General features: G+C 39.2%; 2 protein-coding genes across 3 annotated transcripts; both read right to left on the reverse strand.

Moving 5' to 3' along the window:
* Window positions 1-994: 994 nt before the first annotated feature.
* On the reverse strand, window positions 995-21403 carry LOC133995800 (bromodomain-containing protein 4-like). The gene is made up of 22 exons (XM_062435292.1): window positions 21244-21403; window positions 18017-18208; window positions 15122-15362; window positions 14945-15037; window positions 14017-14154; window positions 13737-13869; window positions 12947-13362; window positions 12483-12854; window positions 12080-12208; window positions 11141-11362; window positions 10706-10941; window positions 10521-10621; window positions 10174-10431; window positions 9245-9343; window positions 8737-9135; window positions 7315-7932; window positions 6512-6612; window positions 6159-6279; window positions 5854-5987; window positions 5507-5697; window positions 3318-3564; window positions 995-3206 (listed from the first exon to the last, which is right to left on the reverse strand). The coding sequence occupies exons 3-22, from the start codon at window positions 15248-15250 to the stop codon at window positions 3138-3140; spliced, it is 4206 nt and encodes a 1401-aa protein (XP_062291276.1). The 5' UTR covers window positions 15251-15362; window positions 18017-18208; window positions 21244-21403; the 3' UTR covers window positions 995-3137.
* Window positions 21404-23095: 1692 nt separating this feature from the next.
* Window positions 23096-34877, reverse strand: akap8l (A kinase (PRKA) anchor protein 8-like). 2 transcript variants are annotated; one of them, XM_062435864.1, is made up of 13 exons: window positions 34781-34877; window positions 33195-33233; window positions 32464-32692; window positions 30137-30740; window positions 29010-29121; window positions 28858-28907; window positions 28520-28550; window positions 28303-28405; window positions 27432-27573; window positions 26769-26874; window positions 26542-26672; window positions 26045-26140; window positions 23096-24955 (listed from the first exon to the last, which is right to left on the reverse strand). In XM_062435864.1, exons 1-13 carry the CDS (start codon window positions 34803-34805, stop codon window positions 24479-24481), a joined length of 2145 nt encoding a protein of 714 aa, XP_062291848.1. In that variant the 5' UTR covers window positions 34806-34877; the 3' UTR covers window positions 23096-24478. The 2 variants fall into 2 exon arrangements, with proteins under 2 accessions (XP_062291848.1, XP_062291842.1); XM_062435858.1 differs by having other exon boundaries at window positions 29010-29124.
* Between the last annotated feature and the right edge of the window lie 23430 nt (window positions 34878-58307).

Genomic DNA, 58307 nt, shown 5'->3' on the forward strand with positions numbered 1-58307 from the left:
TCTGAGAACATATTTAAGAGAAATTACATTTGATCCAGTAAAAAAAAAAAAAAAGGATTTACGTACATTTCTATTCAAGACCCTTAGATTGTGTGAATATACTGTTTGGTGAAAACCACCGACCAAGCCTCTGCTGTTCTAGTTTCATGGTCTACATACGTGAGAAATATTAAACCTGGCTGTATCGATACAGCCACAAGAACAACAGTGAGGTTGAGCCACTGGTAGGTGGTGAAGCTGAAGTTTTTGAATGTGGTTGAATTAAGGGTACAGTGCAGGCCAGTCGACTTTGTCCACAAACAATTCAGAAATCCACAAAAACCTCACTGACCTTAATTTGTGCATGGTGAACATGTACATGTTTCCCAAAAGTACTGCCCTAAGTATCGTTGTATTGTGCAGCATGATGATGTCCCTTACTTGGAACCACACGGCCTAATCAAAACCATGAAAAACATCCAAATGATGTCCGCATATTTTTGACATTAAAGCATACATGAAGTACCTGAGACTGAGAAACCAAACTGTATCTACTGTCCTCCTCTTACTCTACAGCTCCCCCCTTTGGCTGAAACTGAATAATAATAAGCTGCAATGATCAGACAATTAATTGACTAGCAAATCAACAGAAAATGAACCTGCTAATTATTCTGATAGTCAAATAATTGTTTTAGTTCATTTTAAGCTGATTGCCATTGCCACTTCTTAAACATGAGGATCTGAAGCTTTTAAGTGATACTAAAGTGAATTTCTATGGAATTTGGACTGATGATCAGAAAATAAGGCATTTGAAGACGTGAACATGAGACAACTCTGAGATATTATAACCAGCATTTTTAACTAGTTTCTAACATGTTGTAGACAAAAAATTAATCAGTTAGTTGAGATAATAATTTGCAGATATATCGATAATGAAAAAATTGGTCAATTGCAGCCCTGAAATGCAGAACTATATTCAATTCAGTAGACAAAAAACAAGTACACCAACATTAAGTTTTGTTGTTTTTTAAATATTATTTTAATACTTTTCTTAAAAAAAGATGTTGTACTCCATAATTCTGAACAAGATGAATCTATTGACCTCAATGCGTCACTCACCAACATACCAACAGGTTGTTCTGGATAAAATAAATCAGAGAAAAATAGCAAAGAGCAAATAAAACAAAATAAACTCAAAACGATCAAGGATCAAGAAATTAATGAGACATTAAAAAAGAAAAAAGAAAAAGCGATTATAGAATTGATAAACACTCATGGATCTCTGGGCCAACCTACAGAAAGCAGGAAAAACGTCCCGCTTCCAGAAAAAAAAAACACAATGGCACATGACATCCCAAAAAACTGTCACCATCCACAGCGGAAACATTTTAAAAATAAAAACTAAAAAGACAGAATGACAAAACGAGAACCTATTATACAAACTGAAGGAGATGTGAGGAAGATAGTGGTGGACGAGACGGCTACGAAAGACTAAAAACATGTACATGATGAAAGGAAGTTAAAAAAAAACTAAGAGGGGAGTAAGAAGATGTAAGTAATGAAACGGTTAAGTGCAGATAGATCAAACAGCTACAGAATGATGGGGTCTAGTAAAAGTAGTGCCATACAATGATTTGGAACCGCTTCTTCAAAACTATTACAGAGCAAAACTGCTGCATAACCTCGGATTTAAAACGGGATAAAAGGAAAAATTAAATAGCAATAAAAACATAGCCTTTAATATAAAGTGAAAAGAAGATGCATTTTACATGTAAAAAATTGTGAATGAACTTTCAGCACTCAATAGATTGGTTTTGGCATAGAGTCGAGAGAAAAAAACAAAACAACAAAACAAAACAAGAAAACAAAAAACAGAGTAAGTATGAGAGAGAGAATAAGACAGACGAAAACAATCCTCTCAATAGAATCATAAAAAAGGTTTTTTTTCTTCTTTACAGTAAATTCTACAAAATCAAAACCAGAGCTCATAGATGAACACAGAGACGAGCTTTGCTCCCCGCAATCCAAATTCCTCTCATGTTCTTTTTCGTTGACGTTTCGTCGTATATAATATATATTCATGTATCTATTTATATATAATATGTATAATTTGTAGGGTGTGATCATTTAAGTTTACAGGCCAGAGCGCTAAGGCAAAAGGACACACTCTGAAACTTCCAAAAACGCCACCGATCCTTCCTCATCGCCCTCTCTTGTTGTAGGTCACATCATCTAAAAGCCTCCAACCTCCACAATTAGTGACTGAAGAGAGAGAGATAAGTAGAAGGAAGTGAAAGGAGGAAGGATGTCTTTGAGAAGTGTGTGAATGTGGCCCGGGGGTGTTTTTTCGTTCCTGCTGTGTCCTGAGAAAACGACCGACTCTCAAGACGACTGCGCTGGACCTGACAAACTAGACCGCACCAGCCCCCACCCCTCCCCATCCTCCCCCAGTTAAAATCCAACTTAAAAAACAAAAGAGACAAGATTAGGAGAGAGGAAACAACAAGAAAAACAAGAGTGATCTATTATCCGGTTGTAATTTGTTCCTTTTTAAAAACCCCTTCTCTCCTCTCAGACATCAGAGAATAAGGTTTTCATAATTTTTCACGCAACTTCTTAAATTAAATCCTCCTTTTCAATACTATTATTATTATTTTTTTATATAAATGTAAAAGTTCTGTCCCCCTCCTTTTTTTTCCTTTTCTTTTTTTAAAACTCTGCCTCTCTCATTTTTCCTTGACACGGGACCAGGGAGCCGACAATCGCAATATTTCAGTGTCCGTTTTTTTTTTTTTTTTTTTTGTTCCAAACCTGTCGTCCCTGGAACCCCGGAATCAACAACCATAAACACCAAGCCAGACACCAAAACGTATCTGAGGTTGGAGGAAAGAGGGTTGCTTATTTTTCAATGTCACTTCCCCCCCTCTCATTCACATGACACAAGCCAGCTGTTTCAACTACTGAGAGAAAGGGACAGTTACTATTAAGTCTGTTTGTATCTGTGTGTGTGTGTGTGTGTTTGTGTGTGTGTGTGTACGTTAATATGAGCAGCGACCATGTGTATCAGAGCATTGTGGTCTATATGCATTTTGTAAATTTGCTTGTGTGTGTGTACAGGTCCTTCTCTCGTCCCCCTCATCATCCTCCCTTCTTCTCTCTCAGAAGAGGTTCTCCTCAAAAATAGCCATCAAATCACTCTGGAAGTTTATGTCAATGGTGTCGGCCATCTGCGGAGGGAAAAGAACAAGAGGGAGCGTTAACAATCATAGTTTGGTGGTGGTGAGCAGTTTTTTTTTTTTGGGGGGGGGGGGGGGGGGGGGGGGGATTTTAGCCCTTACCGCCTCTCTCCTGCGCCTCTCCTGCTCGCGGCGGCGCGCCATCTCCCTCTGCTGGTCGAGAGCGTTCTGTGCGGCCGACGAGGACGGGGGCGGGGCTTGTGGCTGGCTGGGTGGCGCCTGCGGTGACTGAGTGGGCGGGGTAGAAGCAAGAGGCGTTGGAGCGAGCGGCGACTGTTGCTCCTGGCGACGGCGGGCCTCTTCTTGCGCCCGACGAGCTTGCTCCACGGAGTCCTCGTCGTCACGGTTACTGAACGAAAAACAAGGAGGGTTGAGAAGTCTGATGAGTATCGTGCAACATTTATCACTACTTTAATGATAAGGACACAATTAGTTTAATTGATATAAGCTGATATTTGATCCCTTTAATTTGCAAAAACTGTGACCAAGACTATTGGAAAATAAACATATGAACAGTCAAACTATATTATGTTTCTTCATTGTTGCTACATTACCTCAGATATCTCTTATATAAATATCTGAGGCCTTTCTGTACTGCAGTTATTTTACTTATCAGCAGACATATACACAGATACTGATATATCTGTGATAAGCTAAGATGTATAAATGCATGAACTGTGCTCATAATAACACTATGACATGTATTTATTACAATGTTTAAAAAAGTACTTCACAAAAAGTTTAACTGATTATTTTTTAAGTCCTTTTTCTGAGTATTTACAGAATCACCAGAGAGTACATAAAACTCTGATTCCTCATGACGTATCTCCAGTTGTCAGGGAGTAACTCGTGTTTTGTGATAATTCCAGCACACAAAAGCTTTTAGAAGTGTTTCTGCTTAATGGTTTATGACAGATAGTCCCAGTAGTACAGTTATTTGCTTGGCTGCAGTGAGAAAGTGCACCGCAGTCCACTTTCTAGACCTAACATGCTTTAAAGATTTGCTTAAGATTGGCATATCTGAACTTACGGTTAAAATATGTACACAAAACGTTGATTACGACATCATGTGCAGGTTAACCACGGCTCTGTAGTATCACTAAAGTTAAGGGGGGGTTAAAAAAACTCACTCTTTCCTCAAGGTGCTGACATCAACAGTTCACTGCTCTGCACTGGATTCACACTCTGACCACAGTGGAGTCTTTTAGCATAAATGGAGAACTGAAATTGTCATGTTTCCTCTAATTGGTCACACTGATGTTGGATTTGTTGTACTTTTATCTTAGTATCTTTAAGAGATTTGCATGTTCTTTTTTTTGTTTGTGACATGGTGTTAGAGGTGTGGTGCCTGGACTCTGACTATGACAGCCCCCGCCCTTTGTTTCACTATCCAATAGATTTGACGCCCTGTTCAACCAATTACGCAATGACAGTTGTACATCTGGTCTAGGTTGACAACATGTTTGCTTTTTATCAGAAAAATAGCAGCAGTGTTAAAATGTTAGTCTGTTTGCACAATTGGAGGCTTTGAATTGACCTGTGTGCTCTATTTATGTTGTTTCTTCTAAAGATTGCTGTCGTCGAGCTCCTGATTTAGAGAGATTCCTGTTTCATGTAGTAATAACCAGTTTGTTAGTTTCAAACTTGTCTGTTTGCTTTAGTGTGAATCAGTGGATGAGTTTGTCTTTGGTTTGGTGTCACAAGGCAAAATTTCAAGCCATGTGGGAGCTGTCACTCATCGACTCGTTTTTTATTGGTCAGAAACTTCGTGGGGTTGGCGGGCAGAGAAAAGACAGTTTATAGCTATCCAAAATTGACCGTCAGCAGAATTTCTCTGTAATTGCAATCATCGTTTGGGCTGCGGACCAAGCCAAAATATGCGAGCAGGAGTTGAAGTTGTAAAGACTTGCCAACATGTCCTCACAACTGGTTTTCGACTGGTATTGGTTCTCTCAAAAGATATAAATACATGCACGAGAGCTGGTTTAATCCTAAACATGTCCAATGCTTCCTGCAGTTGTGTTGGATCAAAGTCGGATCACATTCATACCATAAAATAAAAACCAAAGTTCATTTGTAAGTGGACTGAGACCTCCTCTTCAACAAAGTCTCAGTCTTGTTGTTTTGGTTCACACCTGAGTGCCACCGCTATGTTCGCACCTGCCCGAACACACTAAGGGGGGTGAACGCTGCAGGCTGTGATTCGACCAAACTAATCATGGCAGGTGTGAAAATGCCTTCACGGATGCAGTCAGTTCAGTGTGTGACTTTTCCATTTTCCTCCTGCCTACCGTAGCTTTCCTTGTTCTCTCCTGGCCTGTTCAGCCTGAGCTTTCAGCTGTCTCTCCCTCTCCTCCTTCTCTCTGGCGGCCCGTCGGAACTGTTCGAAGCTGTCGCTGGAGGAGCGAACGGCGGACGCCGGTGTGGACTGAGACCTCTGAGCCAGGCTGGCCCAAGAACCCATGTTCTTTAATTTCACATCCTTGGGGAGGAGAGGAAGAAGATAAATGCAAAAAAATTGGATCATGACTAATTTAATTGAGGAAGAGAAAACAGACAAACCAGACGGGGAAGTGTAGATATAATGTAATATAGCTTAATCTTCTCCATTATCTTCTTATTTTACTATCGGACACACCTGTGTCTTCTTAGGAGCGATGGGAGTTTTGGGCTCTTGCTTGATTTTGTTGTCTTGCTGGGAGCAGGGTGGCGCCGGGGAGTCTGGGAGGCGGGGACCAGGGCGAGAACCATCCAATGGCTTCAGATCTAATCCTGTCGGAGTCAATTGAGTGGTGAACATACACACCTTAAATCACTAAATATAAGTAATAACATTTGGAAGGATGCACTTTGTTCCTCCAAGTATTATCACAACTATAAGTAAATGTTACCTTCTTTAGCTTTAGATCAACTATGAGGACTATGAGGTACTGTTGTACTCACTGTGTTTGTTGTCAGGTTTGTGTGTGTCCAGACGCATGGAAGGGCTGAATGGGGAGGGGGGCAGCACTGGCGACTGGGAAGGTTTCTCTTCTTTGACCCCCACCAAGTTTGACCGTGGGTCCTACAGACAGACAGACATACAGAGCATGAACATACAGACTTTCTATATCTACAATCGAACATAATGTTTTCATCACACGATATTTCAAATTAAAACTGATGATTTTTCCTGTTACGTTTGTGTAAAATTAGACACTTGACATTTAAATGGGGCACAGTAGAATATATTATGTGGCTGGCACGGACAGTCACTGCAAACACAACGAACAAAGAACAAAAGGTGGATCACTAACGTGTTTCTTGATCTGTGGGGGAGACTGCGGTCCCATTGTATGGAACTGAGGCATCTGAGGAGAATGCATCATCAGGGGAGAGGGGCTCTCACGCAGGCAGCCTGGAAAAAACAAGAAGTGTTGAAACCGTTTATTTCAATGCTAAATTAAATAGATCCAAAAGTAGAGTGACATCAGTGGTTCCTAAGCTTGTGGGTAAACTTTGTAAATAAATAAAGTGAAATTAAATAAGCAGCTTCAATCTAAAAAAAAAAAAAAGCAATGCAAATTCCGGTTCAGTGCTTTGATTTTGAAGTACTGTGTTTAGCAGCGCTGCATTATGTAACAGCAGCAGCCTAATTTGCAACGCTTTTAAAGAGTAGCCTCTTGAGCTGCATCCGCTGGTAACAAGAGCTTTGTCTCGTATGTTGTCTTGGAAGAGGAATCTTGCTCCACAGCATGGCCAAACGCAGATATGACACAAAAAGATGACAAACGAGGACAAAAATATTACTGTGATGTAAATGGGCTGTTCCAAAGTGGTGTACAAGTTTGTTTCACCCATTCAAACACACTCAAAATAAAGAAATGTCTGCTTGTGACCTCTTGTAAACAGGTTATGGCTTTAATGTGGACATGAATTGTGCACATTTTAACCAAAGACAGATTTTTTACCCTAGTCAGATTATTTCATTCGAAGAAAACAAATGAAAAATAGAGAAAAGGTGAAGAAATATAAACCTGTTCATCATTTTGTGACCCATCATCTTTATTGACCTCTTGAGTTTGGGAACCACAGTCTCCAGTATAAATGTGTATCTTACCTGTTGGGAAATGCTCTGCTTTGCTGCGTGGTGACGGCTGCTGCTGATGTTGCATCTGCTGTACCTTCTGCTGCAGGGCCACCCCCTTCTGTTGCTGCAACGCTGAGGTGTGTGTGTTCGGGAACGGCTGCTGCATGTGCGTGTGGCCTGTGCTGTGCCTTTGTGTCAGAGCGGGGGCGAGTGTCGTCACAGCCTGCGTGTTGTGCATCGACGCCACCAGCTGAGAGGCGCCCTGCACGGGAGAGTGCGTGTGCAGCGGCTGGGTCTGCACGGGGGGTCGGACTTGGAGCGACTGCAGGAAGGATTGGACCTGACTGAGGGGCGGGGTATCGGAGCTGGTGGGCGTCGGCTCTTCGTCGTCCTCCAGCAGGGCTTGGGGCGGTTGCGCCGAGAGGGTACCCAGGATGCCGTGCGACGGGGGTGAAGGTACACGTGGGCGGGGGACGGGCTGGGGGAGGCTGAGCGGGAGCGAGGGCGGGAGCGAGGGCTGAAGCTGGGGCGAGGTGGATGGAGGCAGCGTGGGGAGCGAGGACGGGGGAGGCTGTGGGATTTTCGGAGGCAGTGCTGCTGCACGGTTGCTAGGTCTTGGCGGTTGCTGGGGAAGAGCATTGTGGATCGCTGCAAACGAAGAAAAGAAGAAAAGGAAAAGAAAAGATAAAAACATTAACAATTAAGTAACAAACATAAACCTGATCCTGCAACTTTGGGTTCAATTTTAAAGAATCTGGATCAACAGCAGGAGATACGCTTCTAAAAACAAATAGTGGACCGAGAATGACATCTTCAGACCAACAAGAGTATTAATGCTCAGATAACAAGTTTATTTATTCAAAAACCTGCATTCATTTTGGTAATCAATCTTTTAAAATGTTAATCCTTAAGATTTCATTTCTGGATAATTTGGCGACAGCTGGGGTTACTAGGGGCAACGTCTTCTGTAAACAATTCCCAGACTTCCATTTGAAATGATTTAATTAATTACTGGGGGCAGGAAACTGGTTTTCAGCTGCTACTCACTACTTCTTTTTCCCCAATCTGTAGGTATAGTGTACACAAATGTGTTTTCCAGCTGTTCAACTCATCTGGATTACATCATTATTCTGACATATTGTATGTTTGCATGCAATAACTCTGCAAACTATTATATAAATAGGCAGGTAATGAGTGTACATACATTCAACAGTTATACCAGAGTTGATACCAGCCATAAAAAGTAATTTAAAAATTGGGTTGAATGTAATGAAATCAGCAACAGTGCTCAATAATTTGTTTCTAAAATAAGATTTCCTGCTTTTTCCTGCTGAAAATAACTGAAATGGACAAAAGAAGCATCACATTACACTGTGGAAGCTTTTTTTTAACAACTATTTTTAGACTGATGAGGAAAATCATTTTAGTTAAGTGTTACTGAAGTGCGCTCACCTGGTGAAGGTATGATGGGATGTTGGTTTAGGAAGGGGTGCGTCTCAGTGGGTGTCTGGACAGTGGGTGTGTTTGCATTGAGGAGGCCAGAGGCGACGGGGGCACCAGCAGTAGTAATGGTTGGATTGGGCTCTGTGTTTGGCTGCGTCAGGTGAGGGTTCATGAAGTGGGCCAGAGGATCAAATCCAGAGCCTAACAGCTGGGAGGAGTCCAGAGAAGGGGCGGCGACTGGGACAGAAGGAGGAGGAGGAGGGACAAACGGTGGTTTGGACTGGACCACTTGAGGCTGCAGTGGAGGTTGAAGCTGAGGAGCTACTGGGCCAGCTATGCTACTGAGGGACTGGTGGTGCGGTCTCTTGGTGTCCTTGTTAGTCAAGATCTTCTTCTTGGGAACCAGCCCTGTATGACAGGCACAGAGGAATATAACATGTTGAAGAATTACAGTTACTATTTATGTGTGTGTACAGTTCAGAGTTGATTTTTTTTGTGTTTTTGTTTGTTTTTTTACCATTCTCAGAGTCATCACTATCAGAGGAGTCACTGCTGCCTGAAGACGAAGATCCTGTCTTCATCTTTGTCACATTTGTCATTTCCAGAGGCTTCTCTACTGCAACACACACACACACACACACGCCCACAACATTCAATAAGTGATGGACTGACAGCTCCCGTCTCACTTGTGTAACCACAAGACATTCAGCTGGTGTCATGAAAAATAAATGAACAGCGATCATTCGGACTGAATAAAAACAACTAAATGCAAGTAACTGTACTCCTTTACAAAAGCATCTGATGGCTTGTTAACATTCAGGATGCATGCCTGAAGTCAAAATCACCGTAACCATACTTTTCAAATATTAACATATACAGTGTTAGCAGGTTAGCAGTATAGCAAATGTATGTTTAATTAAATGCAAAGCAATCAAAAAGATGTCCAATACAATAAACAGTGTTCCATTGCTATGCAAACTATACAAAATGTATTGATTTGGCTTTTTATTTAATTGCAGTGTGCTTATAATCACTTATTTGGATAGAAATTGATATATTACTCCACTAATAATCAATAAATTAATACACAGATTATATATAACGATGGCCACCAGATTCAGCCTTAAAAAAGAAATAGTGCAAGTTTTAACATGTAGCCTGTATCAGGTAAAACAACCAGTCTAACAAACTGTTTTGATGTAGCGATCTATGAAGAAGTCTGTCATTCCTGTGTTGTCTAGAAGCTGTAAAACCAGAGGGACAAGTCCTCGTATGTAGTCTTAAAGATGATTTGACAGTTCAATAGAAGAGTTAGATAAATGTAATTAGGGGTGGTAAAGCCAGACAATCTCATGCAAAGAGCTTTGACTCACAGGAGAATTGTTGGAATCACAAAAAGTCACGTGACAGTCCCTTGCGGTTCATGTCGAGACCTGAGCAGCCTACCTGACGGCTTTTTCTTTTTCCTGAGGCAGCTGGAGACGTATTTCTCCAGCTCCCTCAGCGTGGAAGGCTTCAGCGTCTCAAAGTCGATCTCAATCTCGTCCGGGTTGGAGTTCTTCAGCGAAGGCTCGCGCGTCTGGATTATGTGCACGACGCGGCCCAGTTTGTCGCCGGGCAACTTGTTGATGTCCAGGCTCAGTTGCCGCTTCTCCTCGTACGACATCGGCTTGCACCTGTCAGTGGACACGGCCCCGAATACATCTGGGGAGGAAACATGTAAAAGCAGGTTAATATTGGGTCATTTAAGGAAAGCATAAATTGATCTGGAGCACAAACACACGTAAACGTACCTATGTCATCTCCTGCTTCAAGAGAAGCCGAGGGGACGAGAGGGGTTGGCCCGGTCTGCGGGGGCACAGCTGGACGACTGCTTTTAACTCCTTCTTTCTTACTGTTATAAACAAATGACTAGATTAGTTCCAGTTAACGCAGCTGCATTAACATCACATACCTTATTATTTCTGCAAAAACCTACCCGGGCTTCTTCCTGTCCTTCTTTATGATGATTGGCTCTTTGCTGCTCTTGCTTTTCTTGGAAGTCTGAAGCATCACAGACGGAGGGGCCTCCACAGGTTCCTCTGCGCCCATCTTCTTCTTGTGCTTTTCTTTCTTCTTCTCCTTCTCCTTCTCCTTCTTTTCCCTCTCTTTCTTCTTGGGCTTGAGGACCTGCGGCTGCGAGAGTGCGGCCAGCTGCTCGTGGACAGCTTTTAGCTAGACGACACAAACACAAAAACAACAAAAGAGACGATTGTGACGTTCAGAGACACGAAGAGCGGCGGCCTTTTGCATTTTTTTTTTTGCTTCTCTGTGCTTTCAGCGTTTACCCGCATTCGGCAAAGCTGTTCTGCATGGCCCACCCACCTGTTGTGTCTCATAAGCCTCCCTCCCCCTTCATTTTCCATCCTCTAACCTGTTCCTGTAACTCAGCCAATCGGTGTTGCCTTTCGTGTTCTGAGTCTCCCGCCGAGGACTCCGATTCGGAGGTGCTGGAGCTGTCATCATCCGAGACAATGGAAGGAGGCGGGGCTTGTCGATTGGAGGGGGCAGGGTGGAGGGCCGACGACGGGGTGGGAACAGGGGCGGGCTCCTCTGGCTCATCAGGCATTTTGGCGAAACGCATCTCAAACACGTCCTGGATGGAGGACAGAAAGAGATTGCCACTACATATATCATTCTTTCCTTTAAAAACTGAAAGAAATGAACTAATTGTTGACATTGCGTCTAAGTGATCCAGTAAATATAATATATCTATTGTATAGATACTCTAAATTAATAATACTTTTGCAAGAATGTCTAAAAACATATTAAGATGTTTTGTCTTAGTCACTGTAGGTTTATTATGTGTAGAATGAAAACTACATTTTAGAAAATCTCCTTTTTTCTTAAAATTCTGAACTGAATGTTTTTACAATATTGATTGGAGAAAAAGTAAAAACACTTAGCTTACCTATTTAGCTAACTTAGAGAATAACCATATGCATTATATGACCAAAAGTATGTGGACACCTCGACATTAAACCCATGTGTGATTTTACAACATTTCATTTAAAAACTATAGGCTTTAACCTGCTCTTATAATATGGATTTATATTTGTGCCTTCTTTCTGTAATAGATCATTTGGAGCAAAGAAAAAGACTCTTTATAAGCAAATCAATGTATGATTTGTGGAGAAATGACTATCAGGCGGAGAATAATTTAAACAGCCTGTATTCTTCTGGGAAAGATTTCAACGAAGATGTTCAATTAGCTCTCAATCACAGATAAAGGGGCGTCCACATACGTCCGGTCACATAATGCATACCATGTTGATTATGTGTTGTTTGACAGTATGTGTGATGCGCTGCTTACCTGTAATTTACGCGCCATGGAAACCACGTCATGGTCTGGTGGATTATACTTGTAACAGTTAGAGAACATCAACCTGACGTCTGCTGCGAATTCTTGAGCGTCTCTGTACTGTCTGTTGTCTAGCTTTTTCTGAAAGAGACAAACAAACCAAAGAGAGCACCATGATCAAAAACAATCCAAATCCTTTAAGTTTTAAAACTTATTCTAAATCTAAATTATATTTTATATTACAGAAAATCTGAGGATTATTTAGGGATATACTGAACCTGAACAGGAGCCACAAAACTATCCTTAGAAACCAACTATTTATAGCTGAAAAGTACTAAAAGGTAGCACACAATGCTGAAATTCTTGATTGACACCAGATCCATTGGATGCCGGTCACCAATCTGCATAAAATCACCTTGATGGAGCTGAGGTCCATGGGGTGCTTGATGATTTCATGGTAGTCATGGAGACCGAGAGCTTTTACGTCGACAGGCTTGTAGAAGGGCCAGGCGTACGACACGTGTTTCTTGGACAGCATCTCTCTGACGAGGCGCGCGCACGAACGCAACTGTTCGTGACGCTTCGGTGTTGACATTCCTCCCGTCTCCAAACCGCCGCCCGGGTGGTGCTGAGAGTCTGGTTGCAACGGGTCTTTTTTGGCCTGCTTCAACGGGCGATTGCTCTCTCGGCGCGGCCGAGTGTCAACAGAGACGGGAGATGATTCACTGAGTTGGTCGTTGGCGGTGGGGGTGGTGGTGTCTGCTTTCCTCTTTTGGCTCTTCCGTTGCTATGGCAGCATCGGGGGTTAGAGAATAGAGGTTAGAAAAGGACAATAAATCAGCTTTTATTTATTAAGGATGTTACTCTCCACCTCCTTACCTTGATGAGGGCAGGGGAGCTCTGCAGCAAAGGGGTGGGATGGATGCCTGGGTGTGTTTGGGCCAGAGGAGGAACAGAGGTCATGCTCTGGGCCAGGACGTCTGGTGTTGAGAGAGGGTACGGGGGTCCCAAATGGGGTGCGTGGGAGGTGGGTGTAGGAGGCACACGCGGGGGCGGGGGCTGAGGCTGAGGCTGAGGCTGGGCCAGAGGCAGGGCCAGAGGCATGGCCAGAGGCAGAGCCAGAGGCAGGGCCAGAGGCAGAGCCAGAGGCAGAGCCAGAGGCAGGGCGGGAGGGCCTTGAGCGGTGGATGAGGCATGCGTCTGCAGGGGGTTTGAGGGGGGTGAGAAGCCTCGTGTGTGGGGTGTAGTGGGGGGAGTCGGCGAGTCTTTGCCTGAATCTGACTTGGAGATCAGACCTGGAGGGAAGAAAACAATCTGAGTGAACACAATGACACCAACGGTTCTTTCCCAGACCTGCATGAAAGCTGCCGGACAAAGTAACTGTTCAGGACACACCCATAAAACACGAAGCAATTAAAACTTAAATCATTAACAAAACATGCTTTATATTAGGTGTGGTGGATGAAAGGGAAGACCAAGCACAGACGACATAAATCACTCACACCAGCTCGACTGGTTCGGTTGGTGTAATTTACTCCTTACAGCCGTCACACTAACACAACCTAGGTCATTATGTCAAAATCTTTTAAATTGTTGCTACTGAAGCGACAAAAACAGTATGGTTCTGACATTTTTTTAAAAAGCCCAAATAATGTCCTAAAAATCATACCGCTATCTCGTCTGCCGCCGCGCCGTGCCTTGGACACCACGGGAATCTCCGACTCCTCCTGCGGCATCTCGGATATCTTCTGGAGAAAATACTTTTCCAGGGACTCCGCCATTAATACGATATCATCCCCGGGCTAAACAAACAAACACATACGCATGTTTAGAAGACTCTTTGTACCGAAGCCTTCTTTCTTTATCTAAAGTAATAATAACTGTTTAAAAGGACAATTTTCTTTTCATTATCGGAACTACAAGGACTGCTTATGTGGCCAGCGGCTGACCTTGTTGTAGATGTAGCAGTTTGTGAACATTGTGTTGAAGTCTTGGATACACTCCTGGGCATTCCAGTAGTAATTGTTCTCCAGACGTTTTTTTATCGTGCCCATGTCCATGGGGACCTTGATGATCTTATAGTAGTCCTTGAGAGAGGGAAGCAGGTAGAGATAAGTACAGTGATAAGAACAATGTCTGGACAAAAATAAAATGAAGAAGATGAGAAAGAAAAGACACAAAGCATGTATATTTTCAGAAAAAACATACCAAAATGATTAGATAATTATTGAATTAATTGGCAACTATTTCAATCCGAAAATTCATTGTTTAAGTTGTTTTTAAGGAAGGAAATACCAACCATTTGCCTATCTTAAATGTGGGAACTTTTTGCTTTTCCTTGTATTAGATCATAGTAAATTATATCTTTCAGTTTTGGACTTTTGGTTGACAAAAAAGGACATTTGATGAGCATGTTTCACTATTTTTGTTATGTTTTAAAGGCAAAAAGAGGTTACAAATTAACCAAGAAAAAACCGTGGGGGATTAAATCAATACCGAAAGTGATCGTTCGTTGCCGTCCTGTATTTCACTCTGAGTCCACAGCAAAAGGCTTTGTTGTGTTATCTTTATGAGTTCAAGAAACTACTCAACCCTTAAATACAAGTTTCTCTTCTTTGACCACACAAGACATATTCAAGTCAGTTGTTATAATTTGCCAAGTGAAGAAGAGTCTGGGGTAAAAAAACAACAAAAAAAACAAAACATCAATGCAGAGGAACAGGAAAGAGGCGGAGCGGCACATATACCCACGCCGCTGTGTACTTTACTGCTACTTTGCATTTAAAATGAATGCAGGGGCTATTTTGATGCTATCGCTGTGTTTCTAACTATGTACTTTCATGATAGTCATGCAAGACACATAAATACATGACTCACAGGCAAACCAAGCTTGATGGCATCTACTGGAGCATGGAAGGGCCACGCAAAGTTGTGTTTCCATAACGTCTTCATCACTACTTTAAGTAGGTACTGAAAAAGAGCACAAAAAAATCATACAACATCAGATAAAGTTTGAACACATGTTATAAATGCACAATGAAGAAACCTCGCTACCTGTAGCTGATTGGTCTGTCGTTTGGGTCTGGAGGGATTCCATGATTGGGGGGCTGGAGGGTTGAAGGAGAGAGGTGGTGGGTCAGAGGGAGGGTTGTGGCTGCTGCCCGCCTCCAGGCCGTCTCCCATCGCAGTGGTGGGTCGCAGTGGCTGAGCAGACAGTTTAGGCAGATTTGACCTGGCAGGGGCAGGTGGGACCGGGGGGAGCCCCCTCAGGCCATTACACTCCTCACTCGACTCTCTGTAAAGGACGATCAACAAAATAAGCGTTATCAGCGCTTCCAACTGCTGTCGTTTTATTATTAGGCTTGTTAGTGAAGCCGAAGTATGACTCATCTATTTCAGGATTCACGTCCCAGCATCATTACAACACCTCAAATCTGAAAGCGATCCATATCTACACACACTCAGGTGGACGTGGTAGAAAAACACACACCAACTCATCTTTAGCAGTGTAGCTGTGACTCAACCAAATTTAATGTAGTTGACATTTTCTTCCTTGATGAGGTTTATCTTTAAAAAAAAAAGGAAACGGGATTGTGCACTTAAAAAGGACCGAGATTTATGCGTGTAACGTTTAGCACCATCTTGTGAAATCGCTGCAGATCGCATATGGTTGCCTAAATAAAACATATTTATGAACATTATGTCATTATATTGTCTTTCTGCCAAGTCCGTTCCACTAAATGCTACTAAATTCTCCACGCTAGACCTTTGAGACACAAAGTGTTTGTTTACACGAGCAAACAAATGTGTGCATTCCAGACAAACTACAACTTGATAGACGCCAAACTTCTTAAAATAAATATTGACTTGCAGCTGATGATCAAATAAAGACTGCAAGCGTTCCCGACTCTGGCTTACATTCATGTTTATGTGCATTGACATCCAATATCAAAAGTTCACGAGTCATACAAAATAACAAGCTAAGTCATCCCATGTTTGTTATTTTACAGCCTGGTTGTGACTGTAGGTACAACTAAAGTGAAAATCTTTGATCCATGTACACGATGGCAGGCCAATAGTATTGTGCTACTTTAATATCTGAACCTTTACAGTCACATGTCTGTGGAAAATGTCACCTAAAGAATCTGTGTAGTGTATCTTCAGATGTCACTGGGGAGCTCAACATTTCAACACATGCCTGTATCACGTGGCTGATTATTGGCCTCCGGCGTTGCTGTTGCAACGCATAGAAGAATGAACGCTGTCGATACGTAACAGAGAGCTTCTGAATAAATGTGCATCCTAAAATAAAGTGGAGTTAGTTTATTTTCTGTGGCTTCAGTTCGGATGATTTGATTATTATTATTATTATTATTATTATTATTATTATTATCATTAACCTTTAATTTACCTTGAAAGACCATTGAGGAGGATTCCTCATTTACAATGGTTTCAACAAACATTAACAGCAACACACAAAACAATATTAGGTAAAAGAAAAGAAAAGAAAATATTAGGAAAAAACAAATAATATAAAATAAAACAATGAATACAGTTAAACGGTTAAGATATGGTGAAGTTAAATCATTGACAATCAAATAAAACAAGGTCTTTTGGATATATTTACTGAAAAGATTGGTGCTTATATGAGACACACTAGATTCGAACCTCCCCCGAAGACTCTGTCCATTCTTGACTGAAAGATTTTTGAACCAGCAAAATGTTTTATTTTTTAACTTGCACTTTATTAGATCATATGTTCTTATAACAGATTTTAGTATCCTTATTTACTTTTAGCCATTATATATGGTTTTTATCTTGCTATTGGTTTTTATTAACTCTTACTTTACTCTTGTCTTTTTACTGTCCTTTTATTGTCTATTGTTTGTTGCTTTATTACTTTGATTGCATTGAGCTGCTGGTTCCAATTGGGATCAATAAAGTGACCATCTATCTATCTATCTATCTATCTATCTATCTATCTATCTTTCTATCTAGATGTGTTTCCGTCAACATTTCATTTTTTAAAAGCCAGCCATGTGAAAAAAACATTCCTCAAGCTACGCTGATACTAAAAGGTGAAGTGAAAACACTGCATACTACTGACTCATTTATACTTGAATAAATTACAACTTGAATACATTTTCACATTTAGTCATCGTCCTCGTCCACACTCCGCTGCTCTCTTTCAAGTTCCTCAGCTGCGGTGCTTAAAACAGCACCAACACATGAAGGGGGAAAAAAAACACCACAAATTTGGCCTGTTTTTGGTATTTACTGCTGCATTAGTTTGAGTTGATGAATGACTAAACAGGATAAATGCAGAGGAGGAAAATGAAACAGAAACTAGCAGCATCTGTTTGGTGTTTGATGGTTGTTTATTTGTGTTTTAGTACGTAAAACCGCTGTGAAACAGTCGGACAATAACGTTGGGTTAGGGTTATTTCTGTCATTCATGGACTTTCTCTCTCGCTCTCTCTTAGTGAAAGCTTTCCATCGCTGTCTCTCTGAAGCTCACTCATACTCTCAGCTCACTCGCCCTCTCTGTCTATCCTGTCTTAAAAAAAAAAAGCCAACAACAAAGCCTAACTTTTAACTTCATCGAGAGGGGTGCCGAGTTGTACACCTGAGCTCAAGACATGCAGTCGCAGAGCCTTGAAGCCCGCTGCAGAACGGAGCGGCCTGCTGTTTGATTCTTTATTGAAAGTTTATTAATATTTTAAACGTATCATATGTCCAAATTGTACCAAACTTGACACTGCACTTCTTTGAGTCCACAGCATTACACCCACCAAGTATGAAGTAGATTGGATGAATGTTTGTCAAGATATGAGAAGGACAACCACACACACAGACAGACAAATATTCCTTGTTTTATAGTTACATCAAGCTTTTAATCAACAGACACATTTATATATGCAGAGGACAAAATGTTATATAGCGACTTACATGTTTGTCTCCGTGCAGCCGCGATCTAATTCAATTGTGTGATCATATCTCAGTTGGTGAGGCAGCGATCTCCTGAGGTAAGACCAGCGGTTTGACAGTGACACGTTGCAGGGGGACGGGGGGGTAGGGATGGGTGGGTGGGTGGGGGGGCAAGGAAACGACAACACACTGAGAGAGGACCGAGTGTCGCACCTGAGAAACAGAAACAGAGAGATGAGTGATTAAAACTGGAGTCAAAAAAACATCACTTGTGAGGTTGTTTCTCTGTAACAGCATCAAATCAGTAACTACATTGATATACACTGAAAAAGGTAAAAAGGTAAAGAAAGGTGAAGGTTTTGTGTGGTTTCACAAGCAGGACTCGTGTGGACAATCCCCCGTTACATGTTGGAACTTTGATGTTGCTCAAAATAACAGTTTGTCGTCTGCGCCTCTTTTTCCCACCAGTATATTATGCTTTAACATAAAATCTCCACTATTCTCATGTGAAATCAAGATGTGAATAAAACACAGAGGTTAAAAAAAGAAAAGATTCTAGTGCATAATATGGATTTTGTAATGTTTTGTGAATTCATTGTTTTCTTCTTTTGTTTTGTCTTTAACTAACCCTGTTTTCCTTTATTTTATGTTGCATTGTTTGTACATAATATTATTTAGGTAAATCATATTTTTGTTATTTTACTTTGCATGGTTTTTGAGTATTATCTCTTATAAGTGAGGTTTTAAGATAAGCCCAGAGAGAGCCTCACACGCACATGTGTTGTATTTTTATTTTACTATTTTTCTCTGACGTTTATTTTACAAATGTGCAAATAAACCAACAAACCAATGTCTGAAGTCCAAACCTACTACTTCCAAAAATAAAAATGTTGACAAATGTTTTTTGAAATTACCTTGTTTTTAACTGGAATTGGCATTTACACAATGCACACAATACACCATTCTTAGCTCTGACATTCTCCTACCTAACTTTTTTAATAATACAAATAAAAAAAAGGTTTCATTGCTGCAAGATAATCCTTCAAGTCTCTGCATCAGCGTGCCAGACACCCCTGTTTATTACCTCTTATTTAATGTTGTTGGCAGGGCGTTTTTACTTTGCAAGCAAGAAACCCTTATTAAGTGTATGTTTTGCTCTTCAGTCGATCTACTTCATGTCTGCTATGCCTATGTTTTTCCCAAGTTATTGAAGTTCACACACTATGGGCCAAGTATATATATATAGCAAATGAAACATGTTCTTCTCTTCATTCCCCAGGGAATTAAAGAGTAACTATCAAGGGTTTGTGAGGAGAGTCTCAATCTTTTATCATTTCTATGCGGTGCTTTTTCCTCATGTACATATAAGTAGTTGTGTGGGTATTTTACAGGTTTTATATGTTATAGTTTATCTTGTGTTGATTAACATTACATTTGTGTGACTTTAATTTGAGCTGGCTGACAGAAAAACTACAATTTTAATGTGCACACACATATACAGTTCTTGCTAAATATTTTAAGAGCTTTTTTTCTACTACAGGTCTATATTACACAGTTGTTAAAAAAGCTTTTCAGTTTCATCATGTTAGGTGTGCATGCAAATAGAAACAGAAACAAAAACAGTAATATCACATCACTAAACCCTAAATGTCAACAAGCTTTTAGACATTACAATGGTGTAGGTTTCAGGCATGAATCTACACCAACATGGACTAGAAACATTATTTATATTCTGGTTACTTTACTTTTAGTACTTGTTTTTACTTCTAGTACTTGTTTTAGCTCAGTTAGCACTCGTTTGTTTATTTATTGTATAAGTTTAAGGGTTTCTGTTTGTTGTGGATGCCCATTTTCTTCTCTATAGTGTATATTACACATCTTTTTGCTTCTGTTACAAGTGAATTTCCCCGTTGTGTGATTAATAAAGTACAATCTAATCTAATCTAATTAATGGGAACAAATGTATTTGTACAAGATGTTTAATAGTGTGATTTACTTTTAATGAGACCACAAGTGTCAAAATATGATTGTTAATACATAATGTATGTAATATGTAACTGAGCAGCAGCTTTTCTAAAGGTAATGAAGGTTACTATGAGTCTAATATTACTCTAAAAAGACCCAGTGTCGACACTAAAGTTAAACAGGTGTGTTGATGTAATGTATACAGTTAGATAGATAGATACTTTATTCATCCCCATAGGGGAAATTCATGTATCCAATAGTTCATACATAAACACAAATACATAAATAATAAGAACAAATAATGTATACAAAAAGCCTAAAAGTTAAAAAATAATATATACAACAAAAATATACAATAAAATTATTATTATTATTATTAATGTCTGATGGCTACATGTACAAATGACCACTTACGGTTAAGTGTTAAACAAAAACTATATTGGAGATAACTTTAACTAACGCTGCAGTATCAAAACATCCCAAAAAAAGAGAAGCGAATAAACGTAATTTGATACCTAAAATTAACCTCTCCACAACATTTATCAGCCATTTTGCTACTATTTCGTATCACGTAGCGTTATATTCTTCATACTACCGCTAACGTTATGTAAGGATAAAATTAATATTTAGAAACCAGCAATGAGCACAAAAAAACAACGCACACTTTAATGAAGAATAACTTGACACCTCTGCTAACCTTCCCTGACAGTGCATCGCCATGTCCACTGTGAGCTTACGGACATCTCCGCACGTAAACGGCCTTCTAGAATACAACTTGGCCGCGGGTTGATATTCTCGAAGTGCCGTACGTCATAATTCAACATGAGCGTCTGCGCCACCATGCGTAAACTACGCTGCCGATGGAACGTAACATATGTCACGAATACGGCCTACGGGGGCTACAAACAAACAGCCGAGAAGCTAACAGGCTAGCATGATCCCGACCTGCAAGCTAACGTGCACACTGACAGCGCGGTATGTCCGACGCTACCAAAACGACCTTAGGACAGGTGTTACGAGGAGAAAGACACAACACGGAATATGCTCAACTACTCCAAATGGCGCTCACTTAAAAGATAGAAATTCATTTATCTCGTGTGCCCGAACCGGTGCAAGGCCTGCGGAGACAGCTCATGCTCCGCTCGCCGAAAGCGCACACTGACAGCGCTCGAAAAACGCCACCTATGTCCCATGTAAAGCTTTTAGCGGATTCCCGAGGTTGTACGCTTTCGTTTGACATATCACTGGTGTCCACACAAGGTCGTTAAATAGTGTTTTTTTACCTTCTTCGGTCGGTTGTCAGAGCTCGCAGACCTTCCTCGCCCCAAATCCAGAACAAACAGTCCCGTTCGACGTCGTTTGCTGACGTCAGACGCACGCAGGCAGGCTGGACGTTGTCAGTCGAAATGTCACCCAGGACTCCTCCCTCCCTCCTTCCTTCCTTCCTCCTCCTCTCTCCCTCTCTCTCTATCTCCTCCTTCTCTCTCTCCCTCTTCCTTCCTCCTCTCTCTCCCTCTTCCTTCCTCTTCTCTCCCTCTCCTTCCCCCCCCCCCCCCCCTCTCTCTCTCTCTCTCTCTCTCTCTCTCTCTCTCTCTCTCTCTCTCTCTCTCTCTGTCTCCCTCTCTCTCTCTCTCTCTCTCTCTCTCTCTCTCCTCCTCCTCCCTCCCTCCCCCGGGGTAACATCACGCAATACCCCGCAACAGTTTCAGTGAAACAGAAACTACTTCATCATAACAAAGATGATGTCTTCGATAGTTTTACTTTAAATTACAATCCAGAAATATAAATAGAGTTAAATATAATCACATTAATTATCTTTAATTCCTCATCAGCACCACCATGTGGTGCTAAGTACCCACAGAAGTGCCATTAAGTTGCTTTTTTACCCCAGATCAGTACATATTGATTAGACGAGGGGTGTCAAAAAAGGGCCCGCGACCCAGAACCGGCCCATCAAGGGGTCTAATCTGGCCCACTAGATAACTTTGCAAAGTATGAAAGTAATTTAAATTGGTCTGCTGCTTCAGAGGTTGTTTCCACTCTGACGATGAATACAATTCTCTGAAAAATTACAATATTTATTTATTGTAATGTCTCGGAGTATTGTCAGAAAGATACATGATATTATTTCTCATTAGCTCTAGTTAGTGAAAGTAGAGAGCTGTTGTCAGTCTGTTTACAAGCCTCACAGCTTGTGGGTAAGAAGCTGTTCAGCATCCTGAAGCAGATGCTCCAGTACCTCTCTCCAGTCGGCAGGAGGGAAACATTTATGTACTTAACATTGTGCAAAATGTTGTCAATCAGCAGCTTCTGTGTAAATTAATCTGTAAAAGACTGAGACATAATATTGTTGAAATTGCACTCATTTTTCTCATCCCAGGCTATTTATCTGTTTTGTAAAAAAAAAAAGGTTTATTATAGTAAAGTTATATTATTGTACATTATTATGCAATGGTTTTACTTGTCAGACCCACTTGAGATCAAATTGGGCTTTATGCTTGAACTAAAATGAGTTTGACAGCTGGACTACACAGAGCACAATCAGAAATGTAATGAATAGAATGACACTTTTCACACTTTACTGTATTTATGAGTCAACAGCCAACCTTTGCCTTAGAATATAACTATCTAAAAGATTGGAATACGTATATGCAATTAATAAAATGAAATCCTATCAGTGTAGATAATTAGGCTACACCTCAATCTGGCATTTGTGAGTCATAATTAATGTGTGGAAACAAGGGAATGAGTTTGCTGCTTTACGTCCAAGGCTGGTGTTAAATCCAAGGAGAAAAGTAATGACATTTGACTCAGGTTGGCACTGTCGTCCAAAGTAGTTCAAACTGGCTGGATTAAGCTAGTATGGGGCTATGAGATAAGCTGCATATGTACAGTAGAGATTTAATAAACTACTAGCAGTTAAATTAATGTAAATTAACACAACGCTGGGTTGTAGATATATATACTTCATTAAAGTGTGTTTTTTTTGTGCTCATTGTTGGTGATAAATATTCATTTATCCTTACATAACGTTAGCGGTAGTATGAAGAATATAACGCTACGTTATATGAAATTGTAGCAAAATGGCTGATGAATTTTGTAGATATATATTTGATATAAACAGTGAAACAGTCATTTATTCAACATGTTTATTGAATACCATGTGAAACAAAGCTGTCTTATACATGACTGATATCCACTCCAATTATCCCATGCTTATCCTACACACATTCACCCTGTCTGAGGAATAGAAAGCCCGCCCTTGTTCCACATTTGACCAATCCATCATCCATCCATCATCATAAATACTGGCAATGAACAGAATGCTATGGCATATGATAAGAAAAAAAATAAAAGTTAATCTATTAACTTTATAATACTCAAGATTTCTTAAACAATTCTAAACAAATTTATCTAAATTAAGAATAATTTGAACAAAGGCACAAGCAAAAGTATTTAAAAAAAGGAATAGCTGGACATTTTGGGCATTTTTCTTGCCAAGTTTTAAATGAGAATGTGTGACGGGTCTGTGCCGAGCCGAGCGTGGAAGTAGAGCCAGGGGAAGCACTAGCCTCGTTACCTAGCAACACAGCTGGATTCACAACATAACAAGATCAAACGAGAATCCATCTTCAAGTCATATGCTTGTCTGAACTATGGATGTCATACTAGGGTGGGGTACTGTACTCGTTACTTAAGGTTATATTATCAACTGGTGCCAAATTTTGGTACATAGCAGAACATAGAGTGAGCATCCCGAAATAAGTTTTAAAAAAAAACAAACAAACAAAATCACAGACCAAAACAGTGACAGGAGCACCAATCCACAGACACAAAGAAATAGAACGGATCCATTTTACCAGCTTGCATGGCAACTAGCAGCTAGTTAGCACATCTAGCATCATTACTAAAGCCATGCCATGCTGTGTGTTTCCTACATACTGTATAAAAATAAAGTGTAGCCGAGGTGTTTCCGGTTTAACAGTACCATGCTGCTGGACAAATCCACGTCCAATGAGGATTCTTGCGTGACCTCATGAATCCAGCTGCCTGGCAAAGTAAGACGGTGATGGACAGATGGTTCGTCCATTCACCTGCCAGGTATTTTTTGGAAGTGCGTACTCTTTTGCAAACAGTTTCCAAGTACTTCTCAGATGGTTCTGTGTAACAAACCACCTGACACATTAGGTTACTAGCTTAGTATTCAAAAATACACTCAGCAACTCCTATAAAGAGAGATGGTAGGCATACATAAACACTATGTTTTTCCATCTTCTCACGAAACTCTCTGCAAGAAAGCCAACAGAAGTTTTTCCCAAAATGTCAAACTATTTCTTTAACAAAAAAAACAAAAAACTATTTAAGTTGAGACTCAATAGACAGTGACAAATTTCAAGAGCAAAATATGTAGTTTTCAGTACTGTGCCTTGCAATAAAATTGGGCTGAATGGGACTGTGGGAGTCAGTGACTGGTCCAGACTGATTTTAAAGGTCAACAAGTCACACAGGGTGCAAAAGTCATTCATCCTTCTTTTCTTCCTTTTCTTCCTTTTCTTCCTCTTCAACCTGTGCTGCCTCTGCCGCCTCCACTCTTTCCTCTTCTTCTGCTTCCTGCTCGCCCGGTAATCCATCTTCGCCAATCTCATCGTGTACCACATATCCCTCCTCCTCCTCTTCCTCGTCTTCGACTTCAAAACCTTCTTCCTCTTCCTGGTTCCCCTGATCCTCATCTTTCTCCATTTCTAGCCCCTCCTCCATTTTTTCCTCTTCTTCCGCCTCTGCCTCTTTTTCTGCCTCTGCCTCTTCCTCTGCCTCCTCTGGTGCTTCTGTTGCTGCTTCACCCTCGTCCTCCTGTTGGTCCTCCTCATCCTTAACTAACGCATCTTCTGTCTGGCCGTCTGCTGTCTCACTGGTTAACTCCAACTCGGACACGTCCATCACCATGGAATCCTCTGGATCCTGGTCGTCCTGGTTACCAGTGAACGGGTTCTCTCCCTAAGAAAAAGGGAAGAAGGTTTGTTATTATATCTTATCTTATGTTTCTTTTCATAACCCAACTTTTATGTCTGTTTTACTTCATTACTTTACTCTTAACATTTCTGGTTTTACCCACTTTATTTCATTCTTTCCTTTTATATATTTTTTAAAATATTTTCATTAATCTTTTATTACCTTTTTATCCTACCTCTGGTGTTTCCTGAGTTCCTATTTTTAATGATTTTTCCCCCCGTTTGTTTGTTTGTTCTGACTATGTAAAGCACTTTGTGTTACATCACGATGAATGAAAAGTGCTACACAAATAAAGTTTTATTGATTGATACTACAAAGCATGTCATTGATCTTCAAATTTTAAGTGGCACTCTCCACCAAACAATGTAAATATGGTCAGTAACAGAACAGCTTTAGCTGACATTTAACCATATTTTTCGTAGCCTAGAGTTTAATAGTGTACAATTGTTTTAGCTGAAAGTGCAATCATAATAGCTGTATCATCATTACCCAAGGAATCAGCCTATTTCCCCCCAAAAATGCTCATCTTTTACTTGCTGCTAGATGAGTCATGCAATTAAAAGCATGGCCCTGATTTAATTTGTGCTTTCATGGTGTCATTTATACTAGCACTGCGCTCCATTATGAGTGCTACCACAATTTTTTTTACTGCCCTTTAAAAGCAAAATGGCACAATATAGCACACAGGGGCACTTCATTAATTTTAGTTCCCCTATTATTATCATCATCACACTAGAACAAAAACAGTAATACAGTATTCAAATATTTATTCAATTATTGATAAATATTGAAATATTTGATTTTTACCATTTTATTATCATGACTTTAGAGTATTTACACTCAAATTTAAAAGAATGAAGTGCATCCAATGTGTGATGTGATGAAACTATTTAGGGCTGTGTTCTGGTTTCACTTTTACTGTACTTGAAAACAAGCAATGACACTGTGACCACAAATTCGATCTTCATTCCTCTTTCCGATGAAAATATATTGATGTTATATAAGTACATTTAAAAAGAGCACTAGTACGCTATTCAGAACATGCATATTGGTTGCCAGCCCGTGTAGACATACCTTGAGGTAACTCTCCAGCTTCTTGCCAATGATTTTGTGGTTGAGGATGCTGCGAGCGACTGACAGACAGGCCCTCTTGGACTGCTCCATCATACCCTTGAATCACAAGAAGGACAGTTCCCAGTCATAAATAAGAGAGCGCAAAACATTGAAAGAACAAGCATTACATCATCCAGTGTTGGCCACAGGGGTGTGATAGTAATTGGTGCGTCTCTGTGGAGTCGAACCCACCTAACCTTATATTATCCTGCATCATTATGGCTTTTACAGTAAATTAAAGCACCAAAACAAAAAGACTGTTGCCTAATTTTGAAAAAGACCACATACAAATGTTTGACTGCAGTAATTTCTACAACTCAAATGTTTTGAAACTGAATTTGCCACATAGTCAGATTCTATTCATGTTTACTACCTTCCTCGCATTCAGTCTGTAGCTTTTTCATACAATGTTAATTTCACAACAGATTTATTAAAATGTCTCGGTCAATGGGCCGTACCTTGCGGTTGTAGTTATGGTCAGGTGACTTGATATGTTTCTGTATCAGGTGAGGCTGCATTGGAATGAAAAGGTCACATGCTGCGCAGTGGGCGGCTTCCACCTTCCTCATGAAGTGCTCCATACCAAGATCTGCACAAAAGTGTGAGAAATATCCGTGATGAGTCATCAGGTTACTTCTTCCATTCACACCAACACACAGACACACACACTGCTGCGGCTGCTTACCCCTGGTGAGGTCTTGCTCTTTGTACATCTGGCAGATGGAAGCACTGTGGTTTTCCAACTGACTAACCCTCTGCTCTGTCTTCTTAAACTTGTTCTGCAGATAATCCTAGAAAGCACATAAGGGAAAAGTTTGTTAGTTTACACCACACCACAATTACTCTACTAAATCTGCTGCATGTATAAAACAATAAACCAATGTTTTCTTTTCCTATCAAGTTTACTACGCTTGTATTTAATATAACCACAGAAGCTAAACTATGTGCATGAATCACTTAAAGCAGCAGTTGAGTGTTATTTTATAATGACGTCACAACATTTGTGTAACTTCTCTTTAAAAGAAACCAGTAACAACTTCAAATACAACAAAAATTCAACACAATAACCCAGCCATGAAAACCATATATGTGAAATAGTGTATGTTTAAACTCACAGGTAATACTGCATAATATGGAGTCGATATTTAAAGCCTGAATATTTAAGCCCACAATAATAAATCAGATGTGAATAGAACATTCTGATTTTGGGCAAATTCCTGCATCTGTAATGCACAAATAGCTGCACTCTTATTTTAGTGCATTTACAAAGAGCAAAGGCTTAAAATAAATCTGTATTTGGAGCATCTGTGAGACATATGGTGTGAATGTAACACAAATCTCAAATCACCTGGAGGAAGTCTGTAGTGGGCTTGGACAGCTGGCCGGAAAGGAACTTAAAGTGATCCTTGTGGAAGCGACTCTCGAGATGAGCCTCCATTTCCTCCTTGTAGAATGAACGGAACTTGCACACAGAGCATGCAAACATCACCCTACGGGGGAGGGGGGGGGATACAAAATAAGAAGTCTTAGTATTAAAACCCATGAGGAAAAAGTCACATGAAACTATATTTATCACTATATAAACCTAGCGTTGTGATTGCAACAAAACTATAGGTGTAGTGAGGTAAAATGAAGTATGCATTAAACCAATGTCTCTAAGAATGAAAGCACGCACCTCTAAAAACCCCTTTAAGTATCTAGGCATCTGTTTATATCTGTCATCAACATGCAGCGACAAATTGCTGTTCACTCCTGCCTATTATGCGTCTTGAGCTGACCACATGTGTCCAGATTTTGATGCTGCCTAAAATCGTCTAAGGCCCCCATGCACAATTATCACATCAAACAAGAGCCAGATTTGTTATTAAAGCTAATAAAAAATGTTTCAAGAACTAACATACATGTACAGGCTATTCTAACTGTTGAATACTCCAACCATGTACATCTGTTCTACTTTTTTCAAATATAACAACCACCATGTGCTGCATTGAGGACATATTTTCCTGTTACATCCTTGCCAGGGACGCTTTAGCATTTACACTACAAAAGATATGTGGTCAAATGTCCGAGACCACCTCAGCCAGTGGTTAGAGTGATGGGATCACAATGCGTCTTGGTGGTCGTTTACACGTGTATTTAATGCTGTCCACTTGTGATCTGACCACCTGAGACACATGTTAATGCCAGGTGTAAACAGGGTCTATGGTATGTCCTCTTACCTTTCCAGGAAGCCCCTCCTCTTCCTCATTTTCGGGGGCTTGTCCTGAGCCTGGGCTGGGCTCTTTGTCTTCCCCTTGGAACTATCCTCCTGTTTCTGTGCAGCTGAGAACAAGCACAATAACAGAAGTTAATGTATGCCACAATTTCCATGAAAGGAAAACTGTACAAATAGTGGATGTATGCAGGGAAACAAAGAAAGTCTGTAGTTAAACTTACCGTCATCTCCATCAGCAGTAGATTTTGTTTCCTGTGAAGAAAAGCATTGCAATATTTATTACATGTATAAAACTATGAGGTTTAGATCACAGCCAGCTTGTGTCAGTGCTGTTTGGTAGAAATAGAAACGCTATATTTATAAAATTGGTTGCATGAATTAATCTTGCCATAGCTTATTTATTAAATAACCCATGTATTAGATGGTTGCTATTTTACAAACATAGTTGAAGGATTAATAAAGCCAAAAAAAAACCATTTGATATCACACAATACAGGAACAAAACAATGCTTTGATGCTGACCGAGTAAACACTCTCCAAACAAGCTTGATTTACTCACCGCAGCTGCAGCTTTTGATTCACTGTCATCACCATTTTTCTCTGTTTGTTCTGTGGAAGTAAAACATATAAACATGAGCCAAAGTCAGCACAAAGGCCGTGGTCCGTCTGGTAATAAGGTGCTTTATTTGATGCTGGGGTTTTTTTAGTTACCGTGTGTAGCTTCTGATCCTGTACTCTCAGTCCTGTTAATCTTTGACTCTGGCTCATCAGTTCCACTGAGCGTTTGCTTTCTCTTCTTCTGGGGTTCACGCTGTGGCTTCACCTGCTACAGTCAACAAAATCAATTTGCACTCTGACAAAAACACATTGAAGTAAAACCAAAAACTCATATCAATGAATTCTAAATTTAAAAAGGTGCTCTGTGGAGTTTTGGATAAAGAATAAAGTACTCAACATGTATTATGAATATTCTTAAGTTCTAACCAACATGATGAATGCATTTCATTCCTCATAAAACATTTGCTAGCAGCCTTCTTTAGTGGCACATTGTTGCACATTTCTTGAGACATTAGCGCCACCTGTTAATCAAACAGTGCTCCTGCATGTCTATCCTCATGTTTTTGCATGAGGGACCCACTAATAATGAAGCTGCTCCGTAGTATTACTAAATACAGATGTCCTGCTCAAGTTTTTGGACCCGATCCGAGTCCTTAATTAACAGGCTGTCGGTACCAAATCCAATACTTGTATTTACCTCCACTGATCCTAATGATCATCTCAGGACTACTAGAGGTGAAAAACTCCACAGGGTACCTTTAATGCTTCTAAAAGCCAATTAGTACACTTCACAAGTCTTCCTTCTCTGGGTATGTCCTTATCACTCGCATTACCCTTATTGTGAGATTACCCAAAAGACAAAAAAACAAACAAAATAAACAAACACTTTACACAATTAAATCTAACCAACCTTAAACTAAATAAGTCAAAATATAATTCCCCCGAGTCAAATCATTTGATACCAACGCATGTAAACAAGAACAAGAATGGGGCAGGGAGAAGTACCACTTGCCTTTAATGTTCAAAAGGGGCAGTTTAGCTCCATGAGGCATTTCTGACCACATTGAATAAGGGCTGGACGGAGATGGAAGGGCAAGTGATGCGTCAAATGTGTGTCTGGGATTATCTGTGACAAACTGCTTTGGTGGCACATAGCAGGTAGTAGCACGTGAGGCTGACTTGCCATTTGGTTGAGGATACAAAAAAGGAGGGGATCGGAAAGGGCTTAACTTATGCCCAATGTCTGAAGAGGGCTTCCTAATTTGGCTGGAGGTACTTACTTTGTTAAGGGGTCTCTTGCGGCCTCGCTGGCGGCCTGCCCGTGGGCCCCCTCCAAAATGCCTCCCAGGAAAGTCGTGAGGCCCTTGAGTGGAACCCTGATGGAAACCCCCACTCTCAGGGTACATGCGGTTGGACAGGAGGGATGGGAGCTTGCCTCTACCACCTCCTGGAGAGTGGCCACGGTGGGACTGGCCACCACTACCGCTTCCCCGCCCACCTCCTCCTAATGGAGTGGGGTCTGACCTGCGGTTTCCAAACCCTCCTCCAGTTCCTCGACCCCCAGCACTTCCACCCCTTCTGGGGGAACGTCGGCCTGCTCCAGCCCATCCTGCACCTCCAGAACCTGCTCCCTGGCCACTGGTGAAGGACTCCCTCATATTCTGTCGCATTTTAGCGACTCCATAGGAAGAGGAAGGGCTGTCGAAGCCTCCTCCTCCCCCTAGCCCAATTCCCCCTCCGAAGCCCGAGCCTCCTCGCTGACCCAACAGCATGTTGTCCCCACGGCCATCGCCATAACCATAGCTACTGCCGCCAGATCTGTAGAGATCTCGGGAGGAGGAAAGAGCGGAGGAACGCGAGTCGTAAGACTCGTACTGGTCAAACCTGCGGGAGGGAGGGAGGGAGAGGGGTGATAAAGAGCTGAGAGCAAAGGAGGCAGAAAGGCAGTCAGGTTTGGATTTCTCCACCTGCTATTCCTTCTCCTCCATGGTCTCGCTTTCTCCACTTAATTTCTTGTCACTCCCAGCTTTATTTCATAAACCTCATTAGATCAGAAATTGGTGATCCAAAATAAGTTAACACTCTGTTTGTGGTATCCTATTGTATAATACCGAATTTTCCTCTGATCATTACATTTACAGAAACTCATCCAACCACATTTTTTGTTGGAGGTCAAACCGTATCTGCAGAGGAGGGGAATTGTAGTGTCTTTTAACCACTATTCCTTGTTAAAGGATTGGCTGTGAAACCTAAAACAGACATGAGCATGGTCCATTACAACCAATTATGTCTTCAGACAGATTCAAGAGGGACAATATCATGGGAAGTGACTCGATTATAATAAATACTAAAGGGGATGAAATACAAATTGGGCTTTTTCCAGGGGTAAGAGTGTTTTTGTAGATATAGCTGGCAGCCTTCAATAAACAATTCAGCAAAAGTAATATCAGGCCAACACCTGTCAACTCATCTTTGTTGTGTAACCTAAAGCCAGAATGTGGGGTTAGGTCACATGGATGAGAAAAACAAAAGTGTGTGTGTGAAATGAAAACAAAGTCAAGACAAAGGGCAATGTTCAGGAAGTGCTAGGTATGGAAGGACTGATTTCACGTGCAAGCATGCCAATCTGATACAAAATGGAGACTCTGGTCTGTACTTCCAGCAGGAGGGACATGCATTTTCATGACATCTATGACAAGACTTCCTCCCCAGACAGACCAGAACTTAGCAAAAAAGAGATCAATCGAGCCCTTTCAGATGTTGAGGCGTTCAAATGCAACCTGTGAACAACTCACACCGTAACCTCCACCACAAATAGGAATTGAGGCATAAATATTTTCACCAAGGATAAATGTGCAGTGTGTGTAAATACAGGTTTATACTGCCTCTCCCCTCTAAAACAACAACAACTAGGTCTATCGCCACATTGGTCTTGGTTTTCAATTCTTTACACAGTTGTTTTTCTACAACGAGGCCAATCCACAATCCCAAACTTGGAATGACTTTTACCGAATACCGATAGCATAAGAAGGCCAAAGTGTCTTTTAATATCAGTGTAAAATGTGAAGACATTTACCGAGGTTCTTTTCAGATTTGTCAAAAAAAAGAAAAAGAAGAAGCAACATTTAACTGGCTGGATATTTATATATATGTGTCTTTAAATACATATATTTCACTTAAAATATGTGCAATAACAGTATCAACTATCAACTCAGGTATATTATCATTTGACACCAATACTACTGTGTACATAATGTTACTATTCTTTAATACTACTGTCTAATTGTTGTATTGCTTGTGTACTTACTTATTATTTATTGTTCTTTATTCTTTCTATTGATGTTCTTCTATTTCTTGCTATCCGCTTGCTGTTGCAATAATGCAACTTTCCCCAGTATGGGACTAATAAAGGAATATCTTAACTTATTGTCCAGGTATGAGGGGTAAATTCAGTAATGGGAGTTCTCAACCTACCACATACATTTTTTAAACATGACAGACACTAAATGGGAAATGTAATACTCTTAATGTGTATGTGTTTGTGGTATCTGATGACTGATGAAAACAGTATGGAGCCAAAAAAATAAATAAAATAAAAAAATCTTACCTGTCTCGACCCCCTTTCATACCCCCCTCCAACTGGGTGAGCATGTCCAAGCGCTGGTTAATTTTGGCAATGACTGCATCTGCATGTGTGCCTGTGGATGAGAGCAGGGACGCTCCCGAGAGCCCTCTCTTCATGTGGCTGCCGCCGCCACCTCCTCCTCCTCCGTATCCCCCGAGACCTGACATGGAGTCCTTATAACCTCCCCCATACAGGTCAAAGCTCCCAGAACCTAATGCGGTGAGGAATTAAAAGATCTGAATATGACAAATATCCCATTGCATACTATACTATAATAAAGAGGAGGTTAAATCACTAGTCCCTTAAACTTTATAAACTGTACATTTGGGGGCTGTAAAAACGTATGAAAAAAAAATATGAACAGTGTGTAAGGGATATTCAGAAATGATACAGTCAAATGTTAACAATCAATTGTCAAATAGTGAAACAACAAATAATTTTACTCTAAGTAAGATATTTATTCTCTCACCTCTCTAGTTCAGTTAAATTGTTAAAAACAACACCAGTAATAAAATCACACACACTGTTACACTATCAACAAGATTACAAAGTTAAAATTACTGTGATGTGAAATCATGTCAGTATAAACAGACTCTAGTTTTATCACTGCAGTAACTCAGAGCTGGCTGCAAATATAAAAGAAATAATGCGTTTCCTTCAGTTGTGCGATCAAACAGTATATCATACGGACAATGGATGACTTATTCACTCACTTCTACTTCCCGACCCTCCGCCTCCCCAACTGGAGTAACCTAGGAGACGAGAGGGAAAAGATTGATATATGCAAATTCAAAAACAATATGACATTTCAAACTTGACATTTGGTTATCAATGAGCCATTAGCCTGTATGGATTGGCTGAACAGATCGTGAAGCAAAACCAACATGACACACCGTTCTTACTAAAACTGGACCCTCTTATAAAAGGTTGAACTTGCATGTTGTTTCTCTTTCTGTATGTGAATTATTTATAGTCTGTTTATCTATCGGGAAACTTCTTGTACACGGGTCTCTCTTGAAAAAGAGATTCATACTTTCAATGAGACCTGTTTTAATACTGCTAGTAAAAACAAAACCCTTAAATGCTGTTACAATTTAAGTGATGGGGGAAAAATCAATAGCGTGTCTGCAAAGTCATTTTGTGCAAAAAATGCATTTAAAGTTTATCTGAAGCTTATATGAAGCTTCAGCAGTCTGAATTAGTCATATCAAGTGGATATCTGCCACGTTTACAGTCTTTTTTTTACCATAAAATTCCCTCTTTGTGTTTCCCTGTTGAGTTGTGGTGGAAGTTTAGTAACAAAAAGAGGAACTTGGGCTCTAAAAAGATTGTAACATTGAAAGATATCTACTTTCTTTTGGTATATTTTGGATCTCTGAAGCTTCACATTATGCTCCAGATAACCTTTTAAATACAGTTTTGCACAGGAGGAGGACATTGCAAGTGCATTATATATGGGATCTTCTATAGGAGGAATGTTTGCAACTATAAAATCCTACTGCAAGGTTTATTGGAGCACCTGACCTGATTATTGTTTTATGGCAGGAAAAAATAAATGGGGAACCCGTCCTTTAACATTATTCAGGACAGCTTGATTTTTTCTACAGTTTAATAATAGACAATGCATCTGATAGCTTCCTGGTTTGGTGGCATATTGCAAATGGTGAATGCAAAAACAGCTGCAGAAAAGTATTAATGACAGTAAGGCTGCAGGCAAATTAAGTTTTTTGGAGGCATTTTTTGCTGAGACGGCCATTTTATAGACTAGCCTTTTAAAGTGCAAGCTTTCCTCCCTCCCTCCCCTACACACTGACTCCATTTTAATGGTTATCATTAGTTAGCAAAGGCGAGCTAACACACCCCTACACACAACAGCATAACAATGGGCTATCACACTGCTCTATGTTAGCTCAAATAAAATAGCCTGGTGGTGAAGTGGCTAACCTAGTCATCTAACTCGCCATGTTTCTTTCAAGTTAGCTAACAGGGCCTTGGTATACCTTTTTAAGACTTTTACACGATTCGTGATTGGCACAATATGTAGGTTATGTTTTCTTACATAACAGGCAACTGTGTGTGTGTGTGTGGGTTGGTTGCTGTGCAGCTGAAAATCTGTCCTAGCTGCTACAGCACAGCTAACAGTGTAAATGCACGGATGCTAAGCTACATTAGTGGGTAACAAAGCATGCGGCTAACCGGATAACTAATAAACGATAATGACTGCAGCCAAGGCGGATATATATATGCACAGGTCATATGGACATTAGTTTACATAGCTTAACAACCAGAGTATATTTACCAGAACCGTAGCCTCTGCTGTCCATGGTTTTATTCTGTGCGTTACTCGGTCAACACAAACTGCCCCGGTGGTTTCTTCTTGAAGCAGAGGAGCTGATCTGGACTACAAGACGCAGCAGCGACTCTCCTCTGTACGACGCAAATCACGTGACTGGGAACGCATCATCATCTCTACGTCACACGCATGAGTGACGTAAAGCGGCGCTCATTGGATTCTTAAAAAAAAAAAAATGAAAAAAAGATCCATTTGAACATTTTACACAACATTTATCCAACAAATGTTTACCTTTCTAGATTTTTAGAAACAAATGCTCTTTTTGTCTAAATGAAAAAGAGGATGTTTTGTGTAACATTTTGGAAGGATTTGGAAAGTTCTGTTTTAAACAATACTTCAAATAAGAATATTTGTAACATTGTTAACCTTTTTATTTTGTTAGGAAATTTTCATATCCACAAGGCCAAAATATCAAAAACAACCCCATCATTTAAGTTATTTATCTATTTATCTATTGTGAGTACAGCGGGCCATTACGACAACCTGTGAAATCTCTTCCAAAAGTAGCACGACTGAGAGGACGTAAGATTGCTAAACTTTGAGATATTGAGCAAACCAGGGGTCAAGTTTTTTCGGTACACCCAAGGCAGGATTAATACAGCCACTGAAACTCATGCTCATTCCGCTAGTTGATACTAAACCAATCAGCACTTTGTTGCCTGCTAATCAAGATTGTAAAATCCCCTGAGGCAATTCTCTGTTTTGTGATACAAATAAAATTGACTTGATTTGTGCAGTGAAGAAACAACACCCTCTAGTTGTTTTGTGTGAGACAGACTTTCTAAATTACATTTACCGACACAATGTGACAAGTTTCTCTATAAAATGCTCATGTCTTATTAATCATGTCTCTTTGTCAATACAGTATGTAAATACCACTTGATAGCATGGATGCATGATTGATCTTTGGTGATTGATTTTTCAGAGCAGTGTTATGGTGAAGTGGGTGCAGGAGAGGTTTATTCTGTTATTCTAAAGATAAATAAAATGACTAAGAAAAGGAAAAGAGAGGAGGGAGGAGGAGCACGTAACACAGAATATATTATCCCCCGGGTCAAAAAACTTACTTTGAGCAGCACTCAGATTCTCTTCAGCTTGCCAGCAACCACATTCTTCTTCAAACCAGGCCAGAAGAAATGGTGCAACACTCTGTCATAAATTTTACTAACTCCCAGATGACCAGAAAGCTGAGGATCGTGTGCCAAACTCAAAATGTCACAGTGGTCCTTTAAAGGAACAACCATCTGAGTTATATCACTCCACTCATCAGCTTTTAAAACTATTTTTTAAGAGACTGTTATTGCTAATCTTGCCAATCCCTTATTTGTCACTGACCCTTGTGCATCCAACAGATTTTGATGATATTAAATGTTCAGCTCTGTTTTATTATTTTATTTGCACATTTACAACATTGTGGTGAAAACTAAAAAACTAAGTGGATCAATGCAGGAAGAATAATAAGAGGGTTAATACACAGTTATGTATGATAAACAACTGAACTAATTATATCAGACATTATAGTGAGACAAATAAGAGTATAATCAATAACAAGAAAAAATACCATTAAAAAATGTAAAATATATAAAAGTTTCAGTTTAAATTAGTTTCTGCTCTAATTTCACTTTAATCATTTTGCTCATTTACAACATGGCACACAAACATACAATAATACGTGAAGAGGGTTAAAGTTATCCCCACCGATAAAGAATATGACATAAACAGAACTGTAGTTATATCAAACATGATTGTCAGAAAAATGAAAAAATGAAAAAAATCAACAAGAATCATAACAAGAAAAAAATATGCCATTAAAAGATAAAATATAAAAAGAAAACTAACAATTAAAAATGGTGGGAGCAGTATGAAGCGGTTATTTGTTTGACAGGAAGTTAACAAGAACATTTGAGAAACTTGAACAATATCAGCATTTTAAACATGCGGTATAGGCCTGAACGGAGCATGACTGTAGATATGAACGATGTGTTTAACCAGCAGTATTTGCTAAAGCAGGAAGTAGATGTCAGAAAGGATAAAAGACAAGTATCTCTGGCTTTTTGTAACCTACATGACCTCTGACATACTCTGAGCTTAAATGCAGTGTTGGGGAGTAACTAGTTACATTTTACGGTGTTACGTAATTTAATTACAGATGTGTAACTAAATTAAAGTTACTTATGAAAATGTTGATGATTACAAAGGAGGTTACATCTGAAGTCAGACCTTTAAGATTTTGCTCAGGAGGGTTTTTTCCCCTCATTGTTCAATATTTAAAATGTTACTGAATACATATATTGCTGTTTTCAATTCTTTGAAATCAAATTTGTTTTAATATTTTGTAAATAAATCATAACGTGGGCTTATTTGGAGCACACATGGACTTAAATGGTGTCACAGTACAAATTAAGCTCCATGCCAAACTATTTGACTTTTTTCATAAAATATCTTTATTTTAATATTCCAAAATCTACATGAACTAATGAATGAATGATAAATCTTGCTTTATAAGGAATTATCTCCCTTATAAATCATGTCATTATCCATGAAAAACACCTGAATTTAGATTTTGGTGGTGTGCTCACTCTAACAGCTGAAAACACTCAATAGAAAATTAGAAAAGTAATCAGAAAGTATTCAAATGTAATGAGTTTGATTAAGTAACTGAAATAGTTACATTACATATTACATTTTAAATAGGGCAACTAGTAATCTGTAACCTTCCCAAACCCTGCTCATAGGTGCTTTTGCATTAGGCCAGTCAACCCAGTGAGCCATTACAACGTGTCCTCCTGCTGCTCTGCTGGCTCTCTCTGTGCTGCAGGATTCACGACCCTGAGTGAGATGCTCTCATATGTCTGGAGGGCAGAGAAAACAGACACTAGAGCTGCAACCATGAATCAATTCATCGTGGACAAATAACATTTAAAGACATCACCTTGAACTTTGGGAAACAGTGGTCGTCATTGTTCACCTTTTTTATTTTTAAAACATGTTATTATAGACTGAACAAATTAAACACAATAATTGACAGATTCATTGAAGCATTCAGACACACAAAAAGCCATTTCTGGTTCTCTGGTTTGTACTCACCTGTTCAGTATTTGCTGTGTCACCAGCAGGGGTCATAGTTTTCTTCTTTCTGGATTTTATTGGTCAGATTATGTTAATAATTACTACTAAAAATAGACTCATTAAATCAACACTTTTAATACAGACAATGAAAGTCTTTTACCTCATCCACACGTAGAGGAGCACAGCAGACAGGACCAGTCCAAAAAAAATCAGTTTCACTGCATTCATGATCACTACTGATTTATCTCGAGCTGGAGACAGATGGATATGAGATGTGAGTTGCCAATGTAACATAATTCACAACAATGAAAAGTAAGTAAGTATTTTGTAGGCTTTAGTCATGTATTGTAATTATAATCTCCACAGTTTATTTTCCAGTGTCTGTGGTGGTTTGGTCCTCACTGCAATCTACTATTTTAAAATACTTAAAGAGGCTTTTGATATACAGTTAAGATTAAACGTGGGTGAATGATGTTTTCATTAAAACAATTTTTTAGACATGGGGCACTCCGGTGGCCTAATGGTTAAGGTGAATATTGTCTAACAGCAACATCCATAGCTCGATTCCCAGCCACCACAACCCTGACCTGCCACAGCAACACCAAAGCAAAATGCCAAAAAAAAACCAAAAAAAAAAAACCCAATATTAAATATTAGACATTTGCTTCAGTTTTAACTGTAAAAGTGTTTTCAAACATTTCAAACCACACTCACGTTTGACAGTGAGAGCCTTTTCACTGGAGCTGATGTACTGGGAAACGTTGACAACGCATGAGTAGTTTCCTGCATGCTGCATACTGACTGGGTCTAGAACCAGGTGTTTGTTTTGGCTGTCTGGCTCCGTCAGATTACGACTGTTCAAGTACCAAATGTAGACGGTGTTGTCAGGCAGAGGGCAGCTGGTACTGCAGGTTAGTGTGACTCTCTGGCCCTCTGTCACCACAGCAGAAGGTTTAAATGTCACTCTCAGGCCTGAAAGAAGGTTTAATAGATCTATTAATTAAAAAAGAGACTTCAGACCTATTAAATGCACAATAGAAAAAGTTTGCAGGGCTTTTACCCAGGCCTCTAGTCCAGGTGAACTAACCCTAACCCTAACCCTAACCCTAACCCTTTGATCTCTTAAATTAGTTTTTTTTAGAAAGGTTAAAAATGGCACCACAGATTGGATTGTACTTCCAACATCACCATGGTGTCTGTGTTAATATTTCAGATATTATATTTCTGATCTGAATTTGCCAAAACAAGTAGCAATTATGCATCCTTACAAAATACATCAGTGTGTGGTATAGTTCCAAGTGTTTTATCATTAAGCAAAGTAAAGACATTAATGCATATAATCTGCTGACTGTTGCTAGTTTACAGCGAGCTGAGATATTCAGGTATTTTAGTTTAGGTTAGAGTTACCTGTGACAACCAAAGTCACTCCAGGTAAACCAGCCTTGTCCCAATTTTCCTTCCAAATGTCTGTTAATATGTAGTCTGCTGAATCATTCCTCTGCAGGTTATTGATGGTCAGGGTGTAGAGGTCGTCTTTTTTATACTCTATCCAATGTTTATCCTTGATCACACTTTCAGCATCCTCGTAACCACCTGTCTCTATTTTATACCATGAAAACCTTTTGTAAAACTTGTTATCAGCTGAAATGTTCACTGAAGTGCCTTCCAGGGCGCAGACTCTCCTGTGGTCATAAGCCATTGTCCTGCATCCTTTGCCCTTAATGCCTGAAAAATAAAACAGACAAAACAAATAAATTAAAAAAATACCTAACCCATTTCTATTGTTTAAAGTAACAATAGTCACAATTTTTCTAATTTGTCCTAAATGGTCAGGAGCCCAAATGATCACTGAAACAGGTTTTGCTGGCTGTGATCGTTCCTCCTATTCATACTGGTTATTCAAAGATCCGCTTCACATGTCCTTTCAATATAAGCGATGGGGGGCCAAATTCCACAGTCCTCATTTCAAGAAAAATGTATTTAACAGTTTATCTGAAGCTTATATGAAGCTTCATCTATCTGTGTTAGTTAAACAAATTGCATATCTTTACAGGGTTTTTTTGGTAGTAAAATGCTGCAGTGGAAGAATCATAACAAAAAGAAGGAATTTGGCACTTAGAGTTTTTAAGAAGCCAAAATAGACTCTGCTTGATTTTATATTATCTCACAAAAAACTGGAAAGTATCTATTCAGGTAAGAGGAGTGATAACAAACACAGGAAGACTTCATTATTAAAAAGGCTCCACTGGCTACAACTGGCTTACCAAACACCTCACTGAAAGATCATGACATCGAAACAATTAGTTATATTTGATAAATAACACCAAAATGAAAACAGAAATGGACAAAAATTCAACTTTATGATCTATTGCATTTTATTAGAAGCAGTTTTCTTTTGTGCACTATGATGTTTGAACATTATTTAGGTTATAATATTAATACAAAAAAAGACCTAAGTCGGGTTATACTCACAGACTGCAGTAGAGTGCAGATCATCATTTCCCCTTATACCACATGCTATTCTCTTATTATAAACTGCGGGAAGCATTGTAATGTCTTGACTCCCGCAGGTGCGGTATGACTGACTGTCCCCGTAAAATCTGTAGGCAGTATGAGGGCCAGAGGTTGGGCAGCTGGTTGCACAGGTCAGTGTGATGTAGTCAGAGCTTCTCACAGTTTTCTGAATATGTACCTCTGTTGGGAGATGATAAATCAGTCACTGTGATATATTTAGAGGTATGTTTATATGTTTGTGGATACTTAACCTCTTGGATATGTGATAGAGCAGAGCTTATCCAATGCCTGGTTATTAGGACACATTCTTCTGTCAGCGTAGGTCACAGTAAAGCAGGTCGATGTGACAGAATCTGAACACAAAAAAACCCCACAAAACAACATGAGTATTTGTTATGTTGAGCTTTAATAATACTCATAAGATTTATCCACCAGTTTTTTCTTGAAAGTATAACATATTAAGGCAAGGATTATGTAATGTTGTCACTCACCCACTGAGACTTCAGGAGCTCTCAGATGCTCGTAGCCTTTGACAGCACAGGAGTATCTGACTGCTTCCTCACTGCTGACCAGCTGTTGGTACCAGGGAGACCAGTCCTGATAGAGAAACTCTCTGTTCTTGTACCAGATGTAGGCTGCAGGGTTTTCAGTCAGAGGACAGCTGGAGCTACAAATCAGTGATACTGTCTGTCCCTCTGTGGCAGGAATCACCTTCACCTGCAGGTCTGAGATGATGGTGAATAACGTGAGAGTTCATATACTGATTTCATTCTTAAAGTAGCACATTAGTGACAAACACTGTACCTGCAACATGGAGGTGGAATCCACTTTTTGAGTAATTTTGTGTGTCTTTGGGACTCTCTGTACAGCAGTAAGTCTTGTTTGTATCACTCTCTGTCACATTTTCAATTGTTAGAGTTGAATGAGTCTCATCAGACATGTTGTACTTTACATGATTTCCATCTGCAGGCAGCTCATAAATGGAGTCATCCCAGGTTACAGTGAACCATTTCATGGTTGAAGTGTGATGTTGAGCTGAGCAGGGCAGATCCACTGATGAACCTTTTAAGGCACAGATGCCGTTTGATTCCCCCTGAAACCCTTTAACAGAAGCTTTCATTAGTAAACATGTAAACACATTTTATACCCTTTAAATACTGGATGTTTAGTCATCATTATGGTATCATATACAGAAAAATATGGACATTTGAGGAACTCATGACGGTAGTTTATATGACAATCTTACAATCTTTCTTTTTGTTTTTTGTCTCATATATAAATAAAAAATAAGAATAAACAACAATAACCCCCATATTTCTGTAAAGCATTGCTCATTTTACCCTTTGATTTTTACAGATAACAATTAATAATCATATATCACATGTACTGTAAATTTCATGTTTATACTTTATCACTGTACAAAAAGAGATGAACAATATTTCATACCTGAGACCAGAATGAAACCCACAAACACACAGACAGCTTCTGCCAACAACATGGCTACTGCAGTCCTTCAGCTTCTAGTCAGAAAAAAATATTGTATAATATTATTTGTATCTGCTTTTTTTACAATGTCAGAATTCAGCCTGTCCAAGAAGAAAACCCAAATAAATAATACATAAATAAATGATGTCACTTACCAGTCACAACCAACGGTAATCTGTTTAGCAAAGAGATTGCCGGAGAAAACTAAATGGACTGCAGGTTAGTGTGCAGTCGGTGGATAAACATCATGCAGCTCTGACATAAAAACATCTTCCTTCCTCCTGGGGTGATTAATTGATCTTATCTGAATTCATGTCATGTCATGTTAAAGTTTCGTCATGGAACTTCATGTTGATGCTATCTAAAGATACTTTAATCCCTTCACACTTAAGCAATAATCACATTTCTTCTTTATAATATGTTTACATAATGTATTGCATATGATTATTAAACTGCGACATATTGCTGAGTGAGAATGAGAGTAAAACATCATGGAGTGGTGAGTGATGAAGGTAAGTGTGGTTGGTTTGTGGTGTAGAAAAGTTTGGAGAGGAAGCTTTTGATATAATCTCACTGATGTTACATGTCTTTGGAACATGCATCTGCTTTATGTGCTCTTGGTCCAAAAAAAGCAAAACAACCAAAATCAGCTGTGAATTAATTAATAACTTTAATCAAAGTTTAATCAAAAAGCTCTAACATGGGCTTTGAAAAACATGACAAATTACAAAACACACAAAATAAAGAGAATCTACTGAATACAATTAAATAAATATGTATAAAAGCACATGTTCATAATGTTAAAGTCAAACCAGTTAGAAAAAAAAAATCTCATCATGTAAATGTTGCTCAAAATGAAAATAGTTTTTAAGTATAATTATTCTCTTCCACAGCCTCACACATTTGCCAAATATGGAAATGACTCACTTCCTTGCAACAGTTTGCAGTTGCTTCACACTGACTTGCAAATTATCAGCAAAACACATAAAACACAGACCACAGAGCTTAGCCATTACCTATCCAGTTAATATCAGAGCTGTGCATGGATGTGGTCAACCTCTATCAATCCAGACTCTTCATCACTGTGGTCAGAACCCAAGAAACTTTGCAGAAATGTGCGCATCAGTGTCAAAGGTCAACAACTCACCACAACACAAGTTCCACCAAGATATTAAAAAAGTCCTTTTTATGTAATGTTGTTTTTAATGTTGTTTTTAATCTTTATTTGTCACTTGTTCTAACCTGAATTTCATTTCAAGTTAAACACTTTAATGATATATACATATTTTGCAGCTACTAGGTTGTGTATAAGAGATTTAACCTAATTACAGTTTAAATAAATAACAGAAAACACTCATTGGTGAAACAACAGATTAAAATAAACAAATCATTATGGAATTTGATTAAAGACACTATTTTGCACTATTTTGAAACAGTTTGACCTGTTTACAGACATTGTTGTTGGTCATTGTTGCACATATACATGCACGTAAATATGTTTATATATTTGTGGTAAGGTTGAGGGGTTAGAGGTTGATGGTGAGGGGGTTGATGCCACAGGGTTATTGAATGTATGGATGTATTATAAGAGCTCTTACAATAGATCCATGCCTGAAATAGGCATGTGACCGTCACCATCTTGGATTTTTGGAGCCAGAAGTGATTGTGTCTTGTTAACTACAGTTCAATTTCACACCACACAGGATCCCAAGTCTGTTTGGTCCTTGAGAATCAACACGTATGGTGTTGGGTCATACTGTACTGCACAAACTCTGTAAAAACAACTGAATCCATCATAAACTCAACATCATGATGGTGAATTTGATATGCATCACTGATTACATCACACTAGTTCAAACTCAGCCACTGTTAGTTATAGTTTGTTCGAACGTCCCCAAAATAGCGGTCACGAGTCCCTGAACTGATGATCAATATTCCAGCTTGTGAAACAGTGAACCTTCATTTCCCCTCTGATTTCTGTGAATTATTGCAGCAGACAGATGAGCATGTGGTGAATGATGGAAGTTTATCTTAAAAATTGTCAACCACGTGTTCATGAGAGGGACTAATGAGCAAATCCTACAGAAATATATATATATGTATATTTTTAACATTTGAATTTAGAGTTGATTTTTGTGACGAATTACGAATCCTTTAAAATTATTTATTTATTTATTTATAAAAATGTCACTTTCTATGAAAATGCACCAAATTTTGCAGAATCTAAAAAGATGCAGAATACACTGTGGGAACTATTTTCCAGATGGGAGCTCAGCAGCAAGCAACAGATTTTAAATGCTCTGTTTCTTTCATTTTAAGAGTCGGCAATATAAGATCAATAGCTTCAGATTTGAACTGTTTAACAATGAATCTGAACAAATGTAAAACTTTTAAATAACTTTGTTTCTCTTCAGGAATAAATAGTTACACTCTGACAAACATTTTTTCTGCTTATTTTCTCTCCTTACTTCCTCCTCTGAAACTTTATTTTGGAAATACTTTATAAACAAAGTGTTGATTATTGATTGAGTGCATCTCCAGTTGTCTGTGTATTAAAGATCCTGTGTGAGCAGCATCTGTCTGAGTCTACCTGGTTACTGATGACTGGCTCTGTGATTGGCTGAGCTGTGTGTGAGAGCTCAGCTTCCACTGACTTTCTGACAATCCACTCTGTTTGAGGGTCTGTTCGGGAGATTCAGGTCCACACAGACGCTGCTAATGAAGATGAAGGTAATGAAGGTGTTGCAGCTGCTCCTGTGTCCCGTGTGTCCTAGCAGAAAGTAAGTATTTGACTCCTTAGACTCATTTATTATCTGATACACTGAGAGATGGACAGACAGACAGGTATATAATAATAATTAATTTGGTATTTAAACATGAAAACAACACAGATTCAAGTGGCTGTCTCGACCCACATTCTAATAAACAGTCTCGTTTGCTAATATGCAGCAATTCAGATGTTGTAGGCAGAGCATTGAGTGCTAAAAAGAATTTATGGAACATGATGCATGTGAATGGAATTCATTAAAATATTACATTGATGTTAACATGCACAAAAATATTTTTGCCCTTATCCTAAACAATAGTGAGATCTCAGCTTCCACTGAGAGAATAAAAATTTCTGTGTGAGCAGCAGCTGTCTGAGCTCTCGTCATCAAGTAGATTCAATTCAGCCTGTTGATAAATCTGCTGCGCCAGAGTACAGTGCCATTAGACACGACCATCCACTGTTCACTGTGTTTACCCTCATTAAATCACCTGAGGACAACACACACAGCAGACTGGTCAAGATATTCTGCTTGTTTATGAAGGAGACGTCAAGTTTCCAGGGCTCATCATAGCCCCTTTTACAACTTTCACAAGTGATGTTACTGGTTGAGAGAGTATTTATAATCACCATATCCACTGATCTATATTGCTGCACATGCATGAAACACTTTACCAGATGTGCATTGAGACGTCCACACAGTCTGTGCACCCGGCCATGCTGCACTTGTTTAACTTGTGTGGGCAAATAGAGCCCCTGATCTTTTCTGTTCACTCTGCAGCAGTTTGTGGGTTTTCATGTACAGCTGTGGTTGATTTTCTCTGATCATGTGATTTCAGAGCAGCAAGGTGGGACTGAACCTGAAACCTGAGAGGACATCACATAAAATCCCCTCTACTGACTGTCAGCAGGAAAAGCAGCATTCTTAGTGCTGTTCTACCTGCTCTGTCACACACAAGACACAAAATAATCTGTTCATCCATCAGAGAAGCCAAGTGGACCAACCTGTTTCTGATCTGAGAGCAGATCACCAGAGGAACTTTCCTGAAAATGGCCACGACTGAGCAAAAACGAAATAGCAAGGATGATGCAGAAGATTTTCAGCTTCCAGCTGATTTAATGAACGATCTTTCCAAACATGCAGCTTCATTTATCAATCTATATAACAACAGTGAACCCAGGATGAGACAGATTGTAGAGGAGCTGAAAGAGATCACTGCTAAAATAAAAAAGAAGCAGAGAAAAGTAAAGAAGGGCAAAAATGCAGGATTTGTTACTGCAGGAGTTGTAGCTGCATTGGGGCTAGTTATATCTCCGTTTACTGCAGGGTTCAGTTTAGTACTGACTGGTGTAGCAGGAGCAGCTTCTCTTGGTTTAACTGCAGAACTGCGATCAAGAAAAACTGTAAAGAAAGTACAGAATTTGGTGGATGACCTGCTGCAGATTGTTGCTCCTCTGAAAAGTGAGCTGGAAGAAATTAATAATCTGTGTGAAAATCTGCAGAAAGATGCCGCTCGGTCTGATGTTGAGCATATAATCAGACTTGAAACACACTTAGGGAAACTGCTAGATGTTGTTGCTCACCTCAAAACCTCAGTGACCACAAACTGCCTTATACACAAAGCTGATCAGTGTCAGGAAGCTGTTGATGGGTGTGAAAACATGAAGACACAACTGGAAGACTTCAGAGAAAGCACAGACACTGAGGATGTACAAACTGACTCACAGTAAAAACTGAATGTTAACACTCGTGGTCATTTTTTTGTTTAGTTATTTGTATTAACTGCTCTCTCTCTCGCCAAGGCTGCATGGATAATGCTGCTGTTGGACGGAAACTTTGTAACTCCATATTTAGTTTTTGATGTACTAGGTTTCTGACAGTGACCATAATTATCAGCATCAGCCTTGTGTCATATTTCTGTAGAGCCTGACCAAGATTGCCTTTAAGGTATACAACATTCAGTATGTGTGTGTGATGAGCTGTAAGTGTTGTCCTCTGATTGGCTCATGTGAAGGGATTGCTGTTGGCTGATGGGTGAACACTGATGATTTAAATCTCAGCTAACAACAACCTCGCTTTGTCCGTCTTCCATTGCCAACAATGATCACCCATTCCTCAGGATCTTGTATTTAGTCATTTTAAGTAACTGACAGTAATTGTAAGTACAAACAGTGTGCTTGGACTAGGAAATGTTGGTAAATTCTGTCAAAAAATGTAAATACAAACTGGTCACATGATTGTAAATTGCCTTTTTATTTTTTTTTTCTCAGTTAGGAGTTAGGGTTAAAGCTTTTCTTTAATTTCAACTTTGTTTTTGTTTGGGAATTTTAAGGACGAGCTTAGTGAACTCAAATGTATTTTATTTGGGCATTGCTCATCTCTGAAGTTGGAAAATCTATTGTGAACTTTGATTGTACGGCTGAAACATGCTGCGTCCAGGTTTCCTCTTGACCACGGACATGACAAGAATAATAAGTAAGTTATGAAGTTCTCGTTCACTCTGCAGCATCGAGAGTCTGTTTAATATCTTCAAGCTCTCACTAGAACACAAGTACTGTTTTATGATAATATGAAGATGATGATGATATGTCTGTCAACCATCAGTGACTTATAATGGTTACCCTGATACAACACAGATATTTATTACATTATGTGGTTTTCTTTGTTTTTCGCTGGAGAATTGTTCTTTTTTATAATATGTGTACAGTTCTGTGAATGTTTGTATGATTTATTTTTTAGGTGGTTAGACTGGTGGGCTTTAGACTACTGGCTCTTATGTTGTTGTCTTGGGCTAAATGCCATTTGCTTTTTTTTGTTTTTTTAATTCAACCGTGTCTCTTATTTCCAGTTATATTACATCTTTTTAGTTTTACAGTATGAAAAAAGCTATACTACAGTTGTGCAAACAGCTGCAAGCCTCATTGATCACATTAACAATTCTACAACATTTTATATTATTACAGCTGTGTTTTACTATATTGTCATTCATTAACTGTTTATAAAGCAACAAACACTTCTGGTTGTCTACAACAGGAGTTATAACTGCTGCATTATATTAAGTAACATTATTGTTCTTACATTACAGTATCTAACCTGTCTGTTACTCCTTATTAAATCTCATTCTGGATGTCAGCGGATGAAATAAAGAATAAAGTATATCATTAAATCCTCACAGTGTGCTTGGAGAGTCTTCACTGGATATTCTGTTGAAGCTTTTTCATTCAATTTAATCATAACTGATCATTTAATTAAAGTATCATAAAGTGTTGTGTATGTGTATGAACTGTCACTTAACTCTTGTAGTTTTGTGTAGTGGCCACTAGATGGTGCTGCACTGCATGACTGATGAAACACTTGGACTGAAGAGAGGCGACAGGTCCGAACTGTTGGAAGAAGAATAAAGGATCTCAGTGATTTATTGCTGTTAATAATTTGATAGATTGCATGAAAAACATCTTCTTCCCTTCATCCCACTCACTAAATATAACCTGTGTGCCTTAAATTGTTTCAGTTATTTACATATGGCCTACTGTTACAAGCATTGCTGCTTTTTGCTGTGTTTGCACTTTTTTATATTGCATATTGCACTTTATTGCCTTTATAAATTATCAGTGTTTTATTTATGTCTTAACCCTTACATACTATTCAGGGCCAAATTTGACCAATTTTTACATTTGAAAGCTGTATAAACACTCTACACATATTTCTTTAAGTCTGACTTTTCTTCATGTGACCCACAGTATACAAAAATGAAAGTTTTTAAAATGTTGTGCAGCTGATACACTTTTTTATATATGCAAATGTACAAATTTGACCTATATTCATAAAAAAAATTCAAAAATCAAAAATCTGCATTTAAAAATGTTGCCTTCATCATATTATGAATGTCTGTTTTCCATAAGATTAATCAAACATTTATTAATAACTGATGGGGGATTTATGATTTATGAATGTGAATTGGTGTAGAGACTAATTGTGAGTCGGAATATGAACAGTATGTAATGTATGAATGTTATTAATTGTCTTCAATGTTCTTATGCCTCAGGGAGTGCTATCTAAATTTCATTATATTGTTGTCTGCCCCTCAATATAATGACAATAAAGCTACTACTACTACTACTACTACTACTACTACTAAACTGTCAGAAAATGTTGAAAATTATTTGCTGTAGTATGCAGTTGCACCACTAGGTAGTGCCTCTTGCTCTTTAATAAGGTGGGGTTACAGGTGTGCTTGGTGACCTTACAAAAGGATCACCTAAATGGTCAAACACAATGCACCTCTCTGCCATCCAAGGAAGCAAAAAGTTGCAGTGTGGCTTGATCTGCTCCATGGATGTATAATAAGATCAGCTTCCTGTGGCTGACACGTTGATGAACACTGAAGCATAAAGTTATAGAATTCCACAAGTTGCTGTTTGGCAGATGTCCAGTTTAGCTATCTGAGGCTCATGCTAACTCTTAACGAGCATCTTGAACAGAAGCAGCTGCTGGATTAATTCAGGCTGTCCGAGTGTCAGACAGCAGATACAATGCTAATGTTCAGGAGAAGCAGGTCTCTAATTACATATTAAAAAAAACCCCCAACACATTAAATTAAATGAATGTACTGTATAAGCAACACTTCCTTGCCCTGTGTATTAAATGCATTTTAACAGTGGCAGTAAAATGGCATGATAAAGTTGGAGCGGCAGTATTTGTGCATCTGTTTCAGCTGAGCAGCTGTTTCCAGCAGCTGGACAAATGTTAGCTACAGTTAACACATACATCACTCCAGCATCATGTAGATCAGATATGTGTATTATGTAATACACTTTAGTTGTCTGGTGTCAGAGGCAAGAGAATATACAGATGATGAAGATTAAAAAAATGCATTAAAACCACAACTAGACAACCTAATGCGTCACTCTGAACTAATGGGGGATGACCTTCTTTACTTTTCTTTTTCAATCTTGTCTAAATTTGTGTGGTGTTATATTTCTTTTTCCTTTTTTCTAGTGTGTTTTCCCCCTGTATGCTTTGAACATATTTTGCTACTCTCTTGCATGGTCTCTTTTTTTTCTTTCATCTTTTTCATTGTATTGTATTTTTGTATAATATTGTGGGTTTATATAACTGTATTGTTTTTTTGTGTTAATTGTGGACCCCAGGAAGAGTAGCTGTTGCCCAGCACAATGGCTAATGAGGATCCTAATAAACTAAACTAAACTAAACTAAAGCAAAATGCCCCAAAAGAGGTTGAACCCCAACTGTGCACTCAGACCCAGATTCATAATTGACAAAACCAGCCGGCAGTCATTCATAAAGGACTTTAGACGCCTGAGCAACATCAAGCAGCGCATTGCCAGCACCAAGAGCATCGAGCTGAAGTTGAGCAAATAATAGCAGATAATATGCAAATGAGCAGAGATGCTGGTGAAGCAGCAACCAAATGCTGGGTTTGTGCTTCTCATGAAAACATTGTTTTTTGTGACAAGATGTTGAAATTATGATTAGCACACAACAAAAACAACAACAACAACAGCATTTAGTATGATGGTCAAAAACAAATCAGAGCTAAACAGAAGTGATGTAGCGCTCTTATAATAGAGGGCTCAAATAAAGTTAGTTGCTTAGCTCAATTATCCAATTTAGTTGTCACAGACCCTCTGTATTGTCTTTTTAGTTTTTTTAACCTGGGTGACTGAGAATCTGCACAGATGTAAGTCTGAGAAAAATCACTCAAGTGACGTCACTTGTCAGGTTCGCCTTGTAATCTGCTATTCGGTAACAGAAATCATGTGTTAGGGTACAAAATAGACTGGTGGACTTCAAAAGATGTGGGTGTTTACCAGCGTGGAAGGTTTAAAAAAACAAACAAAAAAAACAGCAACAAAAAACTGCGCTATTTTTGTATTATGCGAGGGGCAGTATCCAGTATTTGTTTGAGCTTTACCATTAAAACTTACCTCTGTCTCTGAAGTTTGACATTAGTTTAGTTTATATTTGAGTCTGATTTAGTTTGTAGTTTAGTTAAATTTAGTTTAGTTTATAGTTCAGTTTAGTTTATAGTTTAGTTTAGTTTAGTTTATAGTTGAGTTGAGTTTATAGTTTAGTTTAGTTTAGTCCGTCTAAAAAATGTTAAAATTTCACAATGTTACAGAAAATAATATCTCCATATAAAAGTGATAGAAAATCATAATAATAACAATAACTAAAATAAAAACAAGAAAAATGTGTTCCTTTAAAAAAACCCAATTCTTTGTCTGTGCATCTTCCAATCTATTAAATTAAACACTGTTGCTCTCTCTTCATATGATCGTAGAGAGAGTACTTTTTAATCCCAAAGGAAAAATAAAGTTAACATAAATCACAACACAAAAACAACAAACATAGAAATACAACTCAAGCTAAATTATACACAATACCTAAATAGGCTAAATCTTTCTTTTTTTCACAATTCTTTTTTTCAATTGATTTTTTACTAATGGTGCATGCAGGCAGTGGCAGCAGAGGAAAGAAAAAAACATAGACAAGAAGTCATGCACCAGTCACAGTGCTCGACTACTACCATGCTGTCTTTATCCAAACCCCAAACCCACCCCACCCAATATCTCCCACAACTTGTGTAGAATGAAGGAAAAGAGAGAAGAAAAAGAAACACTAACTATGGATAATAGTCCTGTTTAGATGCTCGGAAAAGGACCTCCAAGTTTTGTCCAACGAGTTGCTCGACTCTGCAAGTGAGGATTGAATTTTCTTGAGTTTGATATGACTGAGGATCTCCAAGACAAAGGGGGGGATTGCATGTTTCCGCCTGAATAAGATGAGGCGTTTTGCCAATAAAGTTGGAAAGGTCAGGACATGTCGTTTGGTCGCTGAGAAGTTGGGTACTCCAGGCGGTGGCGCTTCAAATAGAGCTGTGAGTGGATCAGGGTTAAGGATTGTGTCAAATACTATTCCCAATGTGTTAAAAAATGTGTCTCCAAAAGTCTGTTAGGTGTGAGCAGGACCAGAACATATTGGTGTGGTTAGCAGGTGATTTATTGCATCTGTTGCAAGTGTCATCAATACTAACCCAAACCCTAACCCTAACCCTAACCCTAATTCTAATCCTAATCCTAATCCTAATCCTAATCCTAATCCTAATCCTAACCCTAACCCTAACCCTAACCCTAACCCTAACCTAGGAGGGCTGGAGGTATGGACTTTCCCATTCTCACAGCCACACAGTAGAGTTTCATACCAAGCTGAAGTCAACGAACAGGATCCTGGCATTGAATCCCTGGAAGTCCAGATGTTGGAGGAGGAAGTGCAGTCCTGGGTTGACTATGTTATCCACAGACCTGTTAAATGTGACCCGGGTACATCAGGTGGTTAGTGATTGATTTTAGGTGGGACAGGATGAGTCTTTTAAAAACGTTCATGGCCACAGGGATCAGAGCGACTGGCTTGTGGTCAATGGGACTATAGTGGAGGATTTGACGCTGGTAGGGACTGTGCTTTTGTGACTTTGTTGAATCTGTCTGTGTGTCTGTGTGTGGACTAATTGTTCAGCACTGTGCTTTAAAGTGACACGTTGTCTGGTCTAGCTGCTTTCCGGGGTTTCTGCTGCATTCTTGCTTGAAATCACACACCACTGCCTGCAGCATACTTCATTTTTCTTGAACAAAATGTGTCACACAGCTCACACGGAAATAATTAAGTCAGTGTGGTGGAAGGATAACACATTGTTGAACACCCTGTCCCCTCCTCATTTAGCATTTATAAGCAATATATAAAAATGTAATAAATTGTTTATAACACACTATAATGGAGTTGTTAGGTTAAGGGTTTATTAATGTATTTGTGAACAACTTTAACTCTTCCTATAAGTGGAGGCTGTTGCATAAACAGATAAAAACACAATTTATTTGACAGCTTTAGCTTCAGCCTTTCAGATGAAGATTTGGCACAATGGATAATAAAACAAGCTTTTAAAATACAACACATTGTTAAAGAAGAAACCAGTGGCTTCCAAACTTTTTGGCTCCTGATATCTTACAAAAAGCAGTGTGCAGTCAGGCTCACATTTCAGATGTCTATGAGTTGTTAACAGCTTCACCAAACAGTGATTTTTCCCTCTAAACTTCTCACATGGTTTCATTTCAAAAAATGTTCAAATTATCCAATATTTCAGCAAAAATCAAAGATTAGAGAAAAGTCAAAAAATTGAAAACAGATGTGAAATTAGTTTTTTCTTCTTTCCTCTTCTATTAATGTTATCATGACCGCTCAGGCTTTACTGGTGACACTTTGGAGAGGCCTGACCCTTAGGTTGAGGATCACTGGACCAAACTAGCTAACTGTATATTCAGTAGGCTAATAATCTAATAAATCATATAACTTAGACAATTTATTGATAGACCATGTATATGTCATTCAGAGATCCAGTGCAGATCCAGGCCCAGCAGCTCAGTGCTTTATTTTAACTTTATTTATATTTTTATTGTTATTATCTTGGTTTGTTTCTGGACTCTTACTGTTAACTGTACCTCGCCTGTGTTTCATTGTCATTACTGTTGTTGCTTTGACACCTGAAAGTTTATCTTTTCTTATATAGGCTATATATCAGTTAGAGGGGCCAAATCAGTGCTTTTACTTTTATAATTTTAGTGCATTTTGCTGCTTTTTTTCTTTCTCTGTAGCCTATTGGTATACTCTCACCAACTTTTACACACACACACACACACACACACACACACACACACACACACACACACACACACACACACACACACACACACACACACACACACAAAAAGCACAGTTTAGACTCCTGTCGTGAGAGTCAACAGCTGGTGGAGGAGGTTGGATCTGTATTCTCGCATTCCTCCCTCCCTCCCTCTCTCTCTTTCCCTCCCTCTCTCTCTCATTCTCTCTCTCTCTCTCTCTCCCTCCCACAGTCTCTCCCAGTGTCTCTCCACCCCTCTCTCTCTCTCCTCCACCCATGCAGCCTCTTCCCTCATCACCGCCGCTGGAAGCTCAGTTGACCAGCGTCGCAACTGAGCGATGCGCCTCCAGGAGAGCGTTTACCTATTTGCGGATTTGACATTCACATCGCAGCCTACTACATCCTCACATCTGATTGACACTTAATTACCCCCCTTCTCATCCAGTACCTTTAGCATACGTTACTCTATTTCAGAGAGAAAAACTACTCACAGGACAAGGTTTTCGATTGCATATCTGAAAACTCGCAACAGGCATTTTCTTTTTTCCTCCCCTTTGAACGATCCCCCACCGTGGGAGGAGTTGCTTTTAAAATACCGATTTCTTATACTTACAAATCATCCACAGACAACTGACAACTTAATCGATGATGGCACGCAGGGAAACGTCGGACAAACTCGTTTGATTTTGGTCGTTTTCTGTCTTCAATTTTTTTTCTATCGGAGGATCGAAAGCATCTTCAGACAGAGCACCAGGAGCAGAGGAGGCTGTCTCACTTGTCTACAGGCTGTCATTTAAGGTAAATCACAGCGAGACTCAGCTGCTGGTAAAAAATATGAAACTAACAAACCCTTTAATGCTCCAGCATAACTGTTTTAAATGTGTTTGTGTTGCTCAGTCATCACACATTAAAAGGAGCTTTTATCTGCTATTTTATCACAAGGCCAATCATGATGAATTCATATGGGGACTTATTTATTATCTTATGATATATGAGTGTCTTTAAATATACAAATAGCTTTAAAAAGAAAAGCTGCTCTCTATCAGTGTGTGGTTTACATGTACACAATATTTAATTTAAATGTAAAAAAAGCTCCACATCCATTAAAAGTTAACAAACACCTTTAAAGTTTTTAGACGTCTACAGGTGCCAATTGATTACTGACAGAAGTTATTTTAAGTTAAAAGTGTTTTATTCGCCTATTTTGAAAATGGGTTTCCAAAATATCAACATGGTTATAATCTCCTCTTCATCCACAGCTCTTTACAGACACGGAGTTCCTCAGGGCTCTTTCCTAGGCCCTCCTTAATTCACATAAACCTGGTTTATATATAAGAGAAAATATTAGCTATTTTCTGATCTGTATAGGCACTCTATGTGTATGCAAAAAGAGTGCATGTGTACCATTATTCTCACATAAAACAAATATTTTGTGTTAAATTCAGAATTGAAATGATAAGATCAATTGAAAGAAAGTAATAAGAAACTAATTGATTCATCGTTTGAGTGATTTTTCAGGCAAAAATACCAAATATTGTCTGGCTTAAGGGCTTTCCACAAGGATATGGAGTAAGCAGCCAATGGGAAAAAGAAGGGGGGCAGGGGGCCGGGGGCAGCGGGCATGCCCACACCCTCAGAGAAAGATGTTATAGCCCGCACAGTCTGTTAATAGCTATTAATATTTAAAACCATGCCTACTCCTGACTGATCAGAACATTTGTTATTAAGAATCATTAGACCTTATTTCTTATTTTATTTATTGACACCTTCACTGAAAGGCAGAGGTTTTTTTTATAGTTTGAGAATGTGAGCTTCCTGTCAGACAAAACTTGGAAAAAGGCGCTCCCCTCACCCCAGTTAGTTTACTTACTTAGTTCCGCTCAATTATTGGATGCCTAAGGGATCCTGATTTTGTTATTTGATCCCATAGACTCTCTAAAGTTGAGCTAGGATGGCCTAATATTACTACTTGACATAACTTCAGATTACACTAAATACATAAAAAAGTGTAGCTGAAGGCATTTATTAATTTCTGACTTTGGGAAAGTAGGAAAAAGTTAAATTCCCCCAAAGTACTGTATCTCTGAATTATCTATTATACCAAATTACACACATTTAGGCTATTCTACATTCTCCGATTTCAATAACTAATGTAATAAATAATATTTTACCTTTCATTCACTGAGCCTCTGCTGAAACTGTTTGGAGCCCCCCTGCATAGAGAGGCTTTGAAATCCTCTACTGTGAGGTTTATCAAGACATACAATGATGGTTAATGTATTATTTGTCCTACACATGTAAATACACTCTTATTCAATGAAAATAAGCAAAGTTATTTTAAGGTGGAATGTGGTTTTAATCCTATTTCTTATCTAGTTTATGTATTGGGTTTGAATTAAATTATATACGTATATGCCAATATAACTCAAAACATGTGAATCACTTGACTCAAGTCATAAGTGAGCTCAACTTCTAGCGATTTCAGTTCATCATTATCATCTTATTGTTTTCGTCATATGACTTCAGCCTATTACTTTGACAACATAAGTGTTTGCAATGCATTTTAGAGATGGCTCTGCACTAAAATGCACAGTGTAAAGATAACTCATTTGTTCGTGTGTGTGGCTTATGTGGAAAACGCCTTTAGTGGATTTATTAACACTCATCACGTTGCTGCCAGCTGTGTTCTCTGGTGTTTTCCAAAGTAGCCCGTCCAATGAGGAGGTCCCCTGTCTGTGCAGTTAATGCAGTTCTTAATGTGTTTTGTCATCACATATTTTACTAACATTTGTCAAACACTGAAGATGACTCTGTTCTTTACTTGGCAGGACACAACTGCTCAGCGCACACACACACACACACACACACACACACACACACACACACACACACACACACACACACACACACACACACACACACACACACACACACACACACACACACACACACACACACACACATATACAACATCTGAGGGCGGGACTGATACAGACAGATGTTTCTCTATCATCATGCCCCCATTGTTTTGAAGTGGAGGCTAGTCTGTCTTAAATATAAATGCATAGTGAATTGCAACTTGTTAATCAAGAACTCCAGAGGGAGTGGGTGTTGATGTGTTTATACTGTTAGTTATTATGGAGGAAATCAGAATGGATATACAGATTTTCAACACTGGTGAATGGGATTTGGTTGTCATCTCTGCTCAGAAGGCAATATTGTCCCTTCTTTTAAACTTGTTCACAATCTTTAGATTACTTTAACCAAGTATAGTTAAGTTGCTTCAACTTAATATATAATATATATAATATATAATAATATACTGCAACTATGCTCATTCTAGCGATGTGGGTTCCAGATCATACTGGACACTTTGCACTCACTTGGCAGCCTGTTTTGTAGTTCATATATGAAGATCTGTGGTATTATATAATTTACAGTATGCCAGTATGTATAATTATGCAGTTGGACCGATGTGTACTTATAAATCCATATTTCGAAAAATGTGAGAACTTTGTTAGAGGCATAGAACAATACACATGCAGACTTTTGCTTGCCTGTATATAATGTATAACAAGCTCCTAAGTGGGGCCGGGTGGAAACAAGACCTTTGCTTCCTATGTCCTCCTCCCAGCAGTTTGGATCATTAAATCCCAGATGTCCTCCAACCCCCTGACAGCTCTGCTAATCATGCCTCCTCATCCTCCCTAAAGGATGATACGCCTCTGCATTAGAAAAAAACCCTCCAAAAAAACCCATCGTATCTCAAGCTGTAATGATTTTGAAGTAAAACCTTTGGGGTCCCAAGAGGCAGGGCTGGTTTTGGGAGTGACCCACGGGTGCGTCAGCCCCTCTAAAGTTTTCTAAAATGCATCATTGGACATCAGGGTGAAGCGTTTTGATGGCAGTAAATGTGCAGGTTGCAGGCACGTTGCATCATGCTGTTCTCTAAAGGTCGGACCAACACACATGGATGGATTTAAGAAAAGGCGCAGAGCTAAGCGAACTCCTTTCCTGTTGTTGTTGGGTGCGTCTGCCGTACAGCCCCCCTCCCCTCCACCCACACTGTCTGCTCCAGGGTGGGAGTGCTGCTCATGTATATGGCATAGATGAGTGTGTGAGTGTTAAAATATTGTTTATCCAGACAGGAAGAGAGGAGGAGAGGAAGTAAAGGGAGCAAAGAATAGCTGAAAGCGAAGGGAAAGAGGAATGGGAGAAAGAGTAAAGAGAAAGTGACGGAAGGAAGAAAGTCGAGGAAGGAAGGAAGGAAGGAAGAATAAGTGCCTTTATTGCATGTTGTCAACCATTTCTCTTGCCCCATATTTCCTACGATCTCCCCACTGCCAACTCTCTAATAACTGCATAAAATGCAAAAATGGAAGAATGGCGTTAGGAATAAAAAAAGTAATCTAGAAGAAAAAAAAGGGGGTGGGGGTGGGGTAGAAAAGAAAAGAACAAAGGTAAGTAGGTAAGCAAAGTGTGAGTTAAACAAACAATTTCAGGAAGAAGAAATGATAGAAGGAGAAAAAAAGGAAAAAAGATGGAAGAAAGTACAGAAAGTTAGGTAACTAAAGAAATAAAGACTGAAAAGTTGGCAAGAAATGGCAGAAAGAATCAGAAGAAAAACGAAGAAGGGAAGGAATAAGATGAGGTAAAAAAAAAAGGAAAAAGGAATGAAGAAAGCAAAAAAATGGCAGGAGGAGCGAAATTAAATGGTATTAAGTATGAAAGAAAAAGAAGGAATGAAGGAAGGAAATACAAATGTGAAGGAATCAAAATAGGGTGGTCAAAGCAAGGGGAAAAATGAAGAAAAAAATGGAGGGAGCAAAGAACGGCTGAGAAAGAAATGAAATAAGTAATAAGTGAAGGAAACAGAATGGGGAAAAGCAAAAAATAAAAAGTGGTTGAAAGAAAGAAAGAAAGAACGAAAGAGAGAGAAAGAACA

The sequence above is a fragment of the Scomber scombrus genome, chromosome 2 (assembly GCF_963691925.1).
Source record: "Scomber scombrus chromosome 2, fScoSco1.1, whole genome shotgun sequence".
NCBI lineage: Eukaryota > Metazoa > Chordata > Actinopteri > Scombriformes > Scombridae > Scomber > Scomber scombrus.

Excerpts from the sequence above, each read along its gene's own strand:
- LOC133995800 (XM_062435292.1), bottom strand. The coding sequence starts at position 15,250 with ATGGGAGACGGCCTGGAGGCGGGCAGCAGCCACAACCCTCCCTCTGAC. Across the intron at positions 10,432-10,520 it reads TGAAGCAGGAGATGACATAG|ATGTATTCGGGGCCGTGTCC; the intron begins GTACGTTTACGT and ends TTTCCTCCCCAG. Across the intron at positions 7,933-8,736 it reads TCCCATCATACCTTCACCAG|CGATCCACAATGCTCTTCCC; the intron begins GTGAGCGCACTT and ends CTTCGTTTGCAG.
- akap8l (XM_062435858.1), bottom strand. The coding sequence starts at position 34,805 with ATGGACAGCAGAGGCTACGGTTCTG. Across the intron at positions 29,125-30,136 it reads GCAAGAGACCCCTTAACAAA|CAGGTGAAGCCACAGCGTGA; the intron begins GTAAGTACCTCC and ends TGTTGACTGTAG. Across the intron at positions 26,875-27,431 it reads CCACTACAGACTTCCTCCAG|GATTATCTGCAGAACAAGTT; the intron begins GTGATTTGAGAT and ends TGTGCTTTCTAG.